This window comes from Leucoraja erinacea, chromosome 1 (genome assembly GCF_028641065.1).
Source record: "Leucoraja erinacea ecotype New England chromosome 1, Leri_hhj_1, whole genome shotgun sequence".
Taxonomy (NCBI): Eukaryota; Metazoa; Chordata; class Chondrichthyes; order Rajiformes; family Rajidae; genus Leucoraja; species Leucoraja erinaceus.
Genome location: NC_073377.1, coordinates 130,795,627 through 130,867,715, shown reverse-complemented (window position 1 = coordinate 130,867,715; position 72,089 = coordinate 130,795,627). Strand labels below are relative to the sequence as shown.

The window sequence follows — 72,089 nt, the reverse complement described above, 5'->3', positions numbered from 1 at the left end:
ATCAGCATCAACCATGGTCCACTGAGGCTTTCTTTTAACACAGGAGACGGGCAAACAAACGAATGGGGTTGACACAACTCATCACACCCGATGCAAGGTGGATGCTTCTCTCATCCAACAAACACGCTCATCCATTCAAACAAGCCACACACAGTCTCCTGTAAGGATTAAAGTGTCAGCAAGCAGGGACACCCACCCACTGTAATAGGAACACCTGTGGCAAAATAATTTGTATTTATTTGTTTTGTCGACCCACACCAAACAAACTGCACCTGAAGGCAGCTGTTGAAAAGCAAAAGGCTGCGGAGAGCTGTTGAAACAGTTAGGTGCGTAGGAAGAAACTGCAGATGCTTGATTAAATCGAAGATAGACTCACAATGCTGGAGTAACTCAGCGGGCCAGGCAGCATCTCTGGAGAGAAGAAATGAGTGATGTTTCGGTTTGAGACCCTTCTTCAGACGTCTAACTTTGAAACGGTTGTTCGTTCATAATCTTAAACATCTTTCATGATTTGCTCAAAATGAGTAAACATAGACAGTTTAGTTAGTTACAAATAAAGTATTCTTACTCACACATTTGCACTTAAATACTATAGATGTGCAGAGTAAATAATGAAAAAAACAAACAATTTATTTATTCTTGATGCATTAAGGAGATTGCGATGATTTTGATACCTCACAAAACATTTTATTCCCGTTTCACTCAGCAGGTCCCACGGTTGATTAGCAGTGAATCGAAAAATATTGCGACCTGGGTGCTGATGCAAGGTGTCCCCAGGAGTTTTGGCTGCGCAACCAAATGAGTTTGTTCAAGCATCAGAGAAGCAATGATAATGTCACTGGGTGGAAAACATCAACATCTGACTCATTCTCAACAATATGATTACTCTTATATCACCAACACTCTCACTAATATTGTTTAGTTAAAGAGTCATAGAGCCATACAGTGTGGAAACAGTCCATTTGGCCCAGCTTGCCCACGATGACCAACATGCCCCATCTACAATTGGCCGACCTGCCTGTATTTGGCCCATATCCCTCCACACCTATCCTATCTATGTGTAGGAAGGAACTGCAGATGGTGCTTTATACTGAAGGTAGATATGTGCTGGAGTAACTCAGCGGGTCAGGCAGCATCTCTGGAGAAAAAGAATAGAAGAGCAGCACAGTGACACAATGGTAGAGTTGCTGCCATCCTGCGCCAGAGACCTGGGTTCGATCCTGACTACAGGAGCTGTCTTTAGAGAGTGTGTGCGTTTTCCCTGTGACTGCGTGTGTTTTCTCTGGGTGCCCCACACACCAAAGACAGACAGGTTTGTAGCTTGTTTAAGAAGGAACTGCAGATGCTGGAAAATCGAAGGTACACAAAAATGCTGGAGAAACTCAGTGGATGCAGACTGAAGAAGGGTTTCGGCACGAAATGTTGCCTATTTCCTTCGCTCCATAGATGCTGCTGCACCCGCTGAGTTTCTCCAGCATTTTTGTGTACCTTCAGGTTTGTAACTTAATTGGCTTGGTTAAAATTGTAATTTTCCCTTGTGTGTAGGATAGTGCTAGTGTACTAGGATCGCTGGTCAGCACGGAAAAAATAGTTAACACCTTCTTCAGACATTTTCAGCCTGATCCACTGAGTTACTCCAGCATTTTGTGTCTATCTATCCTATCTATATGCCTTTCCAAATATTTTTTTAAATGCTGTGCTCCTGCAATTCTCTCCAGTTCTTCTATTATAAAGGGACACCATCAGAAAATCTAACATCAAAAAAGTCATTCTCAAAGATCAGAGTATCCAACATTCCACATTAACTTTATATTTGCCTATCCACATATAAATACATCTATTTAAATATAATGTGATACATTTATGACTATACTGCTTTTCACAAACTGAACCTGACCTTTTATTTTTATATGACAAGAAATACCAGAAAATTGCTGTCTTCTACAGTCATTTGGCATCACCTTCTCACTATCCTATTACTTAAAGGTCCCTGCATGCATTATCCTTTTTGACAATAAATATGTCAGGCAAGGGTCCTCGTGGAGCTATTACTTCTGTCAAATATGATCATGCCAGATTTGCTCAACACTGATATTGCTACAAACCACTCACAGAAATACAGAACACCAGTCTACATAATATATTCACCTATATGCCTCTCGTTAAAGACTTGCAGATAAAGAGATTCACAATATTGGAACTGCTTATCCTATTTACATATATTCCCCTGTGCAAGGCAAAAGTAGTTTATTACATTGGTCCTCATGGCTGGATTCTTGTTTTTTTTTAAATATATCAAATGTGCAACATCTCTGTCTTTAACTATAGAAACTTCTCGAGGGACACAATTACAAATCCTTCAGGATGTTGTTCGTGAAACAACAGGTCGATAGGTGAGAACATGTGAGATGTATCCCAAGGGTCCAGAGGGGTGGAATTACTTGCTCACCAGTGAGCACAGCCAATATGGCAGAAGTGTTATATTTAAGCAAGAACAGCACAATCAAATTGAATATAACCATATAACCATATAGCAATTACAGCACGGAAACAGGCCATCTTGACCCTTCTAGTCCGTGCCGAACACGTATTCTCCTCTAGTCCCATACACCTGTGTTCAGACCATAACCCTCCATACCTTCCCCGTCCATATAACTATCCAATATATATTAAATATGAGACCTATTAGATAGACCTGACAGCTGCCTCGGCAAGGCCAGCAGCGTAATCAAGGACGTCACACCCTGGCCACTCCCTCTTCTCCCCTCTCCCATCAGCCATGAGTTATAGAAGTGTGAAAACGCACACCTCCAGATTCAGGGACATTTTCTTCACAGCTGTTATCAGGCAACTGAACCATCCTCCCATAACCAGAGAGCAGAGCTGAACTACTATTCATTTCCTTGGTGACCCGAGGACCATCCTTGATCGGACTTTGCTGGATTTAGCTTGCACTAAACGTTATTTCCTTATCATGAATCTATAAACTGTAAATGGCTCGATTGTAATAATGTATAGTGTGTTTCTGCTGACTGGATAGCATGCAACTAAAGCTTTTCACTGTACCTTGGAGCACGTGACAATAAACTAAACTAGAAATAAATAAAATTATGTGAGGCATAAATAGATATTTTGAAGAAGTTCTCTTCTTCTCTCTGACAGGAGTATCTCACAGTTCTCCGTCACAGTGATTCCCACTGTTCTCCTGCTGTTTAAATAATCAGTCTGAACCAGGGTTTCAAACCAGAAATATTGCCTTTCCATTCCTTCCACAGATGCTGCCTGACCAGCTAAGTTCCTCCAGCATTTTGTGTTTTGATCAATATTCTAGCCTTTGCAGGTTTGTGTGTCTCCAGTCCTTGTTAACTTTTGCTGGATTCTTGATGTCTAGCAGTGGAGCCCATTCTTGTTGGATTAGTTTAGTTTAGTTAGATACAGTGTAGAAACAGGCCCTTCGGACCGCCGGGTCCGCACCGACCAGCGATCCCCACACATTAACACTATCTTATCTACACACACTGGGGACAATTTACACTTATATCAAGCCAATTAAATCCCCTTTCCCACTTTCCTGAGTTACTCACAAATTCTCCCGAGTTTTCCTCTTGATCCAAACTTGGAGATGCCAGCCGTAGGTACTCGGCCCTTTTTGTTTTACTCGTGGACATATTTCAACATGCTGAAAAAACTTCCCGACTTACCTGATGCCCTGAATACCTATGGCTGGCATTACTAGCTGCTATGAAATATCTACAGACTCCTACGGCCTCCTACGGACTCGCTATGGACATTCTCCGAGTTTGAATCAAGGGGAAAACTCGGGAGAATTCGTGAGTAACTTGAGAAAGTGGGACAGGGGCTTAACCTACAAAAGTGTGGGGGGATACCAAAGATCTCAGAGAAAAGCCACGCAGGTCAAGGGGAGAACTTACAAACTCCATACAGACAGCACGTAGTCGGGATTGAACCCAGGTCTACGGCACTGCAAGCGATGCGCCATTGTGTCGACCTCAGCATCCCTCAATGTTAAGCTGTAGAATCAACTCTTCTTATGCCAGCTCAGAGGACATGGTTTCCAATGGAGATCCCACTCATCTATGTGAGGACTGCAGATTAAAATGCATTGGACAAGTAACATTCTTCCCCTGCAACCACAGAAGATGCAACACCTGTCACTGTACTTTCTCCCTCGACTCGGTCCCCAACAGTCCTTTCAGGTTAGGCAGAGGTTCACTTGCACCTCCTCCAACCTCATTTACTGTATCCGTTGTTCAAGGTGTAGACTCTTATACATCGGCGAGACCAATAGCAATCTGGACGATCGTTTCGCGGAGCAGCTTCGGTCAGCCCGCCTGAACCTACCTGATCTCTCAGTTGCTGGACACTTTAATTCTCCTTCTCATTCCTACACAGACCTTTCTGTCCATGGTCTTCTCCAATGTCAGAGTGATGCCAAATGTAATTTGGAGGAACAACATCTCTTATTTCGCTTGGGCAGTTTACAGCCCGGTGCTATGAATATTGATTTATCACACTTCAGGTTGCCCCGGCATTCCCTCTCTCTCTATCCCCCACCCAAGTCATACTAGCTTCTCAATTTCACCCTACAAACAGCTAACAATGGCCTGTTTCCTTTATCATCGTTAGTTTTTTGCTTATCTTCATTCATTGTTCATCGTTTCCCTTATCCCTAACCAGTCTGAAGAAGGGTTTTGACACCCATTCCTTCTTTCCATAGATGCTGCCTGTCCTGCTGAGTTACTCCAGCTTTTTGTGTCTAACATTCTTTAACATTTGGTTCAATATTTTGATAATTTCTAATATGTTTAAATATGTTTTCACTTTGTAATTTTAAACTAATAATTTTACCATTTGGCACAGTGGCGCAGTGGTAGAGTTGCTGCCTTACAGCGTCAGAGACCTGGGATTGATCCTGACTACGGGTGCTGTCTGTATGGAGGTTGTATGTTCTCCCTGTGACTGCGTGGGTTTTTTCCATGTGTTCCGGTTTCCTCCCACATTCCAAAGATGTATCGGTTTGCAGGTTAGTTGGCTTCTGCAATTGTCCCTAGTGTATTGGACATTAAAGTAGTGTGCGGATGATTGTTGGTTGGCGTGAAATTCTGGGCCAAAGAGCCTGTTTCCACATTGTATCTAAACTAAACTGAGAAATTCTAAAATTGTATTTTATCAAATATAATAGTTTTTACATGTTGGTGAATGATAGGGATGTTAAAAACTGCTGTAATCAATTATAGACCTCAAAAGACATTAAGCCACCAGTCCCAGTATTGCACCCTATAAAGTCTGTTTGGAGTTAATAGAGGGTTCAACCATTCACTGCCTCCGGCCTGCCTGTACGTATGAAGCCTTGGTTAGGTCTTAGGCTGAATCGCTGATGACTCCTCAGCACCTGACTTTAGCGTGCAAAGAGATTGACTGATGTAGGATGTCATTATGGTGTTATTGTTGTCTCCAACTTAAGACATTGGCAATGCTTTATCACATTATCTAAATATGTCTAATGTACAAGCTTTTAGATGTAACATTATATGTAAAAGCCTTTACTTCACCATTGGACTTCTTGGGGAGCACCTTTGAATTCAACTGGGAACATCGTGGTGGAGTGCAGGCTGGAGATCTGGCCAGTTATGTTGACTGTTCTAAATGACTGTGGGACTTCTAAATATCATCAGGACTTACATTGAGAAAGGCTTGCAGTTCAAGTGAGTAACTATATGGACTTCCAAGCACAATCTGGAGCAGAGGGACATATGGTTCCCCGGTGTCTGTATTCCATCTCATATCAAGACTGATTATCTTTGATCATTGATCTATGTTGACTTTAGAGCCAGCAGCAACTAAATATTCATCCATATATATAATAAACTCCCCCATTGCTTCAACTTCCTCATCCTTTTCTTTGTAACTTCCACAGCCTTTAAAACCTCTGCAATATTCTTTTAGCTTTGAAATTGTGCGTACACCTATGATTACAATTGCCCCAGCATTCGACATTTGCAGGAGAAACCTAAGCATTGCAATTCCCTCCATCACTGCTCCTCGTTTAAAACGCTTTTTAAACCCTGTTCGTTTCTAATGGCTCCACAGGAATATAACATAATAAATAGGTCTTGGAGTAAATCATATTGTCATAAGGTAATATGACTCCTCATGCCTGCTCCTATCATTCATTGTCTTGACTGATTCTGTATCTAATCTATTTATCTGTCCAGCCTCTATTTGTACATTGATCATTGACCCAATCATTGAACATATTCAATATTTGTGCATCCACAATCCTCTGGAAGTATTGATTTCCAAAGAATTACAATCTTCTGAGTAAAGGCATTCCTCCTAATTTCTCTCTTAAATGTGGCCTTATCCTTGGACTACATATAAGGTTATTAATCTAGTCTGAGGAAGCAGTTCTCAGCATTTACCTTGCCATTCCTTCTTAGAATGTTGCATATTTTAGGTTTAGATTTAGGTTCGGGTTCATTACGGTCATGTTTATCGAGGTACAGTGAAAAGCTTTGTTGTGCATGCTATCCATCAGATCAGATAATACAATACATAAATACAATTTAGTCAAACTCAAGTATAATAGGTAGAGCAAGGTGCAAGACAGAGTACAGAATATTGTTCTCAGCATTGTAGTATACCGTCTAATGATCGCAATGGGTTAGAGGTAAATTAGACAGTACCCTAGCATATGGTAGGACCATTCAATAGACAACAGACAATAGACAATAAGTGCAGGAATAGGCCATTCAGCCCTTCAAGCCAGCACCGCCATTCAATGTGATCATGGCTGATCATCCCTAATCAGAACCCTGTTCCTGCCTTCTCCACATATCCCCTGACTCTGCTATCTTTAAGAACCCTATCTAGCGGTCCCTTGAAAGTATCCAGAGAACCGGCCTACACCGCCCTCTGAGGCAGAGAATTCCACAGACTCACAACTCTCTGTGTGAAGAAGTGCTTTCTCGTCTCCATTCTAAATGGCTTACCCCTTATTTGTAAACTGCGTCCCCTGATTCTGGACTCGCCCAACATCAGGAACATGTTTCCTGCCTTTAGCATGTCCAAACCCTTAATAATCTTATATGTTTCAATAACATCACCTCTCATCCTTCTAAACTCCAGAAGCAAATACAAGCCCAGCCGCTCCATTCTCTCAGCATATGACAGTCCCGCCATCCCGGGATTAACCTTGTAAACCTACGCTGCACTCCCTCAATAGCAAGAATGTCGTTCCTCAAATTAGTGGACCAAAACTGCACAAAATAGTCACAGGGTCTCACTAGGGCCCTATACAACTGCAGAAGGACCCCTTTGCTCCTATACTCAACTCCTGTTGTTATGAAAGCCAACATGCCATTCGCATTTGTCACTGCCTGCTGTACCTGCATGCTTACTTTCATTGACTGATGAACAAGGACCCCCATATCCCATTGTACTACCCCTTTTCCCAACTTGATACCACTTAGATAATAACCTGCCTTCCTGTTTTTGCTACCAAAGTGGAAAACCTCACATTTATCCACATTAAACTGCATCTGCCATGCATCTGCCCACTCACCAACCTGTCCAAGTCAACGTGCATTCTCATAGCCTAATAACATTCAGAAGCCTAATACCAGAGCAGAAGAAGCTGGTCTTCGGTCTGGTGGTGCGCGCTTTACAGCCTCTGCATCTTCTGCCAACGGGAGCTGGAAGAAGGAATGGCTGGGATAGAACAAGCCTTTGAGTATGTTAGCTGCTTTTTTGAGGCAGCATAGAGTGTAAATGGAATCAATGGTGGTGAGTCTGGCCTATGTGATGGACTGGGCTGCATCCACAACTCTGAAATTTCTCGTAATCTTGAGCTGAGCTGTTCCCGAACCAAGCTGTGAAGCAACCCAACAGTACTTTTTTATGATGCGTCTTAGAAGTTTGTAAGAATCATTGAAGACATGCGGAATTTCTTCAGTCTCTTAAGGAGAAAGAGGTGTTGGTGTGCCTTCTTGGGTGTCACTTCAATGTAGTTTGACCACGGCAGATCATTGGTAATATTAATGTCGAAGAAATTGAAGCACTCAACCATTTCCACTTTGGAACCATTAAATCTGAGTGGGACATGTACTGCACAATGCTTCCTGAAGTCAATAACTAGCTTCTTCATCTTGCTGACATTGAGGAAGAGGTTGTTGTCTTATCACCTTGTTACTAAGTTCTCTATCTCCTTCCTGTCCTCTGGTTCATCATTGTTCATGATCCGATCCATCACACTGGTATCATCTACAGACTTGTGGATGGTGTTAGATCACAATTCTATTGAATATAGGATGAAACATTTTAACTGGTTTGATGTAAAATTTTGTTATAATTGGATATTATTTAAGTAGGTGCCTTGGCATGTTTTACTACATCAATATGTTATGTAAATGAAATCAGGTTTTCGGTTATTTTAAAATTTCAGCGCTGTGCTACTTGCCTACACAATTGTCTGTGAAAGATTCTGGGTACCATTCAAAGTGAATATATGGCTAGTTTTTGACGAATATCAATATCAATTATGTGGATTTGTTGGACACCAACCTCACTTTTATTTGTGGAATCATGTATGTAATAATGATCACGTCACATATCATTATCAAGAGTACTGGGTCACAACTCCAGGGATCTGATTTTCAATATTTTCTGTATGGTGTGTGGTCTTCATCGCTGTGACTATATGGGTTTGCACAGGATTCCTTGATTTCTTAACGCAACCTGAAGACTTGGTGGTTGGTAGGTTAATTGATGACTGCAATTATGCCTATGCTAGAGAGGTAAGAGTTGTGCCAGTGTGGATATGATTGGCATGCGAGAGAGAATAAATTACAATGAAAATAGCAATGAAAAATGGGATTGATGGGATTATTCTGTGGGCTGGCATAGACTTGATGAGCCAAATGGTCTTTTATGATTTTTAAAAATAGAACATTTTATTGGCTGTGAAGGTCATTGTGTACCATGAAAATTCCTGTAGAATTAGACGTTTAATTTTCTTTTTAAGCCCTCATTTTAAACTAAGATTACAATATACTCTAATAGCCTTTTCCTGATTCCTATCATAATGTACTTATGTACTTTACCAATCTTTATTTGGATTTTATGTTAGATTTGGATATCAGCAGTTTATTTCACATTGTTCATGTTCTCAATGCATGATAACACAATTCATGTAAATTATCAAGAACTAGACTGCTGGACTGTGTATAGGACCAGAAATTTCAACTCATCTCCTTCGTAAATATCTTTTACCTTATTTGTAAAGCGTGAGACTTTTCCTCCACTCTGAGGAAGCAACTTTGCAAAACACCCACTGTATAAATCCCTTTCAAAATTATTGTAATACCCAATGGGATCCTTGCCCTCCAATTCTTCCGAATACTGTGGAAAAGAGCAGTAATAGCTGAGAAGAGGCAAAACTGATTCAGAACCTTGTATGACTTGGTGTCAAATTTTGTTACACATTGGCTAATATTCCAGTGACATATTCTCATTTCAAGTGCGAGAGAATTATGAGATCAATTACAAAATAAATGCCTTAATGTGTTTCATGCCATCTTAAATGAAAGTCTACATCTTACTAGTATGGAATTAGAGCATGTTGTTAGATTATATCTGAATCTAGAACCATAGAACATAAAGAATAGGTGCAGGAGTAGGCCTTTCGGCCCTTCGAGCCCACACTGCCATTCAATATGACCATGGCTGATCACCCAAAATCAGTACCTTGTTCAGGCACTCTCCCCATATCCATTGATTCCATTAGCCCTAAAAGGTATATCTAACTCTCTCTTGAAAACATCCAGTAAATTAGCCTCCACAGAGAATTCCACAGATTCACAACTCACAAATATAATCTGCAATACAATTTTTGACGAACACTGGGAAACCAGAACGATAAAATACCTTCATCGATTTTGTTAACTTTCTTTCATATATCTCTTAAACTTACGGAGAAAAATATTTGTTGTAAATCAGTAAAGGCACTTTCATCTTATGTGACGTGATAATGCTACTTGATTTCCCAAGCATGGGTTCATCAGGAAGTGTTTTGCACTGTCGGTCTTATCAACTCCCAACAGTTTCACATTGAGCTTGCACAAGACCTACACTTGGGGAACCTAATGGCACTAACATGAAATAAAAATGCTTTTCAGTCCTTTGCTCCCTCCCACAGTTCCAGTCCACATAGCAAGTTTGCAATTGAGGTGTTATTTTCCATATGTGTGCAAATGACATTTATTGACAAGAGGGCCAAATACATGAAAGTAATAACACAACATATATAATAACAGATTATGGCTTCTCAGTGCTTTAATTACATTAAATAATTGATTAAGAGCTCATGTAATTGCTGCAAACAGCTGCCTCATTGCAAAGTGGATTTAGAAATGAAGCACTTTCTATTTTGGATAGAATAAGACTTCAAATCTTTTGATATGAGTGTAAATAGGACTGATCCTTTGGGTCCACTAAGAGCTGAGGCAAACTGAGATATAATAAGAAGCTGTCAAATAGAATCTACATACAGTACATGAGTAGACTATGCGTTTTATATGTGGGAAACCTGAGACATTTGTTCAAACATTTCATATTCCATTGTTCTTCAACATGTAATCTGTTTATGCCACTTTAGATAAATGCAATGGCAGTAAATCATATATAAACATTAATTTAAAAATAAACTTTGCCTTGAAGCTGTCTCTTTGGATTCTGTTTCAGACAGGCAAACTCACTGTACCAAATCATAGCTGTGATTTCTCTTTACCGTACACCAAACACTAAAAATTACATCCACGAACTGCAAACTATTAATATTACCAAAAGATGGGGAGAGCTGCGTGCTTTCTGCCAAGCTCAGAAGCTCATACTGGAAATCTTTAGAGCTTTCATTGCATTCTCCTTCATTTATTTTCCTAAATTCTATGCTGCAGAATTGCAAACATGTGCACTTCCAGCATCTGCAGTTCCTTCTTACACTTCAAATTCTTCTGGTGTTGTGCGGAGAAACAGCAAATATTTCAAAGGACATTCCGTCCTAAAGAGTTAGGATAAATAGTAAGATTAAACGAGAACTTACCAGTTTGAAGTTTGATCTTTATTTTATGAGGAGTAAGGGTTGAGGGATTACGTGAAGAACCCGCCAGAACGCATGCGTGTCAATCTTCAAAGCAGTGGTGTGAAATCACAGATAACAGTAATGAACTGAACATTGTAAGATTAGAGAAATAGGATACCAGTTGAACTTTATGATCGAGGGTGGGAGTGGAGGGCACGTAATCCCTCAATGTTGCTCCTCATAAAATAAAGATCAAACTTCAAACTGGTAAGTTCTCGTTTAATCTTACTATTTTACTTCGGAGTCACGGGAGTGACTACGTGAAGATTTTAAAGCTCTGTGATTTCATGCCGTGGAAACGAGTCCATGCCTTACGTCTGCCTTAATTGACTAAGGGAGGAATTGTGTTAACGTATTCAAACATGAATCCGACATTGAAAACCCATGATGAATTTATTAACAAACAAAATTATAGCCCCCCTCATGGGGTAAATCATGATAAAAAAAATTAAAATTGATTCTGCAAATGTCACAGGTTTAACCACTGGTTTATTGTAATATAGTTGAAACGTTTTCTCTTTTGACCATCCTGCTGTCCCCAGGATTTGGTCCATAGGTATGTCCAATTCCATTGCTGCTGGTGTAGCTGCAGCCCTGGTGGAATGAGATTTGAATACGTTAGTATCCACCCCAGCAGCCGTTAAAACCGGTTTCAGCCATCTGGAAATTATTTGTACAGGTACCCTATTATGGGGCTTTTTGGGGCTGATCAGTAATGCCATCTCATTGCCTCTGAGCTGTTTAGTGTACTCTATGTATAATAGTAAATGCCTCATAATGCATAGATGATCATCTATTGGGTATGCTCTGAATTCTATTTTGAGGCCTGACAATCCCGGTCTGTTCTGTTTAACTAATTCGTGGATGTAAAAGGTTATTTTACTCATTGAAGTGGTCATACTATCCAGCCTTAATTTATGTAATGACTGAACACTTTGTGCTGAGACCAATGCCATCAGCTTGACTATTTTATGTGTTAGTCTGTGCAGGGACAGAGCTGTTGCTGGTGACCAATTCCTCAGTAACGTTAGTACTACACTCACATCCCATATTTGAGAATACCTTGTCCTTGGGGGATTAATATTAAATATTCCCCTCATAAGTTTAGTTACCAGGGGGTGAGTCCCGACAGAATGACGCTCTGATCCTTGCCACAAATACGCTGAAAGTGCACTTCTGGTGCAGTTTATGGCACTATAACTGAGCCCCTCATCATAGTGGAGGCTAGCCAGGAATTCCAGAACAGAAGTTATGTTTGTCGTACAGTAAGTGATGTTGTTCCTAGAACAATATATCTCCCACTTCTTGATGTAGACCAGATATTGTTTCTTGGTGGACTTCCTGTGAGCCGCTGTGATTATGTTCATTGTTCGGTCCATCAGCCCCAGGTCCAGAAGTGGTTTCTTTAGATTCTACAAATCAACAAATTTGTCCTATTATGGCATGGATGGCTTTCCCCCGTTACGGGATAAACCAACAAATCTGGTTGTTTCGCAACGGAGATGCATGGTTCTAAAACCATATCGAGAATCACGGGGAACCATGATTGAGTAGGCCAATCGGGCACTACCAATACCAGACGTCTTGTTGAATTTTGCGTAATACTCGACTGATGAGGCAGAAAGGAGGGAATGCATAGAAAAACAATTTCCCCCAATGCAGCGAGAAGGCATCCATCGCTGATGCCCCAGGGTCTGGTTCCCAAGAAACATAATTTGGCAACTGGTGATTAAGCCGAGATGCAAATAGATCGATATCTGGTGTTCCTTATCGTGCTACAATATCAGCAAACACTTTGCGGTCCAACATCCATTCGATGTTGTCATTGAATTTGCGTGACCTGGTGTCTGCCACTGAATTGAGGTTACCTGGTAGGTAACTAGCTGATATCCAAATATTTTTCTGAATGCACCATTGCCAAATTGTGTTAGCCAGATTATCACATGATACTGATTTCATTCCACCCATATAGTTAATATATGCCACCACAGTGGTGTTATCAATCTGTAGTCTAACATGCAGGTGATGCATTTCTGAACAGTATGATTTTAGACCATAGAATGCACCCAGCATTTCCAAGTAGTTTATGCCATGTGTCTGAAGTAATAATGCCTCTTGTGCATCCCATCTACCTCCACAACTAGAGATGGAATTAGTAGCACCCCAACCATGAGCACTGGCATCAGTTTGTAGCACCACTGAAGGGTTGCTGACAATGATATGGGCTGGAACAATGCCGAATCTTTTCCCTCCACCATTGTAATTCCGTAATTGCTTTGATTGATAGCTTCATTGGCCTATCAAAATGACCAGTATTGATTTTGAGTGCTTGTACCTTTGCCCTTTGTACATTTTTGTAATACAAAGGTCCAAACTGTGTGGCTGGAAAAGCAGCCAGAATTTTGCCAATTACCCTTGCTACCAGTCGAATAGATGGTTCACTGATGTCAATGAGGTTGTTGCAGGCCCCAGTTAAGTCTGTTGCCTTGTCCTTAGGTAAAGTCACCGACATGTGAACTGAGTCAATGGTGAACCCTAAGGAGCCCATAGTGGTGGAAGGCGTTAGCTTAGATTTAACTGGATGGATGATAAACCCCAGTTTCTCAAACAATTATTTTGTGGCTGATACAGCTATTTTGGCTAATTCCAACGTTTTCCCCACAATTAATATGTCATCTAGGTAAGCCATGACCATATGTTTTTGTTTCCGAAGAAACGCTAGGGCTGATTTCAAAATTTTGGTAAATAGTCTGGGGGCGGATATTAATCCATTAGGTAGTGCTTTATACTGCCAAACCTGCCCCATCCAGTTAAATTTTAAATAACGTCTGTGATCCTTCTGTATAGGCACCAAATAGTAAGCATCTTTTAAATCGATGCAAGCCATGAAGTATCCTTTGGAAATCAATTGTTTGGCAGTAACAAAGGTTTCCTTTTGAAATGAATATACTGCGCAGATGTATTCAGTTTAGTCAAATCTAAAATGATGCGGCAACCACCATCTCTTTTGTTTTTTGTAAAGATATTTGACACGAATTCCAGAGAGTCATGTTGGGTTTTTTTCAATGACCCCTCTCCAGTTCAGCATGCGCTTCCAGTTTCTCTTGTCGTGAAAGCATGAACATTCGATACGGTACATGCTGAACCGGAGGATAGTTTTTGTGAACAAGTTAAATTGTATATCCCTGAATACTATGTAGGATATAAGTGTCAGTAGTTATTGCACTCCATGCCTCCCAAAAAAAGTGTAATCTACCACCAATTTGTGGTAGATTACTGGACTGGACAGGACATTGGACTGAACATTGCGCCTTCCCTCACAATGGTAACCATTGTGGGGAGATGATTTTTTTTTGTCTGTAAGTAAACCTGTTAGTCTTTGTCCAAGATGGCTGTCGGAAGGGAGAGTGGACGCTGGCGCGCTTTAGCTGCCACTGCTCTCTCTTCACACTGTGTTTTTGATTTTTTGTTTTTGGACTGAATTCTGTTTTTAATTTGTGTTTCTGTGATGTCTTTATTATTTATTTTATTCTGATTATATGTTGTATTATTCATGTTAATCTCTCTAAGGTGTCCTTGAGATTTCTGAAAGGCGCCCAAAAATAAAATTTATTATTATTATTATTTACACTTCCTGTTTTTTGGAAAGGACCAGACCCACCTACCTCCATGGTTACCAGTGGAAAGTTTATTTCTTCCTGTGCAGTCGCCGTAGAGGTTGAGGTGCCGGAGTTTGGGGTTTGCGCATCTTCCACGAAGGCCGGTCTGGGCCATGGCCTAAAAAAGACCTCTGTCCTGTTTGCCCGACCTTTGAGCTTTCACCAGCTTCTGTGTGCCTTGTTCTGCTGGTGGGTGCGTAGGGGTGCTGTCGTCATGTGTAGAAGGTCCTACCTGTTGCCGCCTTTATGAGCCCCAAGATTTTAGCCTCCTCATCGAGCTCTTTTACCTGTTTTGACAGGTTGACCCCAAATAGTAATATTGGTGGTTTAGTACCTCCAGGTCTACACAGCTCTGCAAACTTAGGGTTTAAGGCTGGGCGGATGGCATTCTTCCTGAGACTATTAATCTCGTACTGCGTATTGCAGAATAATGCCAGAGCGTCTTGCTGTTGTTCTGACATCTCTTTTCCATCCACTCTCCGGGCAAATGCTGTGATCCCTGCAGTCAACAATTTTAGGATTTTTTGAAGCTTAACATCCTGGCTTCTGACTCCCGCTCCAATGTGTTTCCAGATGCAACTGTTCACCACGGGAACATTGAGGGATACACAATTTACCTGTACCAAATATTTGGCAGTAGTGTCCATTACAGCCTGTTCCTGTAGTTGTTTAAATGAGAGATAGTCAATACTGGATGCTAATTTTAGTTCTTTTAATAAAATATTACAAGGAATTTCACAATAGTAGTTACCAAAATAAAATTGACACAGCACGTAAGATAATGGGGCAGATGAGCGAAAGCTTGGTCAAAGAACCGAGTTATAAATAGCATTTACATGGAAGAAAACAGTAGAGAGGCAGATATTGTTTTGCCTGGATCACCGAGGTTACAAATACCAGTGCTAATTAAGAACACAGGAGATAGAATAAGGAGGAGGTCATTCATTCCCTTGTGCAAACTTTTCCATTTAATTTAATCATGGCTGAACTTTTACAACAGAGCCACATTCCTGTACTCACCCCATATTCCTATAATTCCTTATTATCCAAGAAATCCATTGATTTGTACACTAACTGAGTCTCTACAGCCCTCTTATGGGCCCATCCCACTACCACAACTTTTTCAGCAACTGCCGGCACCCGTCATAGTCGCCAAAAATTTCCAACATGTTGAAAATCCAGCGACAACCAGAAAGATGCTATGACTCTTTGTGCGACTGAGGAGGCTACTCACGACTATACAGGCAACACACTGGTGACATGTCGCGGGTGAAGCCTGTATGGTCGTGAGTAGTCGCCCAAAGACTTGTTCAGGTCGTCACTGGATTTTCAACATGTAGAAATTTTTTGGCGACCTGCATCGACCTATGACAGGTGCTGGCAGTCGCCGAAAAAGTTGCGTAAGTGGGACAGGGTCATTAGGTAAAACATTCCAACGATTTCCTGACCTCTGGATCAATCTATTCCTCCTTATCATGATTCTGAATGATTGAGCTGTTATTTTGAGACTGTGACCTCTGGTTCTGAACACTCAAACCAGACATTACTGCATCTACTCATAACAATTTTATATGGCTCAACAAAATGTTCTTTCATCTCTAAATTCTACTGAATACACAATACACAATACACAATACAATTTATTTGTCACTTGAACCTCATAGAGGCTCAAATGAAATGTTGTTTCTACAGTCATACACACAAGAAAAGAAGACCCAAGACACAACACAATTTATACAGACATCCATCACAACGCATCTCCTCCTCGCTGTGATGGAAGGCAAAAAAGCTTATCTCTCCCCTGCACTCCCCATTCCCCTCCTGATGTCAGTCAAAGCCCCCGGCGGGCGATGGCAATTGTCCCGCGGCCATTAATGCCGCGCCGGGCGATGTCAGGTCCCGCTCCAGGTACTCCTCGACCCCATGACTCGGGCGGGAGGTCCCGCTCCAGGTACTCCTCGTTGCCGTTGAAGCCCACGAAAAGCGGTCCCCCAGCAGGGACCCACGGGCTCCCGATATCACCGTCCACCAGACCCGCGGCCGGAGCCTCCGAATCCCCGGGGGTCGGGCCACAGCAGCGCGCCACCACCGCTCCACCCGCTCCGAACTCGGCCAGCGCCGCGATGGTGAGCAGCTCCGCAGCTCCGCGACTGGAGCCCCAGGTCGCTCCTGCCGGAGGCCGCTCCATGTTGCAGCCCCAACGACAACGGAGACCCGACATGGAAAAGGTCGGGTTCTCCGTGCAGGGGAAAGATTTTAAAAGTATCCTCCCCACCCCCCGCCCCCCACACACACACATACCCCATAAATTTTTTTTTAAAAACTGCATTAAAACGGGACAAAAAATAACAAAAAGACAGACGGACTGCAGAGGCGCACCGCCCACAGGAACTATAGGTCTAGTTACGTGCTTCCTTACGTGCCATACCAGAAACCAATCTGGTGAACATTTATAGCAGTCCCTTTACTGCAAGTTTATCCTTCCCTAAACCCGGTGATCAAACCTATATACACTATTCAAGGTACAGTCTGTATAGGACTATGTAATTCCAGGAAGACATCCTCACTCTTGTACACCAATCCTCAACAGTAAATGCCTCCAGTACACCAGTTGTCTTTCTAATTGCCGATTGCATGTTTGCTTTCAATGTTTTATAAGTAAACCAAGATCACTTGGAACACCCAACATTAAAAAAAAACTTTGATTTACTATTTTCTGTTCTACAATGGATGGCATCGTATTTTTCCACATTATATTCATTTCCCAACTTTTTGCCCATTCACTTAGCCTGACACACTTCATAACTTACATTACCACCTAAATTTGTATTATCAGTAAACCAACATAATCTGCACTTGATCACATTATTTAATCATTGATACTGATTAAGAAAAGCTGGGCCATTGCAACATCATTCAAAAATACAAAATATATCCACTGAATTATACTCTTTTTTTTGCTAATCAACCAATATGCAATCTACACCAGTATATTCTCCCAATCACACATTCCAGTTTTGTTTAAGAACTTGCAAGATACTATTGAATACCTTCTGAAAGTCTAAATTTATCATAACTGTTGGTTCTACCTTATTTATTCTGTTAGTTATAATCTCACAAAAATCTAACAGGCTTTCCACACAACTTGTTATTCACATTTTCTTTTGTATTATTATTCACTGTGCTCTTTAACCACCGTCTTAATAGATTTTTAGCACTTTACCTATTACTAATGTCAAGATAACTAGTTTGCTGTGATTTTTCCTCCCCCCTTTCTTAACTAATGGTATTATATTTGCTACCATACAGTCTGTGATAATCCTTGTGCTGCTGCTTGCGTGCAATGCAGACTTCATTGTGCACTTCTGAAATCACTTCAATTCATTTGGATTTCATAGCTTGAGCAGCATCTATGTCAGTCTTCAGATTTATATCAGACATTTGAACAAAAGTTCATTTCTTTGTTGCATTGCATTCAATTCAACCATTTGACATGTTTCTGCATACGACCTTTGGCCATGACATTATTAATAGAATGGTCGTGAAATTGCATTATGGATCCTCAAAGCACATAAAAATTATGGAATCCCCTAAAGTAAAGGTGGATTTTGGCTAATTCAATCACTGACAATCTGCTATCCTGTTTAAATTGTGCATAATCTATATGTGGAAGTATATCTTTACATATCTTTTGATAGATTGTTTTGTAGACACTGCCATTTAGAGGGAGTTCCTGCCCTCAATAAAATGTGTTCTCTGGATTGATTCTGTTAGTTATTGTTGAAAGTAGAAACACAATAAAAAAAAGTCTAAAGCCAATACACTTGGGCATATTATTGAAATATGAATTATATTGTCAACGACCAATTTTACTGGGAATTATGTCAGCTTGCAAAGATATTCTTCATGTTTAGCTAGTTTCTTACATTAGAATTAATATGCACCACACTGGGTTGAAATTGAAAGCAGGTGGAACTTATTACCTCTCATTGTTACGGAGATTTAATGGTCCTCTGCGTTATACATTGCTGTGTCTCTTTACTGCCACGATGCAAGTAGCTTACAGCAGACATGTGTAAATTCAGCTAATTTCGAATCATGGGTTTGGTGGAGGCCATTCAGCCCGCTTGAACTAATTCCTTCAGTAAAAAATATATCATGGCTGATCTATATCTGAACTCCTGTTAGTCCTCTTGATTCCACTCTTCCGAATAACGTTGCCTCGTCAATCTCGTTCTGAAAAATCAAATTAACCTCAACATCTGTATTAATTGCAACACCTTTTCTCCTTTAAGTACTGATGGTCGCATTGTGTTAAGATCGTAACTGCATAAGTGTCACCTCAGGATGTGGGAGCAGCAGTGAGTATAATTACACATAAAATCCAACAATAAAACTGAGCATTTAAAGCATCGATTGAACACAGCGATGCCGATCTTCTGAGATCAACCAAGTAAACTGCAATGTATGTGTGTGTGTCAAATCTCCAATCCCCTGTGTATATCAGCTCACGTATTTCGGGAAAGGTGCCGTCTTGTTTTACACGTTTTCCTTCCCAGAAGTCAGAATGTTTGCATGCAGAATAACACAGAATCACATCAGTGTGGCAAGAGGGGTAAAATGCGGAGAAATTCGAGGTAAGGGGCTTCACGCACCCTGACGTGAAAAACCGCTCCAAATGTAACCATGAATGAATGGGTTCATTAAATAAAAAAATCAATACCGCCAACAGATTAGACCCATGCCCTTAAACTTAACTACGGCCAGTCCCGGCCTTATGAGACTGGTACAGGGAGACTATATAGGACGCCTGCTGAGATAGACAGCTTTATCATTTCCCAGGCACGCTGAATCGATTGCTAATATTAATCCAGAGCTGGGTATCCGTTCATCGTGTTGAAGCTCTCATTTCCCCATGATTTAGACGCTGTCATGTGATAGATGAACTTACTTGAAATATCACCGACATGTGCGGCGCCAGGACCAGGCGTGTACTGAGTAAAAGACGTCTCTAAATATCCATCGCTTAAAAAGGTTTCTCTACGTTTTAAGTTATATTTTGAATCCTCTGTCACTGTGAGGATTCGCAATGTATGTTTTGTAGCGATTGTCCTGCCTTTGCTCCTTTAACCCCGCATCACATCTGGCAAACATCAGCCCGTTGTTCGACAATGACTGATGGAACTACGGGTTGGGGAGTGAGCGGTGCAGCACAGTTGTAGGTTATGTAACTTGTTAAAAAAATAAATATGGATCATTAACACTCTTTGGAGTAATAGTTTTAAGCAGCTACATACAGAGAACTATGAGATGTTTTGTCCTTGGTAAATTCTTGCTTTAACATTTAATAATTCAAGGAACACTCTGTGTAACGTCAAATGGAGTCTGGTCGGTTGGTGACCAGCATTATTGAATTCCCCTTACTCTAAATAATTATTGGAAAAATAAAACTCCCAAGGGGAGACAACATAGACAAATGATTGGTCTGAAGAAGGGTCCCAACCTGAAACATTGTCTGTCCATTCCCTCCAGAGATGTTGTTTGACCCACCAAGTTCCTCCAGCGTTTTGTGAGTTACTGAAGATTTCAGCATCTGTGGTTTCATGTTTCTCCAGACAAACGAATGCTTTCTAGTGTGGGCCAATTATGAGAACTGCCACCCCTTCAGTTCCCTATCCCTTTTCTTGCTGGCATACAACCCTACAGTGTAGAAAAGCCCTTAGAGACTGGTACCGTACTCTGAATTCTTATTAAACGTGTGTGTGTCTATCACCTTTTTCCAATCAGAGTACATCAAGAGTCAAGAGTGTTTTATTATTATATGTCCCAAGACAGAACAATGAAATTCCTACTTGAAGCAGCACAACAGGTATGTAAACATAATATCCAGTAAATACCATAATAAACAACTGCACTTGGCACAGCTGTAGAGTTCTACTGCCTTACAGCACCAGAGACACAGGGTCGATCCTCACTATGGGTGCTGTCTAAGCAGAGTTTGACCTTCTATGACCATGTGGGCTTTCTCCGGGTGCCCCAGTTTTCTCCCCCATTCCAAAGATGTGCAGGTTTGTACATTAATTGGCTGCCGTAAATTGCCCCCAGTGTATAGGATGGGATAACATTTAACGAGTGTATGGGTGATTCCGTGGGCTGAAGGGTTTGTTTCCACACTCTATCTCTAAATTAAAACTAAACAAGATATTCAATAAATTGAAACAATATATGGTGCAAAAAAACCCCACTAAATCAAAGGTAAGGCCCGAAGTTCATAGTGCAATCAAGGCAGTTTCTAGTTTGGTTCAGTTGGAGTTCATAGTATTCAATAGCCTGATGGTTGTTGTGAATAAGCTGTTCCAAAACTTGGATGTTACAGTTTTAAGGCTCCTATATCTTCTTCTTGAGGGCAGGAGTGGCATGAGAGCATGGCTAGGGTGGTGTGGGTCCTTGATGATGCTGCCTGCCTTTTTGAGGCAGCGACTCTTGTAGAATCCTTCGCTGATGGGGCGGTCAATAACTGTGATGGACTGCGCAGTTTTCATCACTTTTTTGTCATCTGCCATCAGAAAACACAATGTACTTTTTGGAATCTCCTTCATTCTTGGGCGTTCGAGTCGCTGAAACATGCCGTGATTCAACCAGTCAATTTGGTCTCTACCATTCACCTGCAGATGTTTAAGACATACCAAATTTCCTCAATTTTCTAAATAGAGGCACAGCTCCAGCTGATCCTTCCTCTCCAAAGCAGGCTATTTTATGGAGAAAATCATTATTGGGAATTTCCCTTATCTTAAATTGTAGAAAAATGAAGGAAAACGATTGACTGAAAAAACATTTCTACTTACGCTGTGTTTGCTGATGGAACATTTACATTAGCAGCAGGGAGACATGCAGCTTGAAATGCTTCTGTTCTCTCTGAAGGGGAGTAGTTTGATGGTGACCAGGCAAGGTGAAGAAATAAAAGAAATCGTGATTGCTTCTCAGTTTGTCTTTTTCTTCCTTCCTGCCATGCTGTTACACCATGAAAGCCTGTTAATTGCTTTACAGACCTCAGCATCATCTGCACAGCATTAAATGGTGTTATTATTCCTGTGGGGCACTGATTTGCAGCAGCATGGTCTGGATGCATAATGGAATGGAGTGACTGATAAACAGAACTGGAAGCAAAACAATCTGGAATTTGGTGTGATTAAGAATCATGGGCAAGAAGTGTCAATGCCTTTGTTTAAATACTTCAAATGATGTGCATAATGGTGTTCATTAAAATGAAGGATTACACTCAAGAAAAAAAGAACACTTTATTACATTGTATAGGGAAAATCCACTTTGTGTGAAATATAAATGTCTATTAACATGCTTCTATTGAGTATTTAAGGTTATAAAATGAACAGGTTTATTGTTAATGGCCATTAACAATCTGATTTCTGTAAAGACAAATCAAACAACCATATAGAGTTCATCTTGAAGGTAATACTTACTTGTAATGGCCCTTTAAGCACATCATTTGAAGTCTTTAAACAAAGGCATTGACAAAGCTTGACAAAGCTAGTTGCACTAAATTTCAGTTAATTTTGCTTCCAGTTCCGTTTACCTGTCACTCCGCTACTTTATAAATCCAGACCATGCCTTGACCCATTGGAATAATAACATCATTTGATAGAAACATAGAAACATAGAAAATAGGTGCAGGAGTAGGCCATTCGGCCCTTCGAGCCTGCACCGCCATTCAATATGATCATGGCTGATCATCCAACTCAGTATCCCATACCTGCCTTCTCTTCATACCCCCTGATCCCTTTAGCCACAAGGGCCACATCTAACTCCCTCTTAAATATAGCCAATGAACTGACCTCAACTACCTTCTGTGGCAGAGAAATCCACAGATTCACCACTCTCTGTGTGAAAATTGTTTTTCTCATCTCGGTCCCAAAAGACTTCCCCCTTATCCTTAAACTGTGACCCCTTTGTTCTGGACTTCCCCAACATCGGGCACAATCTTCCTGCATCTAACCTGTCCAACCCCCTAAGATGTTGTGCAGAATTATATGATGTTGTGCAGAATTAAGCAGAATTTTATGGGCAAGATTTATAAATGATGATATTGACCATAACAGATTCACTGCAGAAAGATCCTAATACCTGTGATTTACTTGGGGATGAAACATTTCATTCCTGGACTTCACTCCTAAACTACCAATAATTTTGCACAGGCACTTCTCTACAGCTATTTTCAAGCAGACATTTATTTTAATCTCTTCATCTACACAAGGCAACAAATTTCAAAGAAAATATATTTAATTTACTGTGCAATCTTTCACTGCTTAGGAGAGATAGTGGATGGTCTTATCATCATAAGCTGATACAGCTTTTAGTTTCTGGCTAAAATGCATATTAAATTATAATTGTTAGCTATGATTCCAAGGTTTAAAGATGGCAGCAATTTTTGGAATTATGAAATTAATATAAAACATGTATTATATTGGAGGTAACTAACTGGCATGGCAAGAAGAGATATTTGAAAATTTCAAATGTAAGCCATTCATTAAAATCATAAAGAAGTTCCAGACATATTATTAAAATTCCTTTGCTTTTTTTGTATGTATATTTGTTGTTATTTATTTTCTATTTATAATCAGAGAATAGTGAGCAGGACAGTGGCGTAGCTGGTAGAACTATTGCCTAATAGCATCAGAGACATGGGTTTGATCCTGATTTTGGGTGCTGCCTGTGTGGAGTTTTCGTGTTTCCATGTGAACACGTGGGTTTCCTCCAGGTCCTCCAGTTTGCTCCCACATCACAAAGACGTGTGGATTTATAGGTTCATTGGCATCTGTAAAAATGATCCCTAATGCGTGGGGAGTGGATGAGGAATAACCAGTGTGAATGGGTGATCAATGGTTTGTGACTTGGTGGGCTACAGGTCTTATTTCTTTGCTCTATCACTAAATTAAAAAAAACGAATTGAAAAGAAATCATATGCAATTTGGAGGTACAGTTTTCTTATTTATGAAACAGTAATTAAATATAAGAAATGTGTGCACATGCAGTAATGTGTACCGCCTTTAACAGAATAAATTGCCCCAACACAACACAGGAGCACCATCAGAAAACTAAAATTTTATACCAAGGCACAGAAGGAGATATTAGGACATTTTATGTAATCAAAACGCTTTAAGCAGCATCTTAAAGAAGTTAATAAGACGAGCATTTTTTTTTTCCGAAGAAATTCCAGAAATCCAACATTTTGGCTGTTGAAGACATGGCTACCAGTGGTGAACCAATTAGAAGCACCATGTGCAATCGGCCAAACTTGGAGAATTGTTGGTACTTATGAGGTTTGTAGGACAGGGAAAGATTAAATCCTAACTCAACATTAATATCTTTCTTCTGTTTTCCCAATGCTACTGCATTTAATTGCAGTATTATGTGATTGAAAATTGTTACTTATAATACTTATTCAATAAGTGTTATGTGATTGAAAATTGATATTTTTGGAGTGAAGCACCTTAAGAATATTTACATGTTGTGTCACATAATTCTACGAATTTGGCTGGACACTTTGAGGATGTCACTTTGGTGGCCCTGATGTGATTTCTGGCATTATTCCCCTACAGCAACCTCCATGGAACATTGTAACTAATAAAATCCACACCACCCTGCTCTTTGTAAGAATCATTGGGTCGGATAGCAGAAAGAGGAAGACACAAACTGCTGGAGTAACTCAATGGGACAGGCAGCATCTCTGGAGAGAAGGAATATGTGATTTTTTGGGTTGAGACCCTTCTTCCGACAGAGATTCTCGACCCAAAATGTCACCCTTTCATTCTCTCCAGAGACGCTGCCTACTCCAGCATTTTGTGTCTATCTTCGGTTTAAACCAGCATTTGCCATTTTTTCCTAAACAGAAAGAGGTAAATGGTACATCATGTCCATGCTGTCTATTGCGCTAATCTCATTTCCCACTTTAAATTTGTACTTCTCAATACATCTGGTACAACTGAAATTTGTAACAGTGGCCAAGGACTGAAATTAATACAATGTCCATTCAGCACAACCTGTGGGGTGCATTCAAATCATTAGGAATATATTGTCATATTTACACTGCATTCCCAGTTCCATTGCTGATGGTTGTATCCACTTTCCGTCATAGGTTTGTGCGCACGGCAGCAGTCTCTCCTGTACATGAAAGCCGCACTTCAGTGGCTTGAGCTTGTAATCCAAAATGGTACATCAACACATTAATGATGAAGCATTGCAACATTTTTAATATGAGACAGTAAAGCAAAGCCCTTTCTGGCCTCTTTGTAATACATAAAATAAAACTAACATTGTTTGAAAAAGGCCAGGAAGTCCTCCCTCGTACCCTAATTAACATATATATCCTGTCCACCCAGGTTAGTTTATTGTCATGTATAAATGTACGGTGAGGTACAGATACAATGAACATCTTGCTTGTAGCAGCATTGCGGGCACATAGACTCAGAATACATACAAAGCATAAATTAGACATAAATGGAACATTAATTTAGTTTTAGTCTTATTGATACAACATGGAAAAAGGCTCTTCGACTCACCGCGCCCATGCAGACCACCTATCACCCGTTTACACTAGCCATGTTATCCCACTTTTCCATCCACTCTCTACACACTTGGGGCAATATACAGTGGCCAATTAACCTACTAACCCGTTTATTTTTGGGATGTGGGAGGAAATGGAGCACCCGGAGGAATCCCACACGGTCACAGGGGGAATGTCCAAACTTCACACAAAGACCACCCCAGGGCGGGATAAAATCCAGGTCCCTGACGCTGTGAAGCAGCAGCTCTACCATTGTGCCCCATCGAAAATAAATTATACGAAGTGAAAAAAAAAGATCATGACATCAATGCAAAACATTGCAATGCAAAACAATTAGAAAACAATTTGATGTTTCAGACTAAGGTGGGGATATTGATTTCTCTGAGTTCAAGTAATGCTTGCATCCCCTCCTTCTCTCCATTCCTCCCCCAACTGAGTAATTGTACCAGTTTCACTGTCATCCTGTTGAATTTCATTGTCTGTACAACTCCTTATTACCTAGCCCACAGCCAACAGTGGACCATTGTGGGCTCCACCTTTCCTTGAACATCATTACTTTTTGCATATCTCTCATTCACTTGTTCTATAACTCTCTATATCACTGTCTATAATCTCTTGTTTCCCTTTCCCCTGATTCTTAACCCGAAACGTCACCTATTTATTTTCTCCAGAGATGCTGCCTGATGCGCTGAGTTACTCCGGATTTTTATGTCTATCTTCCACACAAGTGTCTGACATGCTGAGTTACTCCAGTATTGTGTGTTAATCAAGGTTTCAGCGTCTGTAGTTCAATGAGTCTTCATCTTCTCTCTGATTCCCATAGCCTATTAATTATCTCTCTATTCTCTAAAGGCGCTTGAAATGCATCTTTTGAAACATTCCTTTAACTATCATCATATAATTTGGCCTCTTTCTCCATTACCTATTCTCATTAGGATGTGTATTGTTTTGTCAATGCAAAGCACTTTCCGCAAGATAAAGGTAGTATATCAGTCTAAAGCGAGTGGTGTGACATTCTCATCTGGTAACAAAAGGCACAAAAGATGGCTAACGATTTTGCCTTGACAACCAATACCTGTTTTCATAAATGTTCATTTGGAAAGAGGTTTTTACTGGGAAATGAAATGATGACATTGAACTTACATAACTATTTAGTTTATTAATTATGAGTTCAATGAGTTAAAATAATATTGCCATTTTGCTTTGTGAAGAGGCTGGTGCCAAAAGATAAAGGACACAATAAATTAAGAGCTGTCATACCACCACAATTCAAACTTCTGAATCTGACATAAGTGAAAGAGCATACTATAGTGTTACATGTGGCAAGCCCTGCATTTAAGCCTGCAGTCACAATACACAATCTAGACCATCTGTAACAAGCTGTAGTGATGCTGAAGATATAATTTGAAACTGAAGTACTAACCAAATCAGTGGGGCAGGTCTCCACTATGTTGTACACACCAACCAGATTGCTAACAGAGATTCACCTTAGCTGGGGTAAAAGGGTTACATAACTCAGTCGTAAGGCTCACAATGTTATTCATTGCAAGGAGACAGCAAGGACTAACAAAATTGGGAGAATTCAATGTTCAATTTTGTTAGTCCTTGCTGTCTCCTCCCCTTCCTCAGACCTCCTGCTGTCTCCTCCCATCCCCCAGCCTTCGGGCTCCTCCTCCTTTTTCCTTTCTTCTCCTTGACCCCCCACCCCCGATCAGTCTGAAGAGGGTTTCGGCACGAAACGTTGCCTTTTTCCTTCGCTCCATAGATGCCGCTGAGTTTCTCCAGATTTTTTGTGGACAGAATATAGTGTTGCACTTGCAGAAAAAAAGTCCAGGGTCCACAGTGATATTGGTTGAGGCTCAGACTACAAACTAGCTTCTGGAAGGATTGTTCAATAGTCTGATAACTACTGGCAAGAAGCTGTTCCTAAATATGGTTATAGGTGCTATCAATCTTTGTATCTACTGCATGACGGATAGAGGGGGTAAGAGGGATTGACCAGGGTGTAAAAGGTAAGACCACGAGACAGAGGAGCAGAATTTGGCCATTTTGCCCATTGAGCCTACTCTCCCATTCAAATATGGCTGATCTATTTTTCATTCTCAAACCCATTCTTCTTCCGTCTCACCATAACTTTTGACGCCCTTCCTAATCACGAACCTATCAATCTCCGCTTTAAAAATGCCCAATGCCTTAGCCTCCACAGCCATCTGTGTTAATGAATCCCCTAATTTGGGGAAGGACATTCTTGCTATTGAGGGAGTGCAGCGTAGGTTTACAAGGTTAATTCCCGGAATGGCAGGACTGCCATATGTTGAGAGAATGGAACGGCTGGGCTGGTATACTCTGGAATTTCGAAGGATGAGAGGGTATCTTATTGAAACATATAAGATTATTAATGGTTTGGACACGCTGGAGGCAGGAAACATGTTCCTGATGTTGAGGGAGTCCAGAACCAGGGGTCACAGTTTAAGAATAAGGGGAAGCTATTTAGAGTGGAGATGAGGAAACACTTTTTCTCACAGAGAGTTGTGTGTCTGTGGAATTCTCTGCCTCAGAGGGCGGTGGAGGCCGGTTCTCTGGATACTTTCAAGAGAGAGCTAGATAGGGCTCTTAAAGATAGCAGTCAGAGGATATGGGGCGAAGGCAGGAATGGGGTAGTGATTGGGAATGATCAGCCATGATAACATTAAATGGTGATGATGGCTCGAAGGGCCAAATGGCCTACTCCTGCACCTATTGTCTATTGTCTATTTGAATTGTAGATAAAGTTGATGGTGGGAAAGCTTGTCTGTGTGATGGAAGAGCTCCATCTACAACTCTGAAGTTTGTTGGGGTCATGGGCAGAGCTGTTGCCCGACCAAGCTGTGACGATCCCAGGAAGTTAGTGATCCCCACTAGCCTCTGATAGTATAAATGCCGATAGTGTAATTGCTGAACCGATCAGATTCGGGTAACGGTGTCAAATTACACAATGCTACATAACTCAATGTTCTGCGTAGGATGGAACTGCAGATGTCGGTTTAAACTGAGGATGGACACAACAAGCTGGAGAAACTCAGCAGGGCAGACAGCATCTCTAGAGAAAAGGAATAGGTGACGTATCGGGTCGAGACTGAAAAAGGGTCTTGACTCGAAATGTCACCCATTCCTTCTCTCCAGAGATGCTGCCTGTCCTGCTGAGTTACTCTAGATTTTTGTATCTAACTCAATGTTCTTTATACTGTGTTTGTGCTTTACATTTACAAATACTATACAAACACTTGAATGTTATCCCCTCAACACAACATTTTCTCTTTAACATTTAAATAGGCAGGTCTCTTTAACTGCTTTTGATTTTAAATACTAATCTCATATGTAATCAATGCAAGCTTTTAACTCCTCTCTCATATTAATTGCACTATTATCATAATCGTTGTATGTGTAAATCCACAAATTGTCTGATTTAGTAAACTAATCCATTTGTCATCATGGACATATCATTCTGATTAAAGTTTAATCGTTATCACACCAAATTGTTTTGTTTGGGAATATTTCTGAGCTTATCAGCTTCCTAAAAAAAGTTAATGAATGGGATTCTAATGTTTGGGAACCTTTTAAGCTTTGGGGGTATATCCTCGCTTGGCAGGACCATGATTTTTACATCAGTATGGATTTCTAAACTTGTGGAGAGTTGGACCATAGGTACTCAGTGATTGGTGGGTGATTGGTGATATCAGACAAAGAGGAAAAAAAGGCAGATGGAATTAGTTGATGGGAGGGTGAAGGTGGAGGCATCTGCTGGAAAGTGATGATCACAGGAGTTCTTCCTGAAGAAGGGTCTTGACTGGAACGTCACCTATCCATGTTCTCCAGCAATAATGGCTGACCTGCTGAGTTATGCCAGCACTTTGTGCCTTTTCCCAAAATGTCGGCAATTCTTTTTCCCCCCTAGATGCTGTTTCCCCCCTAGATGCTGTTTGACCAGTTGTATTCCCCCAGCAATTTTTTTCTTGCTCCAGATGCTAGCATCTGCAGTCTGTGTCATAAGTTCATAAGTACTTGGAGCAAAGTAAGGGCATTCGGCACATCAAGTATTCTCTGCCACTCAATCACGGCTGTTCTATCTTTGCCTCTTAACCCTATTCTCCTGCCTTTGCCCTATAACCCCTGACACCCTTATTAATCAATAATCTGTCATTCTCTACCTTTAAAATATCCATTGTCTTTGGCATTGCAATCCACTATATGACTTTGAAACAGGAATTAAATGTTATCTTGCCATGCTTCATTGAGAATAATCCAGGTTTTTCCATTTTCCATCATCAATATATTACTAGTTAACCTATGCTGTACACACATTTTTTTCATATCCTGTGCTCTAACAGTGATTCTAAACTACAGAGCACACTGTGTTCTAATCAATGCTCCATATAATTTTACAATTATCTCTTTACTATTTTACGACGTATTTCCAGAAAGTTGGCCACAGTAACTTCTTCACAGTCCAAGCAAACAAATGATTGGAAAACATACTGTACTTGTTTAAAAATGATTATTTTGCAGATGAAAATGAAATGCAATCTTTGCCTATGCAATGCACATTTCAAGGCTTGTAAACTTTATGCAAGTCCATAAGGGGGAGTAAAATAGTCATCTAAAATAGGTGGGGAAGGCTGATTAAGTATAGAAATCTGACTTCCTCTACAACTTGGACATGCATGAATGAAACTTTCATTCTACTCACCTTTGCCAGATGATGACCAAGATAATTGGCTTAGTGTTGACGCCATACTGGTGAGGTACAATGGTGCACCTTGTTCGAACCTAACCAAGCCAGAGAGCAGGCAAATCTTGGGGCTGACTGATCTACTCCATTGGACTCGATTTAATGCCCACTGATACAATGTTTGCGTCCTGGAATTGATGGTTAGTTGTAGCAACCGAAGGCAGGACTTCAGCTTGCTCTCAGGACTCCTGAGCTTCCATCTAGTTAAGAGAGTAAAAGCCGTCTGCTGGGTTTTCAACAAAAGAACAAAAGTTTTCATTGTCAACAAATTGGGAACAGCGTGTGGCAGAACTTATTTCCACACTAATTTCAGAATCCTGAAGGAGTTAGTGAGGTGCTGTTTCAAAACATCGGCCCCTGACTCTCAGTCTGAAGAAGGGTCTCGACCCGTAAAGTGACTTATTCCTTCTCACCAGAGATGCAGCCTGATTTGGCTATCTCCAGCCACAACCTGCTGTCTTGGGGGCCTATCTACCTGCAAGGGAAGAACTATCAGAGTGTATTAAGGGAAGCAGAGATGGGCCTTGAACACAAATCTCATCAAAAGTCCCAGGAACTCTGACATTTTTCATAAATTACCAGTGGCTCCTGGTGAAATCTAGAGATTTCCCAGGCATTTTGTTGAGCCAGTTTTGCCTTCTTTTCAGGCACAATGAAAAATATAAAAGTGGATAAGTCTGGATAGGATATTCCCTAGGACATTGAGGGAAGTTAGTGTAGAAATAGCAGGGGGTATGACAGAAATATTTCAAATGTCATTAGAAACGGGAATAGTGCCGGAGGATTGGCATACTGCGCATGTTATTCCATTGTTTAAAAAGGGTTCTAAGAGTAAACCTAGCAATTATAGACTTGTTAGTTTGACGTCAGTGGTGGTCAAATTAATGGAAATGATGCTTAGAGATAATATATATAAGCATCTGGATAAACAGGGTCTGATTAGGAACAGTCAACATGGATTTGTGCCTGGAAGGTCATGTTTGACTAATCTTCTTGAATTTTTTGAAAAGGTTACTCGGAAAATTAATGAGTGTAAAGCAGTGGATGTTGTATATATGGACTTCAGTAAGGCCTTTGACAAGTTTCCTCATGGAAGGTTGGTTAAAAAGGTTCAATTGGTGGGTATTAATGGTGGAGTAGCAAGATGGATTCAACAGTGGCTGAATGGGAGATGCCAGAGAGTAATGGTGGATGGCTGTTTGTCAGGTTGGAGGCCAGTGACTAGTGGGGTGCCACAGGGATCTGTGTTGGGTCTATTGATGTGTGTCATGTACATCAATGATCTGGATGATGGTGTGGTAAATTGGATTAGTAAGTATGCATATAATACTCAGATAGGTGATGTTGTGGATAATAAAGTAGATTTCCAAAGTCTACAGAGAGATTTAGGCCATTTGGAAGAATGGGCTGAAAGATGGCAGATAGAGTTTAATGCTGATAAGTGTGAGGTGCTAGATCTTGGCAGGCCAAATCAAAATAGGATGTACATGGTAAATGGTAGTGAATTGAGGAATGCAGTTGAACAGATGGATCTAGGACTAACTGTGCACAGTTCCCTGAAGGTGGAATCTCATGTAGACAGGGTGGTAAAGAAAGCTTTTGGTGTGCTGGCCTTTATAAATCAGAGCATTGAGTATAGAAATTGGGATGTAATGTTAAAATTGTACAAGGCATTGGTGAGGCCAATTTTGGAGTATGGTGTACAATTTTGCTCGCCTAATTATAGGAAGGATGTCAACAAAATAGAGAGAGTATAGAGGAGATTTACTAGAATGTTGCCTGGGTTTCAGCAACTAAGTTACAAAGAAAGGTTGAACAAGTTAGGTCTTTATTCTTTGGAGCGCAGAAGATTAAGGGGGGACTTAATAGAGGTCTTTAAAATGATGAGAGGGATAGACAGAGTTGACGTGGATGAGCTTTTCCCACTGAGAGTAGGGAAGATTCAAACAAGAGGACATGACTTGAGAATTAAGCGACAGACGTTTAGGGGTAACATGAGGGGGAACTTCTTTACTCAGAGAGTGGTAGCTGTGTGGAATGAGCTTCCAGTGGAGGTGGTGGAGGCAGGTTCGATTTTATCATTTAAAAATAAATTGGATAGTTATATGGACGGGAAAGGAATGGAGGGTTATGGTCTGAGTGCAGGTAGATGGGACTAGGGGAGAATAAGTTTTCGGCAAGGACTAGAAGGGCCAAGATGGCCTGTTTCTGTGCTGTAATTGTTATATGGTTATATGGTTAATGAACATCTCTCCTTGCATCCGTGGTGAAAAGTCACATTTACTTGTTTCCTGGTAGCAGTGTTTTCATTTCTTCCTGGAGTGGGGAAAAGGGTTTGAGGCAGAGAGATCACTTTGCCTCTAATTTCAGGGGCATTTTTTTTCTTTCCTCATAATTCTGCCTTCCAAGCATGGGCCTCCATGAGTATAAAACAAAGTAGAAAGATTAAACGAGAACTTACCGTTTGAAGTTTGATCTTTATTTTATGAAAAGTTGGTGAGGGAATACGTGAAGAGCCCGTCAGCCCGCATGCACGTCAATCTTCAGAGCAGTTATATGAAACCACAAACTAGTTGCTGAACTTAAGCTATAGAAAGATTAACAACCTCAGAATTACTGAATGATCTTTATGAGAAGTAGGGTTGGGAGTGGAGGGCACATATTCCCTCACTTCAACTTCTCATAAAATAAAGATCAAACTTCAAATGGTAAGTTCTCGTTTAATCTCTAGTTTATATCGAAGTCACGTGAGTGACTATGTGAAGCCTTCAAAGCTTGGTGGTTTCATGCAGTAACGCAATCTGTGTGTGAAACGCTTAAACAGATAAACCATTAATGGTAGAAAAACATGGGTTATTAATACCATGATGCTAACTTGCATACATGGCCATTGCTCTTAACCGGACAATAGTCCCAATTGACTTTGAGTTAGACAATAACTCATGCAACACTGTTCAGAATTCTATCTGCAAATATCCAGACATATTCAACAAATTTTATAACTTCTTAATGCACACTATGTAAGCCTCTTGCTGCATGATTAAAGGGAACTATCCATTCTATTGGCTGCTAATGAGCCATCAGCAATCTCTTAAGAGACTATTAAATAACAATAAAGAAACTATCTTTCATCTCATAGGTACTAGCAAGCTCAGTGTACTTGTATACCTAATAACACCCCCAATCTCCACTCTGGTGGGTATGCTGTCAACTCCAAATGTACGCAATCACGCCCATTTTGCTTATGAGATCATTCCCATAACAAGCTACCCTAATGTCAGTTATGAGCCAGAGATTGAGTAAAGACTGTTCTTTTGGCTGAAATCAGTTGCTGAAAGCATAATCAACTTATAAAATACTGCTCCCATTAGGAATACAGTAGAAGAATATTTGCATAATAATTTACTGATATACATTGCACACTACAATGAGTGTAGGCTTTTAGTGCGGTCATATAAAAGACACCCTGCATAACGGTAGTGAACAGCGGGTGAATAACCAATCATTATGGGACTATAGAGATTGACAAAGCAGCACAAGCAATGTCAATTGTGCTATCACATAAACGCGTCTCTAAGCCCAAACTGAAAGCCACACAAACCTCTGTTTGAAAATAACTCACATATTTTGTTCACAAACTTCCCATACAATCGTGCAGAGCTAGTTGCCCGAGAAAACAGGCTGCCCCATCCTTAATATCGTAAGAGGTATCTACTGATAAACCTCTATGTTTTATCAGCTGCAAATTTGCATGTTAACTAAAACTCGATGACACAATGCCCTTTGATCCGAGTAGGGCAGCATTAGCTTCGACCAATGGCTTTGTTATCAAAACACCAGATAATATGTGCCTCTTGTGTATAGATATGGCAAAATATTCATCTTCAAGATCGATTCTCTGAATCAGCTAAAGTGGTGAAAGCCAATCATCCATCTTAAACTGGGTAACTAAACACATGATCTGGTTAGCCAAATCCTAACCTGATTTGGCATGCATCCCGTTTCTGTAATCTTGAAAAATATCAGAAAATACCTCTCTTGTTCTTGGGCAGACATCCTCTGTCATTGATTCCCACTTGGAACCAACGTTCCTCTATTGACCATATGGATGGAATATTTTTGGCTTCTCTTGCCGCGGAAGATGCATTATCTAGTTATTCATACATTTTGCTGATAACATATAATCAGAACCTTATGAATAGAGCTGAAAACACAGTATCCACGTAATGTGGGAATATGAGTTTCCTGTCAACTCTTGACTATTAGAGTTACCACGAATCCTCAGCGTTCTTCCTCAGTGGAATTTAGCATAATGCAAGCCTGAACCAGAAATTGCTACACAGTCCTTTGAATTAAACCACCTGTCTAATTCGCCAGTGTGCACAACACAACCTCTTCGACCAGCCACTCAATCAGGAATACTGGTATTGTGAGCCTACAGATTATTATAAATACATTTTTGATTCACAACATGAACCTGCAGGTCAGATAAAAATACTATATGCCAGGTCGGCTTCCTGCTAGTAGCTACCTATCCCAGAGAGGATGGCAATGATGTTTCCAACTAACTGGCAACTCCACAAACTGAGCAGAAATCTAAACATGTGTTGAGGGAGAATTCAACTACTTCACTCTACTGAGCAGCCTGAAGTTGAGGCACTGCTTCCCTGGTCAATATGACCTATATGGCCAGCCAGTTCCATGATGATCTACTCTGAACCAGGGTAACACAGCTGTTCCTACTTGGAACTGACAGAGGTTACTATGCAAGGCACTGTGCCAATGTCTCTGGATCAACCTGATCTTTCCCAGAGACAGTGAAAAGATACTAGACAGCCCATGCTGCCAGTCACCCAAACCTGGGCCAACAGACTTTTCCATTCCTGAGTTTTATGGAGGTTAATAAAGGGACCTTACCTGCCAGCGTCTCTGAACCCGGGTCGATCTGCTTGTTGGAGCTTCAGTGAAGTTCCATATGCAGATCTTGTCTGACCACATCTTCAGCCCCATGCTTGCCATTTATTCAGCTGGTGTGATGTTAGGTAGCTGATGCCGCTGGCCAACTCCTCTTGTAGTGTTCCCCAAGGGAACAGCAAATTTAGAGGCAAGAGCAGGCAGCTCTTCCTTATTCGACTCTCGTACATCATGCATTAAAGCATGGGATTCAGGCACATAATCATGTTCGGAGTCAGCTCCATAATGATCTCCGACACTCACCTCGACAGAGTGGGAGAAATAGTGCAACCCTGAACCAGGCGTTGCAACAGGCATTTGACTCGAACTGCCTGTGCATGCCTCCGTAAAACAAAGAGCATATTTTGTGCCTTGGGGATTTGGGGAACTTCTTTACTCAGAGAGTGGTAGCAGTGTGGAATGAACTTCCAGTGGAAGTGGTGGAGGCAGGTTCGTTGGTAACATTTAAAAATAAATTGGATAGGCATATGGATGAGAAGGGAATGGAGGGTTATGGTATGAGTGCAGGCAGGTGGGACTAAGGGAAAAAAAGTTGTTCGGCACGGACTTGTAGGGCCGAGATGGCCTGTTTCCGTGCCTGTTATATGGTTACATTGTTGTAATTGTTATATGGTTACACTGAGTATAGAAGCTGGGCATTGAGTATAGAAGCTGGGATGTAATGTTAAAATTGTACAAGGCATTGGTGAGACCAAATCTGGAGTATGGTGTACAATTTTGGTCGCCCAATTATAGGAAGGATGTCAACAAAATAGAGAGAGTACAGAGGAGATTTACTAGAATGTTGCCTGGGTTTCAACAACTAAGTTACAGAGATAGGTTGAATAAGTTAGGTCTTTATTCTCTGGAGCGCAGAAGGTTAAGGGGGGACTTGATAGAGGTCTTTAAAATGATGAGAGGGATAGAGAGAGTTGATGTGGACAAGCTTTTCCCTTTGAGAATAGGGAAGATTCAAACGAGAGGACATGACTTCAGAATTAAGGGACAGAAGTTTAGGGGTAATATGAGGGGGAACTTCTTTTCTCAGAGAGTGGTAGCGGTGTGGAATGAGCTTCCAGTGGAAGTGGTGGAGGCAGGTTCATTGGTATCATTTAAAAATAAATTGGATAGGCATATGGATGAGAAGGGAATGGAGGGTTATGGTATGAGAGCAGGCAGGTGGGACTAAGGGAAAAAAAGTTGTTTGGCACGGACTTGTAGGGCCGAGATGGCCTGTTTCCGTGCTGTAATTGTTATATGGTTATATGGTTATATGGTGCCACCATCTCTGACACTCTCTTCATCCGAGTGAGATGAATATTGCAACCCTGAACCAGGCATTGCTCCAGGCATATGATTCGAACTGCCTGTGCATGCCTCCGTAGCATGGAGCATATGTTGTGCCATCATCTGACCCATCAGATGTTCCAATTGAGACAAACGGCCAGTCACATCTGCCATAGATGTGAGAACAGAATCCTCTTGTCCCGAATCGTCCGACAAGGCTTATCTCACAGACTTGGCTTTGGCTTTGCCCCGACTCGGGGTTGCAAATCTGGTCCCTCTCAGAGCCGAATCGGAACTAGCTGTGCAGATCGGCGCTGCCAGCGACTCCGAAGTGGCCGTCAGCTTTCCGCACTGCCGCGGTCCTCTGCTGTCGGTATAAGTCATCATTATTTATTGTACTTACCAGACAGGTTGCACCTGTTTGTGACTCCGAGTCCTTGCTCCCTTCTGGAGCCTCAATGGAGTATTTAAGGGGAGGAAATAGAGCGCAACCCTGCACCAGGTGTTGCTACCTCAGGCCTCTGGCCCCCATATGACCTGGATGAGCCGGCATCATAATCGGAGTTATCTCTTTTTGATACTCCCCACGACAGAGTGGGAGAAATACTGCAACCCTGCCAGGTGTTGTCACAAGCATATGGCTGGAACCACCTGTTAATCCCTGCGGAACACGGAGCATAGTTTGTTCATATGATTAAAAAAAGCATATCCCCATTAGAGATTCGACTGCTTTATCGATATCCACATAGTTGGAGTCTCTTATGAAAGAATCTCCAACAGTTCCCTCTACTGAGTGGAAATTCTCGTGACGTCACCCTGAAGCAGGTGTTGCTCCCACTGGTGTCTAATAGACACAGCTCAAAATGGCCTCCCATGCCAGGAGCTCCTTTCTGGATCCTCAATGGAGTTTTTTAGGGGAGGAAATAGAACGCAACCCTGAACCAGGCATTGCCTCCTCAGGCCTCTGGCTGACTCCATTTCAGAGCATTAATCTGTACAGTTATTGCCCGTAAGATGCTCCGAACAGCCGCCTGCTCCAGTGGAGCCCCATTTTATGCTGCAATGGCAAGTCAAATTGCAACACACCATTTGGTATATGTGATAATAAATTCCTTTGTATTCAATTTAATTCAATTTCAATTTGAAAAATTTTATTAGCGGGATAACATACATCGTTACATTTCCAAAGTATTAAACGTGACCTTTGTATCCTATCAGCTTGGATAGTCACAAACGTGACCGAGCAGTAACCGCTATTAAAACCCTGCCAACTCTATTTATAGCCGCTCTATAAATAGAGCATACACCATACGCTGCTCTCCAGCATAAGCTGAACCGTCCTCAGCCCGCAGCATCTATGTTTAAAATTGCTAGGTGCTACTGCAGCTGAGTTTACCTGGTGGTTGCTGTCCTGGCCGTGGCTATTTTTAAACCACCGGCTGCTGCTAATCTTTTGCAGCGATCGCTGACCTGGCCAATCCGGCAGCTGCAATATCGAATCCCAGCTCCTTACGGAGCTTCCTCGGCGGCCTCCAAATCCGGCCGCATGCTCCCGTTCGTAGCTCCAACGGCAACAGCCGCACAGGCTGCGCCCATCAGCTACTCCCGGCCTGCTGTACCGCAGTGGCCCGCTGAAACAAAATTAACTTACCTGCCAGAGCAGTTTCGAACTGCTCCGACTCCCGCGCCATGCATCGACGTATTGACGCGCATGCGGGCTGGCAAGCTCTTCACGTTGTCACTCACGTGACTTTGATATAAAATTAATGGATGATGGATTATTGTTTTATTTAACTAGATTGAAATATGTCTCATTTTAATTGATGGTACCCCTGACTTGCTTATTATATATAGTCTGTATTATTGAACGTCAAGAGTGGCACTATTATTAATGTTAGTTATAAGAGAATTAGATAGGTTCGAAAATGTATTTCCATAATTTGCTTATCTTTATAAGAGATATGGAACAGAAAATTGTGTAAATCTATTAATTCTAACGTTCTCTTTTGTACATTGCTTCAATAATCAAAATAATCCAGTCAAAAGAAAATATTTCATATTAATTGAAGCAAGGAGCCTGTAAATATTTATTTTAAATGGGGTGGGCATGGAGGGGTGGGGGGGAGGATGAAGTGTCAGCATTCATGAACCATTCTCAGGTAAGATTCCCACTGGATTAGAATCAGAAGGTTGAGGAATTATAAACCAGTGATAGGAGGTTAGGTAAAGGGCCTGTCCCACTTTCACAACCTAATTCACGACCTCTGGCGAGTTTGCCCTTGACTCATACTCGCAGCACGAGGAGGTCGTAGGTAGGCCGTGATGCTAGTCGTAGGTACACGTGGCATCAAGTAAGTCGTGGCCGTTTTTTCTAGCATGATGAAAAATGTCCACGAGTAAAAAAGGTTATGAATTAGGTCGTGAAAGTGGGACAGGCCCTTTAGATGTAAAATTACAAATTGTATCCCATTAAACATGCATTGAAAAAGACATATTAAAGTAGAAAGTACCAGTCCTGAACATTTTTTGAAGAACCATTTTGATCAACTGGGGCAGTTAGAAACATTTAGTGGATGGTGTGGTTAACAGGGATTTGAACATGTCATTCTGTGGGAGTGCTGCACAGTTAGAGGAGCTATCTTTTCCAGGAGATATTAAACCGTGGCCTCATCTGCCATCTGAAGAGAATGTCAAAATACAATGAGACAAGTTCAAAGATGGGAAGGAGTTAGAGAGTGTCCATTGGTGATTAGGGGTGGGGGTTAAGTTTTGTTGGGGAGCGATTTACAACAATTAAGTTAAGAAAATTCGACATCATGAAGCATCAATGTGTTTAATTTTCATCTGCTTACAAAATAAGACTCATTAAATTTAATAAAGTGTATGACAGGACCAATTTGATGAAACATAATTGAATTTTATTTTAATTCTCATTAATAGAAACAAAGTACTTTATACTAATAATACTACTAGAGAAGCTATCTGTTTATACAGAGATAGACAAAAGTGTTGGAGAAACTCAGCGGGTGAGGCAGCATCTATGGAGCGAAGGAAATAGGCAACGTTTCAGGCCGAAACCCTTCTGCAGACTGATGTGGGGTGGGGGAGGGGGAGAGAAGAAAGTAAGAGGAGGAGCCAGAGGGCTGAGGGATAGCTGAGAAGGGGAGGAGACAGCAAGGACTACCAGAAATTGGAGGTCAATGTTCAAGCCATTTACACAGAGATCCTGAAATAGTTCTATTTTGAAGAAATGTCATGCTTCACTTACACCTACACCAGCTGCTTTGCAGGCAACATGCTCCTGTTGCCTAAATGTGTATTGATAATGTACAAACATGCTAACTTCAGCAAATTATATTTGTACAGATAACAGAATATCATCCTAATCCTGTTTTTGAAAATAAATCATTAAACAATAGATCAATTAATTGGATTATTGCACTCCCTTGGTGCCAGCCTTTAGTTTGTCCAGGTGAAATGTTTCATTTGGCCTAACAGAGTTCATGCACACTTTAGACTTTAGATTTACAGTGCAGAAACAGGTCCTTTGGCCAACTGAGTTTGCAAATCACACCGTGCACTCACACTATCCTACACACTAGGGAACAATTTACCAAAGCCATTTAACCTACAAACCTGTACATCTTTGGAGTATGGGAGAAAACCTGAGCCACCAGAGAAAACCCATGAGGTCACAGCAAAAACGTACAAACTCCCTACAGACAGCACCTATAGTCAGGATTGAACTGGGGTCTCTCTGGGTAGAAACTGTCCCAGAATCTGGAGGTGTGCATTTTCACTCTTCTGTCACTCTTGCCTGATGGGAGAAGAGGGAGTGTCTGGGGTGAGATTCGTCCTTCATTATGCTGGTGGCCTTGCTGAGGCAGCATGACATGTAGATTGAGTCAATGGAAGGGAGGGTGGTTCGCGTGATGGGCTGGGCTGCATTCACAATTCTCTGCAAATTACATGCGCACTTGGAAGGAGCTGTTCCAGAACCGGGTACTCACCTGCCGCAGACGGAAGACCGACGACCCGGTGGAAGGTCTACCTCACCCTCTGCATACCAAGGCATTGCTCGCCACAGACTGAGGATGGAAGCTCCACCTGGCTCTCACACCAAGGACTGGTATCTCACCTGCCACAGACCAAAGGACCCACCTTGAAGGTCTGGCTCACCCGCCACAGACCGAAGAAAGTGGACCCACCCAGCTCACCTGCCACAGACAGGGGACTCACCAACTTTGGACCAAGATGGAGGAAATGCCTGGCTCAGGCAATGCAAACTGAGAACTCGCTCGCTGCAGAACACCTTCCTGTAATCCCTCTCATCATTATTTAATATCCAGCCCACAATGGTGGTGTCGTCTGTGAATTTGTATCTGGAAAAATATGTAAAGTCTCTGTCAACTACTTAATCATAGTTAGCGCCCAGCACAATAACAAGATCAAAGGTGTTTCTAGAATAAGTCCAAGAGTTTGACTTTAGTCAACAATAGATAACATAATTAAGTCCAGAAATAGATAATATTTCAATAACCATATAACAATTACAGCACGGAAACAGGCCATCTCGACCCTTCTAATCGGTGCTGAACATGTATTCTCCCCTAGTCCCATACACCTGCGTTCAGACCATAACCCTCCATTCCTTTGCCGTCCATATAACTATCCAATTTATTTTCAAATAATATCTGCACTATGGCAAAAGTAGAGGGTGCAGGAATTAACTTTATAGGATTTAGAACTTTGTCAAATCAGTCTTTTTAAAGTTTTATTTAGTTTAAAGATACAGCGCAGAAATAGGGCCTTCGGCCCACCGAGTCCGCACACACCAACGATCCCTGCATATTAGCACCATCCTACACGCACTAGGGACACTTTTTTACATTTATACCACGTCAATTAACCTACAAAACTCTACTTTTTTGGAGTGTGGGAGGAAACTGAAGATCTTGGAGAAAACCCAAGGTCATGGAGCGAACGTACAAACTCCGTACAGACAGCACCCATAGTCAGGATCGAACCTGGGTCTCTGGCGCTGCAACTCTACAACTGGAGGTAGGTAGGTAGAAACTCTACTGCTGCACAAACTGTGACGGGGAAGAGCAGTGTGATGTATACTAAATGGTTGTTGATAACGATTATTACCTTAAGTCTGTCACTGTCACTCCTGCCGTGTAACTAACTGCTGTCTGTTTTGCAACAATTTGTAGGATGTTCCAGAGATCGTCTGTGAAGTGCTCTTGTATAAGTTAAACAGATTGCTTGTGCTGCTTGTGTACATTCTGCAAAAAATATTGTTAATGGTCGAAAGCTTACAGGACATGCTGCATAATATAATAAACTTTTATTACGGACTCAAGGTCCAGACAAGGGGCAACATTACATTAAAAAATGCATTGCATATTAAATATCATAATACATATAAATAAATATCACTTATAAAAACATCATAATTTATATTTAAAAAAATACACAATACATAAGTTAAACATCCAGATTAAAAGAATGCTCAATGTCCTGCTCAATGTCCTACAACGAGACAATGATAACAGTGTCTCCACAGCTGGGATTCATAGCGTGTAGTGCCAACCTTTATATTTGACAAGGCCACAATAAGCACATTTTTAGAGTCATTTATCCTGCAAATGAATTTATACATGTGATGTCTTAGGATAGCTTCTAATGTACTGACTCCTGCAGCCACAAACATATTATGGGCACTACATCATCTAGGTTGCCTTAGCAGTGTTCTCATGGCATTGTTATATGCCACCTTTAGTCTCTGCATACTTGTCTTTCCATAGTTCGACCACAGGTGCGCAGTGTAGAGTGGTGTGCAGTATGCTCTAAATAGCAACATCTTCACCACATCTGCACACGCACCAAATTTACACAAGAGAATATTCACCTGTACATACAGCATGCATCGTTGCCTATAAATATCCTCATCATCTGTCATTTGTTCTGTAATAATAGGCCCTAGATATTTTACCTTATTACAGACACTAAGATTATTGTCAGACTATTTAAAATCAGGAAATTGTAGACATTTATCCCCTTTGGTTCTACAGATCATAACATCACTCTTACTAGCATTATATTTAATGTCATGTTCCACACCATACACAGAACATATAGCAAGGAGCAGCTGGAGACCAGCGCTAGATGGACTAAAGACCACAATCTGCATACATAATATGGTTTGCTAAAATATTACCAATCACGCACCCAGTGTTACAGGCTTTCAATTGTTTAGACAGATCATCAATATATATATTAAAAAGGACTGGGGACAAAATTCTGCCTTGTCTAACACCATTGCTAACCCCAAATGGGGCTGAGTCCCTATTGCCCCATTTTATTTGCATAGTCTGGTGGGCATACCAGTAGGCCAGAATTCTAACAATGTATTTAGGCATCCCTCTTTGACTCATTTTACCAAACAGCTTTCTGTGATTAACATGGTCAAAGGCTTTGGAAGCATCAATAAAGCACATAAGGATTTAAGAGTTTTTGCCTCTATATTTGTTTACAATCTCCTTTAGGGCATATATGCATAAGTCAGTGCCATGTTTAGCTTTAAAGCCAAACTGGTTATCTGTGGAGTTAACAAACTAATTTATTCTATCCAACAGAACTCTTTCTAAAACATTTGACAATATGCTGGTTAAAGCTATGGGCCTGTAATTATTTAGGCTGCCTACTTTATCAGCTTTGTCCTTAATGATCGGCACTAACAGGACAGACAACATTGAATCTGGTAACAAGCCATGAATCATAAAGCCAGTAAAACAAATAGCAAGGAGAGGAGCTATCCTCATACTCGCATACTGAAAGATGTTCAGCAGAGATATGATCCAAGCCACTTGCTTTGTGGTTGGACAGCTTGTTCATGGCATGATACACCTCATGTGACATAATCACCATCTAGTCATTACTCTCAATATTGTCCACCCTATACAAGTCACCTTGGACACAGTTGAATAAAGTGCTATAATGTTGTCGCCATAACTCCGCGATATTAGCTGTTCCGGGGATTCCATCTACAGTGCATGGTAGAGATGTTTTGCAACTGCTAAGAGCTCTCACTTCCTTCCAAAAATCTGTAGCATTGTTACTTAGCAGCTTCTTAGCCATGGAATCAGCCCTCATAGCTTGCTCATTTTTACAGATGAAGCGAACAGCATACTTACACCTTGCATTAGTGAGCTTCTTGTGCTCAAACACAGGCCCCTGTCTGGTTCTACCTGCCATAGCCCATGATTTGGTGGCTTCACGGGCTTCAGTATGATACTCAGCATAGTCATGGGTATGAAAATATTTCCAGTACAAACGGCCAAGGAAATAAAAAGAATGTCAGGAACCAGGAAGGGAAAGCAAGGGACAAAATGTTATTTATCACCATAGGTTAATAAATAATAATCAGAAATATTACACTGAATTAAACACTCTTGACTCTTGACAGAAAGTTTATTGTTATTCCTTCAACATCAGGCCAAGCATCATTATGTGGTAAAACTGCACATCATGTGATAAACAAAGGCCATGTCTCATGTTGCTGGTTCGTAAATAAAGCCACCAGTCATCAGTGTTGTTCACAAATAAAAGATAAAATGAAGCCCAACAACACAAATCATCGTAAGTGATTATTTTAGAGATATTATGCAGTTGGTAATAAAGGCATGGTGATATTACCCTGTGCAAGTATCATTTGCAAAGATTTGATATTGAAGATCAAGTTGTGACTGCCTGTCAGTTGTAGTTCTTTCTGTGTCTGTTGCTCCAGTTTTCTAACATAAAAGCTGCATCTTCACCTGATCCAGTAGGTTTACTGGCACCCCAGGATTGCAAATAACCTAAAGTGATAGAGAAGCAGGACAAGGCAATGAAAGACCTCACTATTTGTCATCTCTAGACTGATGCCAGATCTTTTTCATCATTCAGACATGGATGGGCATATTTTTAGTGATGAGCAAAATGCAGAGAGAGAACACGTCAGCTGGTATTTGTGATAAACAATATATGCTCAGACATATAGAAACATAGACATTAGGTGCAGGAGTAGGCCATTCGGCCCTTCGAGCCTGCACCGCCATTCAATATGATCATGGCTGATCATCCAACTCAGTATCCCGTACCTGCCTTCTCTCCATACCCCCTGATCCCCTTAGCCACAAGAGCCACATCTAACTCCCTCTTAAATATTGCCAATGAACTGTGGTCTCGACTACCCTCTATGGCTGAGAGTTCCAGATATTCACCACTCTCTGTGTGAAAAAAAGTTCTTCTCATCTCGGTTTTAAAGGATTTCCCCCTTATACTTAAGCTGTGCCCCCTTGTCCTGGACTTCCCTAGCATTGGGAACAATCTTCCTGCATCTAGCCTGTCCAACCCCTTAAGAATTTTGTAAGTTTCTATAAGATCCCCCCTCAATCATCTAAATTCTAGAGAGTATAAACCAAGTCTATCCAGTCTTTCTTCATAAGACAGTCCTGACATCCCAGGAATCAGACTGGTGAACCGTCTCTGCACTCCCTCTAAGGCAATAATGTCCTTCCTCAGATTTGGAGACCAAAACTGTACGCAATACTCCAGGTGTGGTCTCACCAAGACCCTGTACAACTGCAGTAGAACCTCCCTGCTCCTATACTCAAATCCTTTTGCAATGAAAGCTAACATACCATTCGCTTTCTTTACTGCCTGCTGCACCTGCATGCCTACCTTCAATAACTGGTGTACCATGACACCCAGGCCTCGCTGCATCTCCCCCTTTCCCAATCGGCCACCATTTAGATAATAGTCTGCTTTCCCGTTTTTGCCACCAAAATGGATAACCTCACATTTATCCACATTATACTGCATCTGCCAAACATTTGCCCACTCACCCAGCCTATCCAAGTCACCTTGCAGTCTCCTAGCATCCTCCTCACAGCTAACACTGCCCCCACAGTTTAGTGTCATCTGCAAACTTGGAGATATTGCCTTCAATTCCCTCATCCAGATCATTAATATATATTGTAAATAGCTGGGGTCCCAGTACTGAGCCTTGGGGTACCCAACTAGTCACTGCCTGCCATTGTGAAAAGGACCCGTTTACTCCTACTCTTTGCTTCCTGTTTGCCAGCCAGTTCTCTATCCACATCAATACTGAACCCCCAATGCCTTGTGCTTTAAGTTTGTATACTAATCTCTTATGTGGGACCTTGTCGAAAGCCTTCTGGAAGTCCAGATACACCACATCCACTGGTTCTCCCCTATCCACGCTACTAGTTACATCCTCGAAAAATTCTATAAGATTCATCAGACATGATTTACCTTTCGTAAATCCATGCTGACTTTGTCCAATGATTTCACCACTTTCCAAATGTGATGCTATCCCATCTTTAATAACTGACTCTAGCAGTTTCCCCACTACCGATGTTAGAATAACTGGTCTGTAATTCCCCATTTCCTCTCTCCCTCCCTTCTTAAAAAGTGGGGTTACGTTTGCTACCCGCCAATCTTCAGGAACTACTCCAGAATCTAAAGAGTTTTGAAAGATTATTACTAATGCATCCACTATTTCTGGAGCTACTTCCTTAAGTACTCTGGGATGCAGCCTATCTGACCCTGGGGATTTATCGGCCTTTAATCCATTCAATTTACCCAACACCACTTCTCGGCTAACCTGGATTTCACTTAATTCCTCCAACTCCTTTGACCCGCGGTCCCCTGCTATTTCCGGCAGATTATTTATGTCTTCCTTAGTGAAGACGGAACCAAAGTAGTTATTCAATTGGTCCGCCATATCCTTGTTCCCCATTATCAACTCACCTGTTTCTGACTGCAAGGGACCTACATTTGTTTTAACTAATCTCTTTCTTTTCACATATCTATAAAAACTTTTGCAGTCAGTTTTTATGTTCCCTGCCAGTTTTCTTTCATAATCTATTTTTCCTTTCCTAATTAAGCCCTTTGTCCTCCTCTGCTGGTCTTTGAATTTCTCCCAGTCCTCCGGTATGCTGCTTTTTCTGGCTAATTTGTACGCATCATCCTTCGCTTTGATACTATCCCTGATTTCCCTTGTTATCCATGAATGTACTAACTTCCCTGATTTATTCTTTTGCCAAACTGGGATGAACAATTTTTGTAGTTCATCCATGCAGTCTTTAAATGTCTTCCATTGCATATCCACCGTCAACCCTTTTAGAATTAATTGCCAGTCAATCTTGGCCAATTCACGTCTCATACCCTCAAAGTTACCTTTCTTTAAGTTCAGAACCATTGTTTCTGAATTAACAATGTCACTCTCCATCCTAATGAAGAACTCAACCATATTATGGTCACTCTTGCCCAAGGGGGCACGTACAACAAGATTGCTAACTAACCCTTCCTCATTACTCAATACCCAGTCTAAAATAGCTTGCTCCTTCGTTGGTTCCTCTACATGTTGATTTAGATAACTATCCCACATACATTCCAAGAAATCCTCTTCCTCAGCACCCCTGCCAATTTGATTCACCCAATCTATATGTAGAGATTGAAGTCACCCATTATAACTGTTTTGCCTTTGTCGCACGCATTTCTAATTTCCTGTTTGATACCATCTCCAACTTCACTGCTACTGTTAAGTGGCCTGTACACAACACCCACCAGCGTTTTCTGCCCCTTAGTGTTTTGCAGCTCTACCCATACCGATTCCACATCCTCCAAACTAATGTCCTTCCTTAATCCCCTCTCTAATCAGTAACACTACCTCACCTCCTTTTCCTTTCTGTCTATCCCTCCTGAATATTGAATATCCATGGATGTTCAGCTCCCAGCCTTGGTCACCCTGGAGCCATGTCTCTGTGATCCCAACTATATCATAGTCATTAATAGCTATCTGCACATTCAACTCATCCACCTTATTACGAATGCTCCTTGCATTGAGACACAAAGACTTCAGGCTTGTTTTTACAACACTCTTACCCCTTATACAATTATGTTGAAAATTGGCCCTTTTTGATTTTTGCCCTGGTTTTGTCTGCCTGCCACTTTTACTTTTCACCTTGCTACCTATTTCTTCTACCCTCATTTTACACCCCTCGGTCTCTACGCTCACACATTTAAGAAACCCTTTCCATTTAACTCCATCCTCCACTATCCCATTCGACACCCCACCCCCCTTATTCAGTTTAAAGCCACCCGTGTAGCAGTGGCAAACCTGCCTGCCAGAATGCTGGTCCCACACCTGTTAAGATGCAATCCGTCCCTTTTGTACAGTTCCCCCTTACCCCAAAACAGATCCCAGTGATCTAAGAATCTAAATCCCTGCCCCGTGCACCAGTTCCTCAGCCACACGTTCAGGTCCCGTATCTCCCTGTTCCTGCTCTCGCCAACACGGGCAACTGGAAGCAAACCAGAGATAACAACCCTGGAGGTCCTGCTTTTCAACATTTTTTTCGAGCTCTCTAAAATCACGCTGCAGAATATTCATCCCCTTTTTTCCGACATCGTTTGTGCCGACATGCACTACCACTTCCGGATGTTCACCTTCGCCCTTGAGGATTTTCTGCACTCTGTCCATGACATCCTGGATCCTGGCACCGGGAAGGCAGCACACCATCCTCGCATCCCGTCTGTTGCCGCAGAAACCCCTGTCCGTACCTCTCACGATGGAGTCTCCCACTACAATGGCCTTGCCTGCCTTAGGCCTTTTTGGTTTTGGCTCAACAGCCCTATTCGCATCACAGGCCAGTCCGCCGCTCACGTCTTCTGTCCCAACAGCTTCTAAGCGGATGAACCTGTTTACAAGAGGTACACCACCCAGGGACGTTGGCATTCCATGCTTCCCTCCCTTTCTCACTGTCTCCCACCTTCTCTCTTCCAGTACCTTAGGTGTAACAATCGTACTGTAGGACTTGTCGAGGAACGACTCCGTTTCTCGTACGAACCGGAGGTCATCCACTTGCTTCTCCAGTTCCCCAACACGGCCCTTCAGGAGCTCTACCTGGATGCATTTTTCACATTTGTAGCAGCCAGAGGCACCAGCGGTGTCCTTGACCTCCCACATACTGCAAGCATCACATTGAATCAGCTTGCCTGACATCTCCTTCTTTTGTCTCTACCTCTCAAGCATATTGCGTGGTCTCCTCTCCTCAGCCTCCTCCCTGAAGACTCTTGAGCCAAAGACTCACACTTTTCTCACAGGGTACTTCCCTCACTAGGCCGCTCGCAAAGAGCTGTCCTGCTTAAATTGACTGATAAATTGCCTGATTTACCAATTTACAAAGCAAATTCCTCAGTTTTCAACTGTTTTCACCCCTCTCCTCCCACTTGGGCTAGAGCCAATCATTCGTATCTCTTGCTAATCTGTTGCTGCTGTTGTTCCTCCCAAATCTACAGCAGTTCTGAACAAAGACTGTGCGTCCTTGGCCTTTAACTGTTTTCACCCCTCTCCTCCCACTTGGGCTAGAGCCAATCAGTCGTATCTCTTGCTAATCTGTTGCTGCTGTTGTTCCTCCCAAATCTACAGCAGTTCTGAACAAAGACTGTGCGTCCTTGGCCTTTAACTGTTTTCACCCCTCTCCTCCCACTTGGGCTAGAGCCAATCAGTCGTATCTCTTGCTAATCTGTTGCTGCTGTTGTTCCTCCCAAATCTACAGCAGTTCTGAACAAAAACTGTGCGTCATTGGCCTTTAACTGTTTACACCCCTCTCCTCACACTTGGGCTACAGCCAATCAGTCGTATCTCTTGATAATCTGTTGCTGCTGTTGTTCCTCCCAAATCTACAGCAGTTCTGTATGATTGTAATGTATAGGGAGGAACTGCAAATGCTGGTTTAAACCGATGATAGAGTGCTCGAGCTCGACGAATGATGGTTTGAGACCAAAGTGACTTGGCCTGCCACATGAATCCCCCCTCCCACCCTCCTACCAGATCCGGAGTAGCCGGTCAGGCTGTCGAGTCAGGTGGCCTGATCTTGTATACGTGTCTCCAGTGTTTGGGGTTGCAGCTGGTTGAGTTCAGGGAGGGTTTGGTCGTGATGGTGGACTCCCACTGTGGCGGGGTTGTGCCACCTGCATTGGCTGGTCAATGTCCAAGTGTGCCGGCTTAAGACGGTCTACGTGTTTGTGTCTCGTGTCTGCCACCCATGTCGATGAGGAAAGCCATGGCGTTGTTTTGCAATACTCTGAAGGGTCCCTCGTAAGGCTTTTGCCGTGGTGAGCGGTGGGAATCTCAGCGAAGGAAGACATACTGACAGTCCTGGAGGTCAGGTGGGACGTGCATGGTTGTGAAACCATGTCGGGATGTTGGGACTGGAGCATGCCCACCTTCTCATGGAGGCGCGTCAGCATGATCGTTGGCGGTTCTTGATGTCCATGCGCCGCCGGGATGAAGTCCTCTGGGACCATAAGTGGGGCGCCGTACACCAGCTCATCCGAGGAAGTTCCCAAGTCCTCCTTTGGGGCAGTCCGTATGCCTAGCATGACCCACGGCAACACATCCATCCAGTCTGGGCCGGTGAGCTGTGCCTTGAGGGATGCCTCCATGTGCCGGTGAAAATGTTCCACTAGGCCGTTTGCTTGTGGGTGGTAGGCCATTGCCAAAGCGGGTGATCCAGTGGGCGGTGAGGGCACATGCACAGGTCGCAGTGGAGGTATCCGAGAGCAGGACGGCTTCCGGCCATCTTGAGAATCTGTCCATGATGGTGAAGAGGTGGAGGCAGCAGTCCAACGATGTCGACATGGATGTGGTCGAAATGCCGATGTGTCAGGGCGAAGTTCTGCAGCGGCGCCTTGATGTGTCGCTGAATCTTGGAGTTTTGACAGGGGATTCACGTTCTGGCCCAGTTACCAATCTGTTTGCGCAACCCATGCCACATGAACTTGGCTGCCATCTGTCTTTGTTTTCCAGATGGAAGGGTGAGCTAGGCCATGACAATGTCGAAAATCCAGCGGCGCCAGGCAGAGGGGATGATGGGTTTTGGCTGCCTGCAGACACGTCGCAGAGGAGTGTGGTGTCAGCGGGCCTGAATTACACATCTTCCAACAGCTTGCCTGAGATGCATCTCTTCATCCTCTCGCTGGGTGGCCGCCATGGCTGTGTAGCTGACACCTGGGGCCAGAGCGTGGATGACATTGATGGTGGTGTGGGACAATGCATCTGCAACCTGGTTGCTCTTGCCTGCGATGTGCCTGCAAGTCATGGATTCTGAGATGTAGGTCAGGTGACGCTGCTGTCGGGCTGACCAAGTATCAGACACTTTGGCAAAAGCAAAGGTTAGTGGCTTGTGGTCGTAGAAAGCTGTGAAATCCATGCCCTCGAGGAAGTAGCGGAAATGCCAGATGACTAGGTAGTGCGCGAGGTGGGCAGTTTGCGTCAAACTGTTTCTGCTGGTCTGGTTTCTCTCCTCCAGGCATGATGAAATCCATAAGAGGCCATTTTGGATCATCGGGGTCACCACTGATGAGGTTCAAGCATTGTATAAACACCCAGTTTTAATATTTAAACATTACAGCTCACCAATTAGTGCAAAAGGGCAAGCTTTGAGAGTTAACATGTTGACTGTGAAGTGAAGACCAGTTCCGTCATCCATTACAGCGCCACCTACTGTCCACCCAGGACGGCGTTGATTGGTTGGCACAGATCACGCCAGGTCCAGGCGAGAGCTCGACAAACGACGGTTCAAGGCCAAAGTGGCTCGGCCCGCCACAAGGTGACATTTTGGGTCGAAACCCTTCTTCAGGCTGAAAGATAGAGAAGGCCAGAACAAAAACAGGGCCAGCTTGGGCAGTTTACAACCAATTACAAACATTAAGTTCTCTAATTTCAAGTAACTCCTATATTTATCCCCCCCCCCGCCGCACCCCTACCCTCCAATCCGCACCCTAGTCACTCTATTAGTTCCATGGTCACTTCCTTGCATCCCTGACGTTAGCATAACTTCCCCAGCAAACAATGGACTATTATGGACTCCACCCTTCTTGAGGTCATCTGTTCTCTATCTTTCAGTCTGAAAAAGGGTTCCGACTCAAAACATCACTCATTCCTATTGGCCAGAGATGCTGTCTGAACTGCTGGAGTTACTCCAGTATTTTGTGTCTATCTACATGATTGTAATGTTTCAGGTTGTCATTACCTTCACAAACATATGGTCATAAGTGATAGCAGCAGTATTAGGCCATTCGGCTTATCAAGTCTACTCTGCCATTCAATCATAGCTGATCTATCTCTCCCTCCTAACCCCATTCTCCTGCCTTCTCCCCAACCTCTGACACCAATACTAATCAAGAACCTATCTCTGCCTTAAAACATCAGTAAAACTAACTCACCCAAACAGAATCCACTGCTGAAAGAATTATCAAAATAATTAGAATACATTTTGTCACCTTCACCAACTTAGAATTAATTGTTATCTACTTTCCTTTAGCTTGGTTTATGCCTTGGGTGCACTACTTGGAAATAGGAGAAGCCATTGGAATATTTGTGAAATATATTTGTGCTCACACCAGATATTCTTAAGATTTCCACCATGTTCCTGTGTCAGTGACTTTGTCTCTGAATTGAGTTGGTTCAGCAACACTAGGCACTAGGTTACTTGGTTGTGATTCCAACCTCTAAAAGGAATCAGTGAAACTGTCATGTGCTATCGCAACAAAAGCTGATCCCAACAGTTATTTAAGTATCATCAATAAAAACATAAAATGCAGGAAATGCTCACCATGTCAGGCAGCATCTGTTGAAGGAGGGACACGTTTCAGGCCAAGGACTCCTCATACAAATATATGCTTCACTCTTAATTGTCTTGCTTTGTTTTGCTTCAAGATAATAATGTATTTTCACAGCATATGATTGCTGCATCAGAGTATTTATACTGTTTGCTACTTTGATATATTTGTTGAACATAGATAATGTAGAGAGTATGATTCATGTTATCTCGTGATTGTAACATATTAGAATTGTAACTTTAGGTTCAAAGGGTAAAACATTCAACTCTTTGTCCATGAGTATGACGACTTTCCTGCTAATAATTACACAACTGACATCATTCACGTTTGCCTTACATAAATAGTATTAATGGCCTATATAGACACAGCTAATTATGAATCTGCTGTTTTGGGTTTTGATTCAGTCTGAAGTTCCAGTCAAATATATTTTACTTTGTGTGATTACTTCCATGTCATTAGAATGGTTGTCGCTTTGGTTTGACAAACAGGCTGCCATTCCACATTGTTGAATAAAACTCATATGCTATGTTAACCATGTCACAAAAGGTTTGTTTCTTTGAGTATTACAGTGACATATTTGTGTTCCAGTCCAAATCCCTTAACTCAGCTTTGCTTTTTTTTTGTTAGTAACAATGTTTCCGAATTTTTGTATTGAGGCCAATTAGCTGCTATTCTTCGTCTTTACTATTTTCGCAATAACTGTCTTTCTGCTGCTTGATTGTGACACCTTTGGAGATTTTGTAATGGCCTGAAACTGAATTTGACAGAATCAATGGTCTTTTATAATTGTTAAACTTAAAAAAAATACTTTTGTTAAGTAACCAGAAATACAATCTAATAATTTAGTACCTTTATTACACACAAATGAGTGATATAATTATTTGAATTAAGCCCTGTAAATAATGCAGCAAAGGGGAAATTAATGTTAAATTAGGGATTTAAATAATGAAGTAAAGAAATAATGTAAAAATCAAAAGTTGTTTTTCCAATTACTTGAATTAAGAAAATTGCACTACACAGGTAAGAAAGTGGATGGTGTTTATTTGTACTAAAGTAGGAATGGGTGACGTATCGGGTCGAGACCCTTCTTCAGACTGCGTGACTGTTGTGTCTGTTAGAACTCATAATTACCTTACAGCATTGTTAAAAAAATGAAAATAGTTGTATCAAAGTTTTGCAGGCACATATTTACAGATCATTACAGATCAGCTCTGGAAATATGTGATAAGATGAGGTCTCTCACTGCGCACTAACAAACACAAGTAAAACAAAGGTAGGACTTCCTGGTCTCAACAGTCTCCTTCAGCTGGGGAAATATGAGCTCACTTACAGTTCAAAACAAAACCAAACATCAATAAGGTGAAATCCTCTAAAGCCAATTGATTCCTAGACAAAAGGCTTTGATGTCTTTGGGTCACTGAAACTTGTCAATGGTTTCAACAGCATAGAGTACATTTGAGTTGTAGGTTTGCCTGTGAGAAGTACACACCCACCTTCAACTAACAAAGGACTCTTTGTAGGTTATTTCGATTCAGCACACACCAAGTGCATTGGATATTCGAGTAAGATTTTCTCTCCCTAACAATGATGTGTGCCTTGAAGTAAAAGAGGAAGTGAAGTTTTACTGATATGCTGTACTTAAATAAACTGTATTGCAGGGATAAGTGGAGGGAGATTGGGGAGGTGGGTGGATCACAGGCTCTTTTCCCTTTATAATTATTAAATACATTTATGCATGTTTAAAGTTTCTCATCAAAGGAGGTTACATTTAAATTAATGCGTGTTATGAAACAGGTAATGAATTAACACAAATATTGGGATTAATTTGCTTGTGACCAGGACAAATATTTGATCAGTAGATTGTGTTGGAATTGATGCTGTCAACATCCTTCGAGTGTTTGAGTTGGTATTGCAGCAAGCTGCTTACTAATAAACCTAAGTGAATGTACTGTACATTACCATTGACCTAAAGGGCATATTTACCTCATTCTTCCTCCAGCAGGATTTTGGCAAGACTTGCAATCACCTTTTGCACTCCATAGTAAGAACGGTCTTGACAATCTCCCAGTGAGACATTTGAAAGCAAGCAGTAAAATAAATGTGATGGTGCAACTGGACTGCACTGTATATGCAGACACAAGGAGGTGAGTGGCCATTTTAATCCAGTTCAGTTTATTGTCATGTGTACCAAAGTACAGTGAGAAGCTTTTTTGTTGCATACAATCCAGTCTGGATCCCAGATCCCTGAAAAAGGTATTACAAATTTCTAGGGCCATTCAAAACCAGAACCTAAGGTAGAAAACAGCTACAATGGTAACATGCCTTTCTGGACCACACCCCTGGATATCTAATGTTTAGAGTTTAGTTATTGCACTCCATGGAATATTGCCATTTGGTGAAACCAGACAGCTGCTGCAAGTGAAGCAGACAGATAGGAAATGGATAATGAATATAGGGAAGTGAGGAAGGGCAGTGGTAATAATTCCAAAGGGATTAGTGAGAGGAAAGTCATTTTGTGGTCAGAGAGAAGATGGTGACCTTCTCTGATCATGGCTGCTCAAGGATACTGAACACAAATAATATGCTTCCTGGTGGTCTGTAGAAAGCAACGTAATAACAGTAAGCTTGACTCAGGATTTTGGCAATCTCAAGAGTTTGTTCCTGTTATCTCTTTAATTACTGGATGGACTTTGAAGCCAGAATTCGCCTTGCATTTGTCTGTGGTTATCATGTCACTGGAGATATTGTAAACAATTAAGAAACTTCTCTTGTTCTCTGACTATGTAAATGTTCTGACATGTCTTTTGATAAACATAGTGAGTTAGTGGTTTATCAATACTGACTGCACTTCTTTTTCAAGTTGTCAGTGATGGAGCCTAATGGGCCTGTCCCACTTAGGCAAATTTTTAAGCGACTGTCAAGTCGTAGCAGGTCGCGGAAAAAACGACGACTGGAACACCGACTGGAACGGCGACTGTCAGAATGGAGCACACACACACACACACACACACACACACACACACACAACACACACACACACACACACACACAACACACACACACACACACACACACACACACACACACACACAGACACACAACACACACACACACACACACACACACACACACACATCGCTTCCTTCACCAGCCAGTTATGCAGGTAGAGGACAGGGCAAGCGGGGGAGCGCTGTCTGAGTGAAATTCACACGGTGCAAAGTCAATGTTATACAGATGCATACCACGATGAACAGGAAGGTTGGCGCTGTAATTAAGCTGGAGAAAGCACAGTGAACGGGGAGGGTCACATAAGTCCTTTAAGAGGGGGGAGAAGGAGTGGAGACTCCTTTTAAGAACTTAAACTTTTAAGAAGCCAAAGATACACGGCTGTGAAGCTCGGCGGACATTAACATTACCGGTTGGTCATCCTTGTTTCTGAAAACTACTGTTTATGTTTTTTTCCCCAATGAGCCAATGAAATTCACTGGTCAGCACTGGTGACAACCTACAAAAACCTATGACAGCCTATGACCTCCTGGCAACCCAAGAATGCGGGAACTACACACCACCATGTAGGCGACACCCCGGCAATCTCCGGCGAACATGTGGTGACCTTGTGGCGACTTCATAGTCTCCTGTAGTCGCCTAAAAATATGCGTAAGTGGGACAGGCCCCTTAGCCTTATTTTGCCTATTTTTCATAGGTGCCATATACAAACGATATATTTGGAGACATTAGATTGTTTTATACCAGGAAGTTGATTAAATTAATTAAACTGCGCACTTCCCTCCCCCCAAAAAAATGCTATTATATAATGATAATAAAGATAACAATGTATCTATTATAGAACATTTCTAGGGTTGAGCAAAATTAATTAAATCATGGATTGCCTATAAACCTCAGGCACTGTCTGACAGTCATTAGAAATGAAATGTAACAATAAAACTCAGATCTATTACGGCTGTCCCTAGTAAGATGGATTTGTGCAAAGATAGCTTGTAAAGGAAAGGAACCCAAGTACAGACAGGCTATTAGAATTCCCATGTTTAGCATTAAAACAAATGATGGAAATAGTTCTTTTCAGCAATATTCCTAATTATATATTATTTTACTTTCTTTTTGACAGCTTTAGTGGTAGCTTTAATTGCCTGTTAATGGTACAAATTTTTGAATTGTTCATGAATCCATTTGAAGATGAAATGAGTTCAAAACGCCTGTTTTGTATCACGAGCAGTAAATCTACCTAAACACCAGCATATTGTTACATTTCTTGATATTTTTAATTATAATATTATAAATAACAAAATATGGATTAATCTACTTTAATTTTATTTTCACATGAATGCAGATCCATAAAAGTAAAATTCAATACAACATTAATTAGTAATTTGCAAACATTCAATTATCATTGGTTCTGGAATCCAAATTTTATTTTTCTTTCCAGGCATTTCCCCAGTAAGAATGTAAATAGTTGTCATTCCCATTGTGTTCGCAAAGTTGGTTCAGTCTTTCCAGGACTGTAGTTTTAAAGGTATCAAAATCTCATGGCAATGAATAATCTCTAAAATCCATGACTTTCTGAAAACATGACAGGGGCCACAGTTTAAGAATAAGGGGTAAGCCATTTAGAACGGAGAAGAGGAAACACTTTTTCACACCGAGAGTTGTGAGTCTGTGGAATTCTCTGCCTCGGAGGGCAGTGGAGGCCAGTTCTCTGGATACTTTCAAGAGAGAGCTAGATAGGGCTCTTAAAGATAGAGAAGTCAGGGGATATGGGGAGAAGGCAGGAACAGGGTACTGATTGGGGATGATCAGCCCTGATCACATTGAATGGCGGTGCTGGCTCGAAGGGCCAAATTGCCTACTCCTGGACCTATTGTCTATTGTCTATGGTCTCCCAATTCAATGCACCCAAATTATATTTTCCAACAGCCATTATTGGATGCTTTTCTCATTTGAGATAATAATTTCTTGTTAGAATGATTTTGCAAGGTATTTTGTTTCTGATGTTGCTGGACACTGATGTTCTGCAAGCTGAGAGTCTAAGTGGTGCAGTAAACTGGCAAGAATGCAGAGAACATTTACGAGTACGTTTCCAGGACTCAAGGGTCTGAGTTATAGGGGGAGGATGCACAGGCTAGGCCTTTATCCCTTGAACCGCAGGAGGCTGTGATTGTTTCAGTTTAGTTTGGAGACACAGCATGGACAAGGCCTTTTTGCCCACTGAGTTTGCGCCAACCAGTTATCAACCATTCTAATTTTATCCTACATATTAAGGGCAATTTATAGAAACAATTAACCTGCAAACATGCATGGCTTTGGAACATGGGAGGAAACCAGAGCACCCAGAAAAGACCCACGCGGTCACAGGAAGAATGTACAAACTCTATACAGGCAGCACCCTGAAGTCAGGATCGAACCCAGGTTTCTGACGCTGTAAGGTCGCAACTCTACTGCTGCACCACTGTGCCGCCCTATATCAAATATAGATCTTACAAACGGTGATCTTATAGAAATGTATAAAATCAAGTGGTGAATAAATTGGTAGGGGTAAATAAATTAAGAGGTAAATACATTTTCCCAAGGTAGGGGTACTAAGAACTAGATTAAATGAGTTTAAGTTGACAGGGGATAAAGATTTAGTGGGAACTTGAGGGGTGACTTTTTCGCACAGAGAATGATGAGTATATGGAATGAATTGCCAGAGGAATTAGTTGAGGCAGTTACAATAACAACATTTAAAATATATTTAGATAGGTATATGGATAGAAAAAGTTGAGGGGGATGAGGGCCAAATGTAGGTCAGTGAGACTAGCTTATATGGGGCATTTTGTTTGACACGGATGAGTTGGGCCCAAGGGTCTATTTCTGTTCTGACTCTAAGACTGTAATGACTGTTAGACTACAGAGCAATTCCTCCATGTCATAAGAGAAAGGTTTTAAATTAAAATCTTGTCATTCCAATAGACATTTCCTCATGTTCTCTCAGAAGGAAAAAAAGTAATAGTTAAGCACAGAAAAAATAAGTGATTAAGGTAGTGATGAAGCAGAATATATCCTGAAAGATATTAACCCTCAACAGTAATTCATAGGCAGCACATTCTTGTGATGATTTCAATGAGGATCAAAGCTCTTTACCTAGTGTGTTTCACTTTAAGAAAGTAGTGTGGCCATCTCGACACAAAGACCTGCAGCCAGGCACGTCTCCATGGACAATGCAGCCTGTGGCTGTGAAATTAATGTCAGCTTACTGTTTTAATGCCACTGGTTTATTTCAAACAGCCATTGGCATTTTGTGTGGATTCATCAAAAATGCATTTGAGCCATTATCAGAAAGCTGATGAATTGAGTGAGCGTGATATATCAGACCAAGATAATAATGTGTTGGGATTAGTGTCTTTTAAGATGCTATTGTTAACTCTCTTAACTTAATGATTAAAAATAAATACCATTTGTTGAATCCACAAATTATGTGAGTATGAAAGGAATTATTTATGGTGATGCCTGACGAGGTGGAATCTGACCAATTTGCTGTAATCTGCCGTGATATGATCAACCTCAATAATTCTAATGTGTAGGAAGGAACTGCAGATGTTGGTTCAAACCGAAGATAGACACAAAAGGCTGGAGTAACTCAGTGGGTCAGACATCATCTTTAGAGAAAAGGAATCGGTGACGTTTCGGATCGAGACCCGAGCTCCTCTCGGAACAAAATCACATGATAATATTGGCTTGTGAATGAAAAGCATTTACTCAAACTTATACTTGGGTTATCTGAATATGGAAAACAATACCAATTAAATACCATTCCTCCAAGATTTGTGCTTGTTTTTTAAATGTGGTATAAAAATATAAAAAGCATATTTAATAATTTTAAAGATTTAAAGAAACCTTTAAATATGTACAGGTATCTTACATTAGGTTGGAGGTACAAGAGCCTACAGATGCTGGAATATTGAGCAAAAAAAATAAGGTGCTGGAAGAGCTTAGCAGCAAATGTTTTCATTTGTGTAGGAAGGAACTGCCAAAGCTGGTTTAAATCAAAGATAGACAAAAAAGCTGGAGTAACTCAGTGGGGCAGGCAGCATCTATGGAGAGAAGGAATGGTGACATTTTGGGCCGAGACCCTTCTTCAGACCAGAAGTTTTCTGTTTCTGGCACCTTTCATTTCTTTTCCTGCCTGAACTGCAGTTTTTGTTTTAGAATAGTTGGATTTGCAGAGGTATTTTTTAATCACTTTTGAAATAGAGTCATAGAGTCATAGAGTGACATATTGTGGAAACAGGCCCTTCGGCCCAACTTGCCCACACCGGCCAACATGTCCCAGCTACAAGGTACACAAAAATGCTGCAGAAACTCAGCGGGCGCAGCAGCATCTATGGAGCGAAGGAAATAGGCGATGTTTCGGGCCGAAACCGTTCTTTAGTCCCAGCTACACTTGTTCATCCTGCCAGTGCTTGGTCCCTATCCCTCCGAACTTGTCCTATCCTTAAAAACACATGAATAATGACTACATAAAACCGACATAAACTATTCAATTATGTCATCATTTCCATTACACAACATTAGGACCAAAGTTTAAAATCAACAATAGCAAATTAGACATGTTTAATTGCTGTTTTGATACCAACATTCATACCATCATTAAGTACTACCAATAGACTGACCCCTGATGCTGATTACTTTAATTACAATCCAACATTCCTGGAAATGGTTTGCACAGTAAATTCCAGCCAGGACCTTTATTTTAAGCGGATGTTTTTTTTTCCACTGCTTTGCTAGTTTTCTTCCACCAGTCCACAAATGAAGGTACAGGATTCGGACCTGTTATCATATCCAGCCAAAGTGATTGTCATAAGAAGTGCTTCTGGTCTGAACTAAGACAATCTCATCAATCCATCGTTTGAGGCATTAAACCAATTTTGCACATAGCATGTATAATTGATCTAATAATAATACCAGGATTTTCAAGCCTGACTCACTATTCAGAATGATCATGCCTGATCTATATTGCCCTCAATTCCTCTCCTGTTCTAGTTTCCCATAACCTTCAATTCCTTAATTCGTAAAAAATATTTAGCTAATCCCACTTTAAGGGATTGGACAGGCTAGAAGCAGGAAGATTGTTCCCGATGTGGGGGAAGTCCAGGACAAGGGGTCACAGCTTAAGGATAGAGGGGAAATCCTTTAGAACCGAGATGAGAAAAACATTTTTCATGCAGAGAGTGGTGAAACTCTGGAACTCTCTGCCACAGAAGGTAGTTGAGGCCAGTTAATTGGCTATATTTAAGAGGGAGTTAGATGTGGCCCTTGTGGCTAGAGGGATCAGGGGGTATGGAGAGAAGGCAGGTACGGGATACTGAGTTGGATGATCAGCCAAATTAGCCAGAGAAACCAGCATACCAGAGGACTGGGAGAAATTCAGAGACCAGCAGAGGAGGACAAAGGGCTTAATTAGGAAAGGAAAAATAGATTATGAAAGAAAACTGGCAGGGAATATAAAAACTGACTGCAAAAGTTTTTATAGATATGTGAAAAGAAAGAGATTAGTTAAAACATATGTCGGTCCCTTGCAGTCAGAAACAGGTGAGTTGATCATGGGGAAGAAGGATATGGTGGACCAATTGAATAACTACTTTGGTTCCGTCTTCACTAAGGAAGACATAAATAATCTGCCGGAAATAGCAGGGGACCGCGGATCAAAGGAGTTGGAGGAATTGAGTGAAATCCAGGTTAGTCAGGAAGTGGTGTTGGGTAAATTGAATGGATTAAATGCCGATAAATCCCCAGGGCCAGATAGGCAGCATCCCAGGGTACATAAGGAAGTAACTCCAGAAATAGTGGATGCATTAGTAATAATCTTTCAAAACTCTTTAGATTCTGGAGTAGTTCCTGAGGATTGGTGGGCAGCAAACGTAACCCCACTTTTTAAGAAGGGAGGGAGAGAGAAAACGGGCAATTACAGACCAGTTAGTCTAACATCGGTAGTGGGGAAACTGCTAGAGTCAGTTATTAAAGATGGGATAGCAGCACATTTGGAAAGTGGTGAAATCATTGGACAAAGTCAGCATGGATTTACGAAAGGTAAATCATGTCTGACAAATCTTATAGAATTTTTCGAGGATGTAACTAGTAGCGTGGATAGGGAGAACCAGTGGATGTGGTGTATCTGGACTTCCAGAAGGCTTTTGACAAGGTCCCACATAAGAGATTAGTATACAAACTTAAAGCACATGGCATTGGGGGTTCAGTATTGATGTGGATAGAGAACTGGCTGGCAAACAGGAAGCAAAAAGTAGGAGTAAACGGGTCCTTTTCACAATGGCGGGCAGTGACTAGTGGGGTACTGCAAGGCTCAGTGCTGGGACCCCAGCTATTTACAATATATATTAATGATCTGGATGAGGGAATTGAAGGCAATATCTCCAAGTTTGCAGATGACACTAAGCTGGGGGGCAGCGTTAGCTGTGAGGAGGATGCTAGGAGACTGCAAGGTGACTTGGATAGGCTGGGTGAGTGGGCAAATGTTTGGCAGATGCAGTATAATGTGGATAAATGTGAGGTTATCCATTTTGGTGGCAAAAACAGGAAAGCAGACTATTATCTAAATGGTGGCTGATTAGGAAAAGGGGAGATGCAGTGAGACCTGGGTGTCATGGTACACCAGTCATTGAAAGTAGGCATGCAGGTGCAGCAGGCAGTGAAGGAAGTGAATGGTATGTTAGCTTTCATAGCAAAAAGATTTGAGTATAGGAGCAGGGAGGTTCTACTGCAGTTGTACAGGGTCTTGGTGAGACCACACCTGGAGTACTGCGTACAGTTTTGGTCTCCAAAATCTGAGGAAGGACATTATTGCCATAGAGGGACTGCAGAGAAGGTTCACCAGACTGATTCCTGGGATGTCAGGACTGTCTTATGAAGAAAGACTGGATAGACTTGGTTTATACGCTCTAGAATTTAGAAGATTGAGGGGGGATCTTATAGAAACTTACAAAATTCTTAAGGGGTTGGACAGGCTAGATGCAGGAAGATTGGTCCCAATCTTGGAGAAGTCCAGGACAAGGGGTCACAGCTTAAGGATAAGGGGGAAATCCTTTAAAACCGAGATGAGAAAAACTTTTTTCACTCAGAGTGGTGAATCTCTTGAACTCTCTGCCACAGTGGGTAGTTGAGGCCAGTTCGTTGGCTATATTTAAGAGTTAGATGTGGCCCTTGTGGCTAAGGGGATCAGAGGGTATGGAGAGAAGGCAGGTACGGGATACTGAGTTGGATGATCAGCCATGATCATATTGAATGGCGGTGCAGGCTCGAATGGCCATATGGCCTACTCCTGCACCTAATTTCTATGTTTCTATGTTTCTATGAATGGCGGTGCAGGCTCAAAAGGCCGAATAGCCTACTCCTGCACCTATTTTCTATGTTTCTATGTTAAGCACATCTCATAAGGCAGACTCCACCACGTTTACATACAGAAAATTTCAGATATTAACTACAAAACATTCACTATTGAAGCCTAGCTGTCTTTCTTCGGCTGCATTGGTCAGGTCATTCACTTGTCCAATGCCAGGTGTCGGAAACAAGCACTCTATTTGGGACATGGTAAGAGATTATCAGGTGCACAAAGGGGATGATTTAAAAATATGTTGAAGGCCTTCTTGATGAAAATCAACATCTCCCCTGTTTCGTAGAGCATAGAACATATAAAGGCACAGCACAGACACAAACCTTTCAGCTCAAAATGTCTCTGAACATAATGCCACAAACTAATCTCATCTACCTACACATGATTCATACCCCTCCATTCCCAACAAATCATGTGCCCATCTAAACACTTCTTAAACCACAATATCATGTCTGACACCATTAATATCGCTGACTCCTGAACTTCTAGGATGGAGAAAGAGCTTCCGGGATGGTATTGAGAGTGTCGGAGCCATTCTTGCTTAGGCTAGTTACTGTTAGCATATTTTATTAGTTTGTCTAGATATTTCCTACAGAATTATTTTGTACGTTTAGGGGTAGGATTTTGATACGTAGATGGGCGTGACATACAGCGGATGAGGCTAACAAAACCACTGGGAGTGGTCAGATCGACTGGAGCGAGCAGGAGAGAAAAAAAACATACACAAGTATATCAAACTCTGACCTCAGATTTACTAGATGAAGGCATGAGCAGAAAGGCAGAATTAAATAATTTAATATCATACTTGTATAATATCATTCAAAATATAGAAATACCATCATCAGATGCAATTAGAAGAGAGTGGGAACAAGAACTATCTATAGAAATTCCGAAAGACAGGTGGGATAAATATTTGCTATATGTACACAAATGCTCGATTAATGTAAGACATACCTTAATTAAATAAAACATTTTACATAGACTATATCACTCGAAAACTAAACTGATTAAAATATTTCCAAATGTTTCTCCCATCTGTGATAAATGCTTATCTCAAGACACAACTACAGCACACTCCTTTGTCTCCTGCATAAAACTCCATACATTTTGGAAATCTTCAAAAAATTATTTAAAATATAATTGGATCCCAACGATTATTTTTGGAACAATGGAAGCCGAGCTGACTTTGTTCCAAAATTGTCTCCTTAACTATGGCTTGATAACTGCAAAAAAACGTATACTCAAATTCTGGAAAAATGCACCCACCCCACGCTTAAAATGTGGATTTTAAACATGTCTGAAATGTTACATCTTGAAGATATGAGATTCGTCCTAGCAGGTAAAGCAGACCAATTCTTAAAGATTTGGTCTCCTTTTATCAACTTATTACAAGTATATGATGCAACATAACCCTGGAAATTAACTGTTTCAGAACTGGTTGAGGGGAGTGGAAAGATATGAAGCAGGTATCCCTTTTCCCTTTTTTTCTGTTTTTTCTTATTATTTTATTCTTTTTCTGTTTTTTCTTGCTTTTTTTTCTCTTTCTTTATATGTTTACGGGCTCTTTCTATCTATTCTCTCACGAACTATCAATATCTCTACTTAACTTTCTCTTTCCCTCTTTTTTGCTTCTGTTACTTTTCTATTATTAAATTAAAAACAAGAGGTTGTACACAAAATGTATTATGTTATACACGGTTTATACTACTCTACATTGCTTCTAATTAAAAAAAAAAAATTTTTAAAAGAATCAATTAAACTGGAAATAACGACTGTGGGATTTGTTTTTGCTATCGGCTGCGATCACTCCTCCCTGCTTGTGTAGTAACGGCGATGGAAAGCTGAAGCTCGAATAGCTTGAAATTGCCATTACAGAGAGCCATACATTGGGAACACATAGAAATGCTGTGTAAATGGCATAATTGATGGATAACCTCACAAACTCCCACCTCCACACCAGTCGCTATCTGTCTATCTGTGTAAGAGTCTGTTGGCCCTACATGGCCTCATTGACAACCTTAGAAGTCACTAAACTGGAATTGAAGTTAGTCTCAAAAAGCTGGAGTAACTCGGCAGGACAGCCAGCATCTCTGGAGAGAAGGAATTGGTGATGTTTCGGGTCGAGACGGGATCAGGTCTGAAGAAGGATTTCGACCCGAAATGTCAACCATTCCTTCTCTCCAGCTATGTTGCTTGTCCCACTGAGTTACTTTAGCATTTTGTGTCTATCTTTGGTTTAAACCAGCATCTGCAGTTCCTTCCTACACATAAAAGTTATTCTCCTTTGACCCAAAGTGGCTGCATGAAAAGAATACAAACCTAAATGTTATCTAATTCCTGTATAGTGCATACATTAATTAATGCATTTCACACATTACAACAGTGGTTATACTTCGATATTTAATTGAAAGTAATTTGCTTTAGAACATCTTGAGGTTATAAAAGGGAAGACATAAACAAACTTTTATTCACGTAAAAAAATACTGGTTTAAAATTGAATGCAACATATATTTAATTAGTCAGTTTTATTAATAGGCTATCCATTAAAGTTTAACAGTTTTATTTATGTTTTATAATCACATTTTCAAATTACTTTTAAATATCTCAGTAGTTTGCAAGCATTTCATCATATAATCTCAAAAATACGCAGTGTTGCTTTACATAAATTATGGTATTTTCTTTTAAATCCAGGGCTCCCTGGATTATGAATGACCAGACATGGAAATAAGATCATAAGATTATAAGATCATAAGACATAGTAGAATTAGGCCATTCACCCCATCGAGTCTCTTTGACATTCAATCATGGCTGATCTATTTTTCCCCTCTCAACCCCATTTTCCTGCTTTCTCCCCATAGCCTTTGACAACTTTACTACTCAAGAACCAATCTGTTTTAAAAATACGTAATGTCTTGGCCTCCGCCACTGTCTATTGCAATGAATTCCACAGATTTACCATCCCCTGGCTAACGAAATTCCTCCTCATCTTAGCTCTTAGGGCTAACGGAATCAAGGGATATGGGTAGAAAGCAGGAACGGGGTACTGATTTAGGATGATCAGCCATGATCATATTGAATGGCGGTGCCAGCTCAAAGGGACGAATGGCTTACTCCTGCACCTAGTTTCTACGTTTCTCCATTCTAAAGGTGTATGCCCTGTGAGCTTTTATTCTGGGGCTGAGCCTTCTTGGTCCAAGATTCTCCCACTATTGGAAACATCCTCTGACTTCATACACACTCTCCCAGACACTTAAAAATATTTTTTCAAGCTAATAATAATAGTAATAATCATCATCATCATCATCATCATAATCATAATATGCTTTGTGCCATTTTTTAATGAATGGTTACAGTAAATATTTCATTTGCTTATCATTAGTATTTGGGTGGTTATTCAATGTAATTTAAACAAATTACAGTAGGTATATGTCAAGCAATAGAATATGGGGGTGACTGTGGAAAACATTAATTTCTGAATAAATTGAGAAATTGGTTTACAAGCTGTTCTCTGAAACAGAAGCCTTACATAACCCAGGGAATGCATGTAATTGGAGATGGGTGGGGGAAAACCCAGCTAATGTTAAATAAATAATGGAGTTGTTTGATATGATTCATTTTATCAAATTTGCTTAAAATCCTTGTATTTCTCAATCTACAACTAAAATTGCGTACTTTTCATTGCAGTTGCAAGGAAGTGAAGTGTAATTAATTACCTTCTAAATGAGATAAGCGCTCACAGTAATAGTGTTTTTATTGTGATCATGATTTGATTAACATCAATAAAAGCATAGTTTATGAGGAACAACAATTTTTTATGGAAAAGGTAATATTTTTCTATTGTCCTATGCGCCTCAGAGATTTGTGTTTATTAGAAATGTGAATAATATGGTTAGGTATTTTAATACATATCCATTTATTTCAGAGAATATGTTAGAATATTTTTTAATGTTCCAAAATTGATTGGAAAGAATTTAAAATTTGATTGATGGTTTATGTATATGTGCGAAACACAGATTTTGATAATTAAATGTAAAATTATGTAATCAAAATAGAGTTGTGTAAGTGACATGTAAGTGAATCAGTTTATCCGATGCAACTTGACAAGGCTACATATGAGTAGGAAGGAACTGCAAATGCTGAATTAAACCGAAGATGGACACAAAATGCAAAAAACTCAACAGGACAGGCCGCATCTCTGGAGAGGAATGGGTGACGTTTCGGGTCATGACCCTTCTTCACACTCTGAAGAAGGGATTCAACCCGAAATGTCACCTATTCCTTCTCTCCAGAGATGCTGGCTGTCCCGCTGAGTTACTCCAGCGTTTTGTGTCTATCTGAGGCTATATATTACCTTTCCTTCTTTTGAGTGACTATATGAGATTGACAATGGTGGTCTGTAAGAAGCTGGTTTAGCATGATTATCTAGAATAATATTTTTTGTATGTGGATTGACTTGCAGAGTTTGGTTTTGAAATGTTGTTTAATTCACTGCCACCTCTCACAGGAATTCCAAACTGAAAAGAATTCTGCCCTTCTCCCGAATGAGATATCTATTTTTGGTCAGAGTTCTGATGAAAGTTCATTGACATGAAATGCTGCACCAGGTATTTGCACTTGTTCCTTATTTCTGAAACGTTTCAGCCAGCAAATGGAACTGCAGCAAATCTTGCAATCAAGTTTACCGCAGTAAATAAATCCTTTATCATAAAACCTGTTAGGACCTTTTCGATGCAAGGCAATTCTGTGACTTCATGGTTTCAGTGGTTAAGATAAGTGTCCGAGTTAGCCAAAAACTTAATTTTACATTATTACTATGTATAGGTTTTCACTCAAACTAGGAAATTCAAGGCCTTTAGCACATTTTAATAATACTGGTAAGTGTTGTGGTTTTGACAGAGCAAAGATATGGTTTATTGGTTAAAAAGGAACTGCAGATGCTGGAAAATCAAAGGTAGACAAAAATGCTGGAGAAAATCAGCGGGTGAGGCAGCATCTATGGAGCAAAGGAAATAGGCAATGTTTCAGGTCGAGACCTTTCTTCAGACGGTTTAAATTTGTTTGCCTGCCGCGCTGGAAGTAGCCATTTGAAACAATCCTAAAAGAAATAGGGAGGTGAATGGGAGGAAGGCAGCCACTTGTTTTCTTGACTCCTTTATAATAACAAAACATAGAACATGGAGCTGTACAGCACAGAAGCCCGGCCCTTTGGGCCACAATGTTTGTGCCGAACATGATGCATATCTGAAATCATCTCATCTGCCTATACATGATCCATATCCCTTTATTCCTTACACTCTATGTGCCTCTAAAAACCTCTTAAACACCTGTATCAAATCTGCCTCCCCCATCACCTTTGGTGACGTGTTCCAGGGCCCCAACACTCTATGTGTAAAAACGTGCCCAGCACATCAATATAATTAAAAGTCTCATCTTGACCACTTCCTGTCTGTGCTGTATATTGATTTTAGAAAAAACGCTGCCATATATCGCAATGATTTTGGCCATCTTACTCACAGTCTTCCTCAATCAAAATACAATCAGCTGTTTGGATTGGCATGCCCTGTGCTTGAAACTGCAATGGCAATGGAAGTGAAGTGAAAATGCAATCAGCTGTTTGGCTTGGCCTGCCCTGTGATTGGAACTGCAATGGCAATGGAAGTGAAGTGAAAATGCAATGAGCTGTTTGGCTTGGCCTGCCCTGTGCTTGAAACTGCAATGGCAATGGAAGTGAAGTGAAATGTAATCAGCTGTTTGTCTTGGCCTGCCCTGTGCCTGAAACTGCAAATTACATGGCAATGGAAGTGAAGTGAAATGTAATCAGCTGTTTGACTTGGCCTGGCCTGTGCTTAAATCTGCAATGGCAATGGAAGTGAAATGAAAATGCAATGAGCTGTTCGGCCTGCCCTTTGCTTGAAACTGCAATGGCAATGGAAATGAAATGGAAATGCAATGAGGTATTCGGCCTGCCCTGTGCTTGAAACTGCAATAGAATTGTAAATGAAATGAAATGAAATGAGTTGTTTGGCATGCCTGAACACAAATTTCGGCCCACAAGGCCCCTAATAGCCAAGAAACCAGTGCCTTTTGCCCCCAATGCCCGTATTAGCCCAGGAGAAGCATTTTGGCCCCAAAGTCCTGTGTCAGGCCAGGAAAAGTCCAGAAATAATTAACTGAGATTTCAATCAGATTTTTTTTTTAAAAAGAGACCCTTCGGGCCATCAGGCCTGTACTAACCCAGGAGGAGTCCCTTCGGCCCATCAGTAAGTATTCTCTCTGCAAGTATTAAATCTCACCCCAGTATTTTTCTCCCTCCATTCATTTGCTCCCTGTGAGGTCCAGGCCAGGATAGACTTTCCTCCATCATTGCTGTAATCTGCAGAAAAAGATGAAAAATGTCTAAAATTGATTCTCCACCCTTTCCCCCTTCGCTCTCACATATTCTCTCACCTGTTTTGGGCAGAATATCTGGCAGTTTCTGAGCTGTCAGCCCACCAGGACTGAGTGACTGAGCTTCCAGCCCACCAGGCCTGAGCTGCCAGCCCAAGAATCCATTCGGCCCACATTGTCCTTTATGGCCCCTGGAAACCAGTCCCTTTGGCCCACAACACCCATACTAGCACTCCAGAAAGCCCTCCACCCCCCGCGGCCAGCAATATTGGAATTGGTGGAGAGGTGGAATATTGCGTTGGGGGACCAGCTCTCCCGTGTGAACATGGGACCCAACAGGTCCCACTTAGTCTAGTCTCCATTAAACATTTTCCTTATCACCTTATAGCTATGCCCTCAAGTGTTGGATATTTTCTGCCATGGGAAAAAGGTTATGGCGGTCTAACATGTCTATAATGCCTCTCATAATTTTATATAGTTCTATCAAGTCTCCCCTCAACCATCAACATTCTAGAGAAAACAACCAAAGTTAATTCAAACTCTCTAATCCACGCAGCATTCTGGTAAACCTCTTCTGCACCATCTCTATAACCTCCACCTCACGCAAAACTCCAAAGACTTGAAAAAAAAAAAATAGCTGTTTGCTTCCAGTTAGTTGCTCGACTTTAAATAGTGCAAGTTATTGTTGAATAATCTACTGACATTTGTAGAAAATCCCGTGTTTGCTTACATTTTCCAACAGGAATTCTTCAGTTTCCGCTAGTCATTGGACATAACCTTGATGTGAATAATATGTCTCTTCAAATTTTGTCCCCATTTTCTACCTAGTCAAATTGGAACAAAAGCCATTATTTTCCACTCTTTTTGACTCAATTTTCTTCCTGGTAAATTGGAATAACAAAAAAATATTTTGCGTTCCTTCTGTCATTTTGCTCACCGCCTCCCCATTAAACCAGTTAACATATAGGATTAAAAGTGATTTGTTTATCTTTAATACAATTCTGAGTTCATGTTCTCTCAGAATGATAATGTAATTGGTTTTCTGGTTTCTTAGAAATTATCTGCTTGAATAAAAAAAATCTAAGTAACAAATGCTGATGATTACAAATGGTAGAGCTGCTGCCTCTCAGCACCAGAGACCCAAGATCAATCCTGCCCTCGGGTGCTGCCTGTGTAGTGTTTGCCCATTCTCTTTGTGACCATGTGGGTTGCCTCCGGTTGCTCAGGTTTCCTCTCACATTTTGAATCAATGTCAGTAATGTTGTAAGTTAATTGGCCTCTGTAAAGTGCCCCTAGTATGCAGGGGTTGGATGCAAAAGTGGGATAACATAATGTGAATGGTTGATCAATAGTCGGTACGGGCTTGGTGGACCGAAGTACCCAATTTAATCCTTTATTTTTCGATCAATCAATAGTTATTATAATTGTGTAATAGAGTCAAGATCAAGATTCAATTAATTGTCACATATACCTATTACCAGTGAAATTTGAGTTACCATACAGCCATACTAAGTAAAAAGTAAAACTACACACAGCACATAAAATAAACATAAAATAAACATAAACATCCACCACAGTGGAATCAACAATCTCCCTCCTTTGTTTACCCGTGGTCAGGGCCTTTGAATGGGGCCGTTGCCGACGGTCCGCTGTTCAATCCCTCTTGTCAGGATGATCAAAACTCTGGCGACGGGACGGATCGGAACACTCCGAGGCATGGAGCTTCCTAGTCGGCCGCTTCTTACCGGAGACCGCTGCTTCACGGTATTAAAGTCCACAGGCCCTGCGGTCGGAGCTCCAACACTGCCGAACATCGGCAAAAGATCCCAGGTTCCTCGATGGTAAGTCCACGCAGCTTGAAGCTCCGGGCCGGTCTCCAGAAAAGGCCACACCACTCGACGTTGTTGTCCGCAGTGTGGGAAGGAGATGCGACACTGAGAAAATCGAATCTCTGAGAAGAGGTAAGTGACTGAAAAAGATTTCCCCCGATTCACCCCCCCCCCAACCCCCCAACCCCCCAACCCCCCCAACCCCCCTCCCCCCAACCCCCCCCCCCCCCCCCCACACACCCCCAACCCCCCCCCCCCCCCACCACACAGATAAAACATACCAAGAGACATTAAAACAGACATTGAAGACATGCTTAAAATAATAAAAACCGAGAAGGGACAAGACATACTGCTAGTGAGGCGGCCATTATGGGCATATGGATTAGTAAGGATGAAGCAAATAATTGCAGCTGAGTTGTGGATAGGATTACTATGAGATAATATTGATGTGTTTTATTCGATCTGCCACAGAAACAAGTGAGTCTAGGGTCTGGAATTGGGTGTTCAAATGACAGGCTCCAGGAATAATCCAGGGAGATCAGACAGCCTCAGACAGGCTGAGTTGGAGGCCGATGCTGCTGGAAGTTGAAATGAATTGGATGAGACAGACCATTGCAGAATAGGCCTGACACAGTGAAATCTGGATTTTCCACGATATTATAACTTAGATACCACCTTAAAGCATAGAGACATCGCTTTTATTCCTTTCAAAATCAGTTTTTAAAGCAATAATGTAACACAAAGTCTTTTTTCATCTGTCCTATCTTGTGAAAAAATGACTGGACAATGATGTACCTCAGCAAGCCTGTAGCGAGAGTTCCAATCCATGGAACTTCTTATTGTATTTTAAATGACTGTCTGCATAAATTACAATAAAACTGCATTGCATATAACACTATTATATTGATGCATTATGATTGTTAGGATTATCATTTAAAGATAAAATACCAAAATATTACTTTGACGGTTGTTTGACATTATTGTTGTTATAACCATATAATAACACCATATAACAATTACAGCATGGAAACAGGCCACCTCAACCCTTCTAGTCCGTGCCGAACACATCATCTCCCCTAGTCCCATATACCTGCGCTCAGACCATAACCCTCCATTCCCTTCCCATCCATATAACTATCCAATTTATTTTTAAATGATAAAAATGAACCTGCCTCCACCACCTTCACTGGAAGCTCATTCCACGCAGCTACCACTCTCTGAGTAAAGAAGTTCCCCCTCATGTTACCCCTAAACTTCAGTCCCTTAATTCTCAAGTCATGTCCCCTTGTTTGAATCTTCCCTACTCTCTTGTTATTGGATATTTGTGGCTTGAAAATTTATTTCAGTAAATAGAACAGCTAATTATAA

General features: G+C 41.3%; 1 long non-coding RNA gene across 1 annotated transcript; it reads left to right on the top strand.

Moving 5' to 3' along the window:
- The first annotated feature begins 17,697 nt into the window (after positions 1-17,697).
- LOC129701838 (uncharacterized) lies at positions 17,698-25,648 on the top strand. Its single transcript, XR_008724275.1, has 3 exons — positions 17,698-19,851; positions 20,605-20,686; positions 24,041-25,648. It is a non-coding gene; the product is annotated as an uncharacterized LOC129701838 (long non-coding RNA).
- The last annotated feature ends 46,441 nt before the right edge of the window (positions 25,649-72,089 follow it).